At 36.6% G+C, this 72089-nt stretch overlaps 1 protein-coding gene and 1 long non-coding RNA gene across 10 annotated transcripts; one reads left to right on the top strand and one right to left on the bottom strand.

The window, feature by feature from the left end:
* Nucleotides 1-26467: 26467 nt before the first annotated feature.
* On the top strand, nucleotides 26468-50855 carry LOC145137214 (putative sphingolipid transporter spinster homolog 2). Of its 3 annotated transcripts, none has more exons than XM_079071354.1 (17): nucleotides 26468-26708; nucleotides 27224-27427; nucleotides 27781-27911; nucleotides 28017-28148; nucleotides 28614-28715; nucleotides 28810-28914; nucleotides 29009-29084; nucleotides 39842-39916; nucleotides 42111-42213; nucleotides 42307-42370; nucleotides 42449-42540; nucleotides 42621-42697; nucleotides 42798-42911; nucleotides 46395-46514; nucleotides 49998-50126; nucleotides 50211-50289; nucleotides 50369-50855. In XM_079071354.1, exons 3-17 carry the CDS (start codon nucleotides 27853-27855, stop codon nucleotides 50500-50502), a joined length of 1461 nt encoding a protein of 486 aa, XP_078927480.1. In that variant the 5' UTR covers nucleotides 26468-26708; nucleotides 27224-27427; nucleotides 27781-27852; the 3' UTR covers nucleotides 50503-50855. The 3 variants fall into 3 exon arrangements, with proteins under 3 accessions (XP_078927480.1, XP_078927479.1, XP_078927481.1); XM_079071353.1 differs by having other exon boundaries at nucleotides 27777-27911; XM_079071355.1 differs by lacking the exon at nucleotides 46395-46514 and having other exon boundaries at nucleotides 27777-27911.
* On the bottom strand, nucleotides 49888-52977 carry LOC145137216 (uncharacterized). 7 transcript variants are annotated; one of them, XR_013720959.1, is made up of 8 exons: nucleotides 52790-52976; nucleotides 52475-52697; nucleotides 52155-52367; nucleotides 51948-52075; nucleotides 51592-51832; nucleotides 51236-51523; nucleotides 50876-51110; nucleotides 49888-50488 (listed from the first exon to the last, which is right to left on the bottom strand). It is a non-coding gene; the product is annotated as an uncharacterized LOC145137216 (long non-coding RNA). The 7 variants fall into 7 exon arrangements; XR_013720957.1 differs by having other exon boundaries at nucleotides 51236-51517; XR_013720958.1 differs by having other exon boundaries at nucleotides 51236-51832; nucleotides 52155-52216; nucleotides 52333-52367.
* Nucleotides 52978-72089: the final 19112 nt, after the last annotated feature.

Here is a 72089-nt window from a genome sequence, read left to right as displayed (position 1 = left end):
AAATTTTCTTATCTTTGTTTCTTGTCTACATTCTTTGGAACACTACACTCACGAAATCCTTGATGTTCTGAGTAATACCAACTCAGGCTGATGATTTCAAACATCTAGCATATGACTTCACTTTTCACCCCAAAAGTGAAAGAGCCTTGCTTCCATACGAAGGGTTCTGACGGTTACAATCATCTTGGGGATAACAATAAAGGATGTCTATAAATGACGTATGGTATTCTATCCGATTTTCAAGGAGATGTGACAGCTACTTTTTGACGCATGGCTACTTTTACGCAGTAATGGTCCGATTTTCAAGGTGCCACGTCGGATATCATTAAATACCTATCCCGCTTCAAATTCAAACTTCAGGGTTACATATAAAAGGGGATTCAAGGGTTTTTTTATCAGTTTACGTGATCAAAAAGAAAAATTCCCAAATTCTCTGATCATCAAAATCTTCAAACCCTAACAATGGCGACTTCTGTTCATTTTGATTCTCATACCACTGAAGATGCCTCTTTATTACCAATAATGAAGATTCAATCAACAAACTATTACTTGGAGGGTAATGTTTCTCAACACCCGGAAGAATTGAAGATGCTAATCGTTGCCTTGAAGAACTCTGTTTTGTCTAAGGCGATGTTCAGTTCATTCTCTGTTCCAATGTCATGGCTTTCTCAAGCAGGATCAACTGCTACTTACAACAAAGCTTCTGATACGATTACTTTTCATCTGGTGAACGATAAAAAGGTCAGGCTATCCAAGAAACTCTTTTGCCAAATTCTTGAAATTCCGAATTCACCTCCATATGTTGCTTTCACATTTCCTCAAATTGTCAATATGTTTAATGAGATGGGATATCAGCCTCCACTATCAAAGATCAGTGATTTTAAGAAATCTGGTCTTCCACGACTATGGAATTTCTTATTTGGAATTTTTCTAAGATGTTTAACTGGGAGAACAGTTGGTCTTGATAAAGGAAGAATGGAGGTTTATGCAATGGTTGCTGGAATTTATTATGATCTTCAAGTGGATTATTCTACACAATTATGGAAGGAATTCCAAAAGGGTGTAGAACACACGAATGCTATTCATGGTATTTCGTGTGCAAGATACTGGAGCTTGATTTTGAAATACTTTTACAACAAGGAAGGGATTTTGGTACCCAATGATGAAGAAAAAGCCGTTTTTCAATCGTACCACTATCCGAAGGATGTCACAGATAGTGCTGAAGTTTTTCCATCAGTTGCTCGTATTCCCGATGCAATGCTTAAAAGAGTTGATCCTTCGAATTTTGTCTTGGTGGCATATTTGAAGACCATTGATTCTACAATCGAAACTGGCATACTATTGGGAAGAGATGATAAGAAATCCAAGAAGACGAAGAAGACTGAAACAGAGTTAAAATCTTCGAAATCTCCAAAGAAGAAGCCTGAAACAGTTGAAGTGTCTGTTGCTGAGACTCAAGTGATTGAGCCTATTATTGAAGAAACACAAGAGCATGTAGTCATTCCTTCGAAGACTGGTATGTTTCGAAGAATCAAAATGAAGTCAACCCATAAAAGCAAGTCTCCTACACATAAAGTGGTTCGAAAACCTCAAATCACTCATCAAGGTGTTTTAATTAGAGAAGTGCCAGCACCTGTTTCTCCGGTGTCCAAGAAACGAAGGGCTGAGGATATGGCAAAACATTTGTCAAAGAAGAAGAAGAAGAAGATCCGAAAACTCGTGATTTCTAATGAGTCAACAGAAGATGATGGTGAAAGAGTTCCAGAAACACCAGAGTTAACTCCTCTCGCAGGAAGTTCAACTCCTGAGCAGACAGTCATCATACCACCTGAAGATTCGGTTGCCAAATCAGTTTCTGAGGCGGTACGAACTTCAGGCATCCCTGCAAACGTATCTGATACGGATGCAAATGTCAATATGGGTGATGGAGACGCAAAGAATGAAGCTCAAGGTCAAACTACTTCTGCTCCTTTCGAAAGTATTGTTTCTTTATCACATTCCACTATTCCCATTACCTCAACCACTGATTCCCCTACATTCGAAAATATTTTTAATCAACCATTCACTTCTATTTTTTCTTCTCAATCCACTGATACACCCAAACCGAATTCGAATGTTCAAGAAACCATTTTTATGGAAACAGAAACTGATACTGAGGGGTTTGGAGGTACGTTTGACGAATTAGAATTTCATGAAGAGGAAGAGGCGTTTCCAGATCATATGTTGTTGACCATGAAGCAATTTAAAATTCTGAATCAGAAGTTGAATTCAATAATTCAATCTCAAGCTGATCTGGGGGGGTGGTTCGTTTGTTTCAAGTTTGGAGGTTAACTCATTATTGAAAATGTTCGAAGCCAGAATTGTAAGTAAAGTATCGGGGATGATTAAAGACTCTGAATCTCGAATTTTGGAGAAGGTTGATCATAATGATCAAAATAATGAACTTCGGATCAATTCTCAAAATTCAAAGTTTACCAGTGATGTGAAAGAATTGAAGAATGTCACAAAGGAACGACATGTTCTTTTTGTTCAAGAAGTGAAGAAAGTAAGGGAGGATGTCAATTTGCAAATTCGTGAACTCCGCGAAGACATGCAAAAAGAAATTGGAAATTTTCAACAAGATTATGCTTCTCTGAATCAAAAGGTTGATATCATTTGTGATGCAGTCACACGATTTGTTAAATTGTATGAAAGTTTGAGTCCACAACTAACTCAACTTTCAACATCCGAAAGTGCCAACTTTTTGGAAGTGATCACTTTGTTAAAAGAGTTAAAAGATATATCAGTCAAGCCGGTTTCTTCTTCCCTAATTACTCCTGAATTTTTATCACAAAAATTCATACAATTCGAAGCACTTCTCAACAAGCAACTCACTCCTATATTTCGCATTACAAGCCTTCTTCCAACAACATATGCCCCACCTATTTTCACAGGGGTGCAAGGGGGAGAAAGAAATACTGGTGAATCGAAGGCGAGTGATGAAGATGCGAAAGTTGTAGGAAAGGTATTTTATTCAAAGATCCCAACAACAAAGCCAGTTATAGTTTCTGCTGGGATGGTTACTTCAACAGTCGTTACACCGTTACCTATTACAAGACCTATTTCGAAAGGAATTGTGATTGGTAAATCTACAGAGACTGGTGAGAGTGGTTCGAAACCAAAAGAAGTAATTGATACTTCAGCCTTGAAAGATAAAGGGAAATCGATTGTTGTGGAAAAGTCGAAAGAAGAAAATAAGGCTGAAGCAGAAGTTGAAATTGAAAAACTAAGGTTGATTCAAAGCATTATGGCTCAGCGTGCTGGTGATCCGAAGGGAATGGACAAAGGTGATCCATCCAAACACTACAATTACAAAACAATTGAGGCCAAGGTAGCGTATAATCACATGTATTCGTTTGAAAAGAAACCAAAACAAAGTTATTTGGTTACGAATACTGATGCAAGCCAGCTGGATTTTCCAATAAACGAAATGATGTTCATCATGCCTCAGTTCAAAGCAAAAGGAAATTTTAAAGAAAAGGATGAAGGTACACACATGAAAATTCGTTTTCATGCTGTTCTTGCAAAAGCCCCTGAGGAAGTGTGGTCATTGATTAAAATCAAGAAAGTGATCAGTATGAAAAAGGATGTGGTATTCGAAAACACTGTCTAAAATTTCAAGTATGTGGTTGCCAGGGCAAATGGAAATATTTGTGAGTTTACTGTTGCAAATTTTCCATTAATGAACTTGTATGATCTTATACAAGTTGCATTAATTTTAAAAGACAAATCATTTTCATACCTTCAAAACACAGAACCTGATGAATTCAAGCTTGGGGTTGCTCATATCAAGATTTTCATCGAAAATTACTATGAGTGCTTGGCTCTTACAGATGTGGAGTTAGCTACGGCTAAAGGTATGGAAATTAAAGCTCCGATGGCTCCTACGAAGACTCAGGCAGAATTGAAGAAGTATGTTGATGGTGAAATTTGCCTGAAGCCTTTTGGAATGGTCTTCGCAGGAAAAGACAAGGCTGGTAAAGCAAAACGTTTCTTGTTCCAGGCATGCGAAGTGGAAAGGTATTCAACGTATCAATATACGAATTTAATTGTTCGTATGAATCACTGTAAGAAGAACAATGAAGGAGATAAGAAATAGTTGAAGAAGATAATCTCCTGGTACACGGAGATTCGAAGAGTGATGCTGTATTCCATCCAGCTGCTTACAAATTAAGTAGTTTGACTTTGATTACAAAGGGAGAGATTGTAAGGGTCGAATTATTGTAATAAGTCGAATTGTATTCTGGACTCTTCGAATGTTTTGTAATGTATTTTACTAAGGCGCTTTTGTTCGAAGCGTTAGTGTCTATGCCTTAGTATATTTTTTGTACGCTTTCGGTTCCCTATAAATAGGGATATTTACTAGAGTTAGATAAGAGTTTTTTACAGACCTGTCTTTGTACTCTGTAAACATTCGAAAGCGTAATAGAGCTGAAACAAGATCATATTTACATCTGGTGTTCAATCTCGCATTCTTAATAGATTTCATACTCTGATTCGTTTTAAACTTGATTCTTTGATTCATCACATCGCATGATGCAATGGCTAGACTTAGGGCTCTTTGAGTCAAATTCTAGCATGGAAGACACCTTCCATCATGTTCTAATGTGATATAATCATATCATAACAGGTAACATTTCTAGCTACAAGACGCTTAGTCTTAACGACAACCGCGATACTTCTATCAATCGCTCCGATTATCTTTTCATTCGATCTTTGAACTAAATTTGGATGCTACATCGAAGATGGTTCTCTGAACCAAGTAACTTACTTTGCAGACTTATCTTAGTCAGACTCGATTCGTGATGACCACTAGGGTCAGAATAGCGTTCATTTCTTAGTCATTACCAAAAACAATGGTACGACGGAAACAAACCCAACTACTAGTGACTAAGTAACCTTGTGAATCTTCATGATACAAGTGAGGGTCTTATGCTTCCGGTAGTATAAGCCTCTACTACTTTTCATACCTACTCATACTCATCCCAAGAATTGCCTCATAGTTCTCCAAGTCGCCATACATAACGACTTCAAAACAATTTAACACATAAGATAGTATAACATAATTTGGGATTATATTACTTCCTGAAAACAATTACATTGTTATTCAAGTTTACCATACTTAATGTCTCTTACAGCAGGCTATATCACATAATACTATCTATATGGGACAACTATTTTATATATGAGACATCCTAGATAGGAAGCTTCCTTCCATTGGCTTCCTGAAGCTACTTCTTCTTCCTCCTTTATCTCCCTAAGAGTCATCTGAGATGCTTGTGCAACTTTTTTCTTCTTTGGGCAGTCCTACACCACATGCACTTTTTCTTTAGATTAAAAACATATCCTTTCAATGTATCTACATTCATCAGCATAATAACCAATTATTCCACACTTGTAGCTGCTTACATCTTCTTTTCATTGTCCAAAGTGCATCTTTCTGCATCCTTTACACCATTTTTCCTCTTTGTTTTCCCCAATATTCTTGTTGTTGGGGATAGGCTTTTCTAATTTACTCTTTTTATTGGAATGTAAGGATCCTTCATTAATCATCTTCTCTCTGACTTTATCTTGGGTGGTGGTACTTCCTTTGATCATGTCTTCAAGAGATTTGTCAACTCAGATGGTTGCTTCCAATGTAGTTGGTAATTTCACCATTAGATCGAAATCCGTTGGTAGTCTACTAGCAGATCTTTCTATCTTGGAGTGTTTAGTAGGAACCAGGTGAGAAACTATCTTTATTTTCTCAGTAAAGACTACAGCATACTCACTGATGCTCATGTCTCTTTTCTTAAGATTCTGGAACTCCTTGCCTATTTTCAAAAGGTCTCTTTCTTATCAGTATTCCCTTTTTAATTGTAAAAGGAAATCTTCCCATGACATTTTCCTTGCTTCCTCCTTCAAAATAGTGACGACTAATCGTTTCCGCCAGCTAAACATATCAGACTGTAGTTGTCTAGTTGTAAAGAGTGCCTTTCATATGTCACTATAGTCGCGAATCTCAAATTCCATCTCCATTTCATAAATCCAATCCATAAATTCCATTGGTGTTGGCTTTTCAGAAAGGCTTGGTGGTTGGGATGCTGTGAAGTCTTCATACTTGCATCCATCTCTATCAACCTCTTCTTCAGTGTTGTTCCTCCTACTCCTTCAGAGTTCAGCCTGTCTAACAGATCTACTACAGTTTCCTTCTTCTGATTGTTCCTTATTCAACTCAAATTGCACAACTAGTGCAGTAAGTTTATCCTTATTCTTCCAAAGTAGTTGCCTTGTCTCCTCTATTTATTGGTCTAACATGGCTTGCATCATTTCCCGAACTCCTGTCATTGGGATAGGTTCGGGTACGGGTGTAACGACCGGTGCATGACCAGTCACATGCTTAGGCTTACGTTTTTTATTTCTGTTGACATTTCCTAATCTACTACGGTTCCATGTCATGATGTTATGTACACCAGAACACTCGTTCAGGGTACCGGAATTGCAAGTATATTATGATAGAGAAGATTTTAGTAATGTTTAGACGTATAATCCTCCTTATCACTCTGAAAAGTTATATGGCAGTGCTAATACCATAATTAAAGCTTCCAGGTGCCCAATAGCTGGTTGGAAGTATCCTCGTCTAATGCAAAATCAGGAAGGCGTTTTGCAAAAGATAGACAAATGTTAGGTTAGAAAGCGATACAGAGGGATGGATCTTGGTATTGCTCTCTGATGCCTAAGTTAGATGTCGATTAGGAGTAACGTAAAATTTCATAAGGAGAGAAATTTTTTTCCTTATCGATGTGCATCGAGGTTCTTATATACATACAGGTGGGATGGTCCGAGTATTGCTTCTTTAATCCGGTGGTTCATTTGTCCATAGGTTGCAATGGCAGTACCTTTCAATATAATAGTATTACGTTTTCTGTGTTTCCTGGGATGTTGCATAAGGATATTTACGAATGATTTTGTTTCCATAATATATTGCTTCCCGGTTTGCTTTGTGTATGTGTTAACCCCCATACACCATTAGGGCGTGTGACTCTTTTTTCTCTTTCTCTCTCTTTATTTCTTTCTAGCCTTAATATTATTTTAAAATTAAGTTTTAATAGTATTTTGTGCAGTGGAGTGGAGGGTATTTTCTAAAGTAAGTGGTGCTGATGTGGTGTTGATGTGACTGAAGTTTTTGTGTTATGGTGTTATGGATACACCCCATATCCTTTGGATAACGTATGGTCCTCAATCTACTATAGGCTATTTGGTGTATCTTTAAGACCATAACACACACACAAAGAAACTATTGATGAATGTTTGATGTATCTAAGGCCATGGGGTATGAGCATAACATAAGGTGTTTTACACCTATGTGGCACATGTTATAACATATGAACACCCCCTATATCATGATGCTGATGTGGGGTAGAGCATAACATGCTTAACACATGTAGAGGCTCGTTATGCTGATAACATTGCTTAGCGTATCTATTTATTTATTTATATATATATATATATATATATATATATATATATATATATATATATATATATATATAAAGAAATAGATACGCTAAGCAATGTTATCAGCATAACGAGCCTCTACATGTGTTAAGCATGTTATGCTCTACCCCACATCAGCATCATGATATAGGGGGTGTTCATATGTTATAACATGTGCCACATAGGTGTAAAACACCTTATGTTATGCTCATACCCCATGGCCTTAGATACATCAAACATTCATCAATAGTTTCTTTTGTCTCATGGTACATCAATAAATGAAGGTTAAACCATAATATTGAAAGGTGTTCACTTCTTTAAACTAATTTTGGAATAATTTTGCTCTAGGGATAATAAGGTTTACCATCAGCACTTTAATGTAGCTAGTGGGGAACTGATCCGTGTATGGATAATGAAGGCCAAAAAGGTTATGGGTAGCTTAATATTGGGCTAGAAAGTTGTTTGGGCTTAATGGCCAATGGGGTGTGCATGGTGACGTAGTTGATGGATTAGGGTTTTCTTAATTAAATTAATAAAAGTTTAATAAATCCAAGACTTCTTGATTGTTTGATTCAAAGCTTGGGTGGTTATGGAAGCATTTGGAAGGGTATCATTGATGGCTCTCTTTAAACTTTGGGAGTTACACTCTTATCATTGATGGCTCTCTTTAAACTTTGGGAGTTACACTCTTATCATTGATGGCTTTCTTTAATCCTTAGGAGTTACACTCTCTACATCTTCTCATAACCAATTACTAGCAATTGAAGACTAATTGAAGACATGGACGTTTTTTTTTTGTTATTCTTAAGTGTGGTAGATGTTTTTTTGTGTTATTTCAAGAGTTTCCTTAATTTTCATTTACTATTTTTAATGAGTAGTTGGTTGGTTGGCTTGTAACGACCAACTTTGTAATAAAGTCTTCATATAAATCCAAGTTTATGCATGGAAATGATAGGCAAATTTCTAAGAAAAAAAACTTTTGTTCACTTGGAATTATTGTTATAATTCACAAATTATCTTGTTGGGACGTGTTCTTGACTTGATACGAACTCAATCCAATAGGTCTTGGATTGTTTTCACCGGTATACAACTTAATAGGTCTTGAGTTGTTACTAATCTATCCATTTCTTTCCATTCACATATCATTTGTGGTTGCTATTCTCTCTTAATTTACCTAAACACTACCCTACTCGCCAAATCAAGCCCATACACGTATCATAAGTGGTATCAGAGCCTAGTTCCGATTAGGTGTAACTAAGTTCTTGTTCAAAAAAAAATCCCGCTAAGTTTGTTTGAATTCAGTTGTTGTCCAAAAATGTTGCGCAAGCTATATGATGAAGAAGAGGAGGAAGACGATTCCGTTCCCATCTACGACACCGATGCGGAAGGGAAATTTTGTGAAAGAATAAATTTCTTTGTTGAAGAGGAATTTGTAGAAAAAATCAATTTCGTGGTTGAAGAAAAAATTGTTGAAGACTCTAGCCCTACCTACGACACTGACGGGGAAGAGGATCATGAAGAAGAAAAAAATTTTGAGGTTGGAAACGAAAATTTTGAAATGTTTGTGAAAGAAATAGATTTTGTTATTACAAACAAAATTGTTGAAGAAAATGTTGAAGAATCAGAAGAGGTCGAGCAGGTTCTTGACCACAAAGATGTGGTTGTGGTTAAGAAAGATGATACCCATCGTATAACAAACCCTATTTCTAAGAGTCCAGCAGAAGGAGTGATCCATCGAGTTCCAAGTTCTAAGCAGTTACGAGGGAGGGAGTTCATAATGCTTATGTTCCTATTCTTGTGGTGTACCTTCAATTGGGAAGCCATGTTATTGGAACATGCTGGTGATCAACCCATAAATACAAACCATGATCCATTATTTTATATGACCATTGTTAATCCTTTAAATTATTACAAGGATAATTTACAAGGTCGTAATCTTGTTCATGGGAGTGTACAAAAGTGGTTTTTGGTCCACAAATGGAAGATAAGGTTAGGATTAAATTCAGCGAGTTCTTTGAGTTATTTGAAGAAGAACATGTGTATATGGAGGAGAGACACTACAATGTTGTTTGCAATGAATGAAAAAATCGTGGTTGCTTCTCCTACGTTAATATGGCCAAATTTCTTTTATCTTTTCAAGTTCAAGAACATTGATCGTGGGATGATTCTTTTATACAATACCCTATCTCATGAAGATTCTTATGTCCATGATTTGCACTTTTCACAAGTGTTAAAACATAAAACAGGAGGTTTGAAGCATGGATCGTGGCGTGGGTCAAAAGAGGAGCTCGTATCAGCTAACTATCTAAAAATAATTACACATGGGTGGAATTTAAAACCCAAGGCCATGTGGAAAATGACTGTTGTGGAAGATTACAAACTTGTGAATAGGTATGTAGAGGGACAAGAGGATGTTGTGCTTAGTTTCAATGGTGGTTTGTCCAAAATAGTGCAAGTATTGATTCATACTTCTATGGATGAAAAAGAGAGTAAGATTGATGACATGAGAGCTGTCAAGCCAAAGAAAATGGTTAGTTTGAAAAAAAAAGAGTTGAGTAATGACACTTCCAGTATGGCTAAAACTGATATTAAGAAGGGTAATGTCATCTTGAGATATCCCTCATTTGAAAGAAGATACCAACTTGGAGTAAAGAAAATGTCACATTCTATAATGAATATTTGTTTTCAAGACCTACTGTCATGGAAGTTTCATATGGGAGAACAACATAATCTGGTCCGTACTGAATTGAGGACAATTCCTTTCGAAGAAGGAGGGAATGATCCGTGTATGGATAATGAAGGCCCAAAAGGTTATGGGTAGCTTAATATTGGGCTAGAAAGTTGTTTGGGCTTAATGGCCTATGGGGTGTGCATGGTGACGTAGTTGATGGATTAGGGTTTTCTTAATTAAATTAATAAAAGTTTAATAAATCCAAGACTTCATTGATTGTTTGATTCAAAGCTTGGGTGGTTATGGAAGCATTTGGAAGGGTATCATTGCTGGCTCTCTTTAAACTTTGAGAGTTACACTCTTATCATTGATGGCTCTCTTTAAACTTTGGGAGTTACACTCTTATCATTGATGGCTTTCTTTAATCCTTAGGAGTTACACTCTCTACATCTTCTCATAACCAATTACTAGCAATTGAAGACTAATTGAAGACATGGACGTTTTTTTTGTTATTCTTAAGTGTGGTAGATGTTTTTTTGTGTTATTTCAAGAGTTTCCTTAATTTTCATTTACTAGTTTTAATGAGTAGTTGGTTGGTTGGCTTGTAGCGACCAACTTTGTAATAAAGGCTTCATATAAAGCCAAGTTTATGCATGGAAATGATATAGACGAATTTCTAAGAAAAAAACTTTTGTTCACTTGGAATTATTGTTATAATTCACAAATTATCTTGTTGGGACGTGTTCTTGACTTGATACGAACTCAATCCAATAGGTCTTGGATTGTTTTCACCAATATACAACTTAATAGGTCTTGAGTTGTTACTAATCTATCCATTTCTTTCCATTCACATGTCATTTGTGGTTGCTATTCTCTCTATATACTTTATATACTTTCTGTTTGATCATACATACATGTTACCGGGTGAGAGTAAGTTTAAGTGACATGGTATGAAGCAACCTTAGTGAAATAAAATTAATTTATCCTTTGGGGTACATTATATTTGCATATAACTAGGAACCATGTTGTAGTACCATGTATCATGTTCTGTTATGCTCTTTCCAACTTTTGTTCAACCTATTTTTCTCAAGTGTGTTGATCGGATAGATACGTGTTATTGTTGTAGGTGTGATAAATCTCATTAAGACCCCATTTTACCCCTATGCTCTACACGCTTCTATGCTATATAATAATAATAATAATAATAATAATAATAATAATAGTGTATACAAAAACTTCCAGCATAATAGACATCAAATATATTATTTTAGAGATTAATACACAAAAAAGCCCTCCAGCTTGCTGGTAAACACCATTGATTCTACAACGGAGACCCAAGTTCTATTCCCGTAACCTTCGTTTTCCTCTATTCGAGCTGCGAATTTTTATCCAAGCCAAGGGTACTATTGGAAATAGGGGTGTACAAAAAAACCGCAAAATCAAAAAACCGAGCCGAACCGGCCGATCCGAAACCAAAAAAAAAAAACCGAAACCAAAAGAAACCGAAACTTAAAAAAACTGAAACCAAAAAAACCGGATATCAACGGGTCGGTTTTGGTTTGAAGACTTAGGTATCCGCGGATAACCGAACCGAACCGTTTGATATATATATATATATATATATATATATATATATATATATATATATATATATATATATATTATTTCCATTGAACTTTTTAGCCATATCCCAAACAAAAATTATGATCGGCAATTCCAGTTTTACACTTCTACATTATATTTTCTTGTATTTTTATTTTTATATTTGTTATACCAATTATAATGTATGTTATTTGACCTTCATTATGTTTTTATAACTCTTTGGACTTAGTAATTTTTAGAAAGAAATCGTTGGAATGAAGTTTGTAATTTTGAATGTATTTGATTTTTTATATTTAGCGGGTACCCGTGAACCGGACCGTGGTTACCCGCCATTATACGGTTCGGTTCGGTTCAGTTCGGTTTTTTTGCTAATTCGGTTCAGTTTCGGTTAGTGGACATGAAGTACCCGCCCCGTGGTGACGGTTCACAATTTTATTATTATCCGAACCGAACCGCCCTGTTAACACCCCTAATTGGAAAGCAATGCCTTCTTTCTCAGTTAGCCATCTCCCAACTTCTTTCTCGGGCAGACCTTGCTTCTTGAGTCAGACGCCAAGATTTTGTTAATCAAACACCTTTCGTCTGACCGAGTCAGCCGCCTAACTTTTTGTGAAATTGTTTCTCTATCTTTTGATCAATTCAGCAACTATATTTAGGGATTAGAGTAATTTTTTTAGATTAGGATTTATTGTCTTTTTTCCTATAAATTTTGTTTTCAATGTAGGAACTATTTAGTGTCTGAGGAAATATTGATGTTTAAATACAAATTTGTATATTGTCTTTGATATTTCTGTTTTTTGTTATTCATTGATTATAGTTTTGGTTATTAGATTACATCAGTACAATTAAAATTATCATTTAACTGAATTTCAATTCCTCTTGTGACATCATTTTGTTTGTAGATAATTAGTATATTAGCCATGTAACATATTTTGTCTGGTAATTTTACTTTTGTACTCTTATGTTGTGTGATGAAGTATAGAGATAATTTTTGTATAATTGAGAAAAGTTAGAGGACCAAGTTGTAAATATTGGCCGAAGTTGTTAAATGAGATTTTGGTCGTAACAAAATTTCCCGCCCGTTTATACTTCAATCAGTATCATCGTCATATAAACTATCAAATCGTCTCAACGAAGTTGCAGAATCTTTTTTCTTTCTCTCCATAAGTTCTCTGTTTCTATTTTGTATCGCCTACCATTCTCAGCTCTCTCATAGCAAGAAAATGGATGAAGATTTTGTAAGGGACTCACGAAAGGGGAAGGCAAAGCTTGAAGAAGAAGATCCAGATCCAAATCCGAACCAAAATCTAGACTCTCTACTGCCTATACCTATACCCAAAAGCTATAGCAATTTGGGGGAAGATGTCGTTTATCTGAAAATTGTTGGTAAGAAGTTTACAATTGATAGTGAAAGTATATTATAGCTCATGTTCTTGTTTTGTATTTTACTTCTGAGTGAAAGAACTGACTGATACCTGTTCGTTTTGTGTTTCAATTGAGTTCGATTGATAAAATTAGGTTTTCTAGTGACGATTTCTTGAGAATTTCATCCGTTTTTTTTTTCTAATCTGATTCATGTGTACGATCTTGTTATTTTGACATCAAAATCGATGATTCATTTGAAATCCTACTTTCGTGCTTCTTTAATCGATATACAGTATAGTTCTTCTTAATTTAGTGTTATCTGTAAGGAATCTTCCCAATTATATACAATTGCTGTATGCGTGGACTTTTTGAATCGTTTAACATCGTTCAAGGTTAATACATCAATGAAATTTGCCGATTAAATCACATTCTCTGTTATCAGGTCCACCAAGAAACTATGAAGAACTTACAATCGATACTCCAGAAGAAGTGAAGAAGATACAATTCAGGTTTCGTTACAAAGAGGTAAGTAATCAATCACCCTTCATTTTCCTTTTCTACATAAACCAATCTTTCTCTCTTCATTACACGAATCATTCCAGTTCTCCTTTCTTTCGATTCTTAGTTTAACAGGATTCTTGGGATAGATGATGAAAGGATAATCAACATTCAAAGTGTCTCAGGAGCCACAATTGGGATTCTATCTGATACTGCAGCCAAGATTCATCGCCACTTATATCTAGAACTTCTAGGCACAGCTGATGAAATCAAAATTGCTGAACTCCTCATTACAGATGTAATCACAGAGGTAAACAACAATTCAAGCTTTCAAGACTTTCAAGTTTCAACATCTGAAATCTTTATAGATTTTTACTAATTTTATTTAAAACCAACATTTTTTTAGGGTTATGAAAGGCCATTTGTTCCAAGAGCTTTAATGCCAACACATATCTGTCATCATGCAACACCTATTCTTTTGACCCAAGTTGTACCTTTCTTGGGCTTCAATGAAAGCAATCTTTTGAAAATGGAATCAGAATCCAATACTTGGATAGAGGTAATGTTCATACATAATCTTGGTCAAATTATGGTCAACTGTATTCATGTTTTACTAATTATTAACATAAATATATATCCAGGTGGATACATATCCTCCTGATGAAGGGAGAATCATGGAGAGAATGGTCAACATATATGGTCAAGGGCTGGATGTTACTAAAGCGATCATGATAATTGACAGTTGGGTTTCTGAGGTGAGTTTATGTTTTATTTATTTGGTGATTTGATAATTGAAGAAAGATTTTTTATTGATTGTTTCTTTTGGTTTTTATTAGTTTGAAACAAAATTTAGAGTGAAAAGTGAACTTGTTGTTGAAGAAGTTGAATCTGATGAAGAATCTGAGAAGATGGAAGAAGATGAAAAACAGAAAGATGTTGAAGAAGATTATTTTGTAATGGAAGAAGGTGATGATGAAGTAGGAAATGAAGCAAAATGTTAATGAGAATAGAAAAAGAAGATGAAAGAATTTTGTTTTAGTGGTTAAAAAGAATTGGAAATTGTTGTTGTAAATGTAAAACATGGAAAGTTTTACAGGAAGAATAATGGGTTTTTGTGTAGGAGTAAAAATTGAATTTGTTTCATTAGAAAGAAGAAAAAAAAGTGTTACATGTATAGTCTTGTTGTGTAAAAAAAAAGAATTAGAAAATGAAATCAAAATCATACTGAATAAGAATTTGCATATCCTAGAAAGTGTTATAAAAGCATATGGACAAAAGGCTCATCAGCCTAGTTATATAAAACATCAATGTCAAAAAATGAAATCTGTTGATCGAAAAATAGGCAAAAGAAATCAAAATAGAAATTCAAAAAAATTGTAATGGATTTTATTGTAGTTTTTTTTGGTAATAGATTATTCGAAAATGAGTAAAAAAGGCTAGTGTATATTTTACTGCCATTTACCCTAAATTAATATTGTTATGGTAAATTTGTTTGAAGCATTCATTGTAATTTATAAGAATGGATGATTATTTATGCAAGATTAAACATTTTCATTTTTGACACCTAGTACATAAGATTAATTGTTACAACATATTCATAAGAACAGTTGAAGGAGTTATTTAGGCTTATTGCATATGTCGGGGGCATGGTGGTGATGTGGTAGCCTCACCTACATGCTACACCAAGACAAGACTTACAAACAAAAATCATCATATGTGGTGAATGTACCTTGGTTTGGTTTTATAATTTTAATATATGTTTAACACTGAATTTTTTTGGATAAACGAATATGCATATACACATATTATACATAATATGTGCATTCGATCAAATGAAAATGACTACGAGTATGTTTGAATCTACTAAAATTTGTATCTGTTGACTACACATGCAAATTTCAAGTTTTGAGAAATATGGTTAGTGCATCCACAGTATAATGTACAGATGCATGGAATTGTTAAATGAGGTGGAATACATAGTTGAGGTAAAAAAGATTTTAGTTTCAATGCCCATTGAACTCTTAAATGAGAAAATGATTAAAAAAATAAAATATATATTTTAAAAATATGATGAATTTTGAAGGGAATGAACCTCATGTATGGAATTGTATCTAGGAGAAGAGTTTCAAGATAATGATAGTTATTTAGGAATCACATAAATCCCAATAGCAATAATGGTAACACATACTTTAAGATTTTGCAAATCCCATGATCTTTGGGTGGAATCATGTTCCCATTCTTGGTATTTTGCTCTTGGTAGCTCTTGCCATATCTCCTCCACCATGTAACTATAAAGGAAATAATATTTTCCATTATATTTAGTACATAATTGTTTCCTTGTATTTATCTTTTCTTATTCTAAGCCTAACAAACTCCAACTGTAATTGGGATCTATTTATATCCCCTTCCTTCCATGAATGAAAGTAACGTGACAGCTTGTTCTTTGTTTTCTTGATGGTATCAGAGTAGCATATTGCATCCTGTTAAACAATAACGGGAAACCTCCCACCAGGTGGCTCCGGTGTCAACACCAACCCGTCATCTGATCCTAATTCACCCTTCTACATCCATCCCATTGATCACCCACGAAAACCTTGGTGACAACAATTATGCCGACTGGTCCAGAGAGATGAAGGATTTTCTTTTGGCCAAAAACAAAGTCAGCTTCATTGATGGAACCCGAGCAAAACCGACAGAAGAAACGAATGAGTATAGAGCTTGGCAACAAAGCGATGCCCTGATAAAGGGTTGGCTTACTGCAGCCATGGAGATAGACATTCGAAACAGTGTCAAATATGCCACAACCGCAAAGTAGATCTGGGATGATCTTGAAGAAAGATTTAGAAAGTAGAGTGCACCCCGTGCTTACGAATTGAAGCATGCACTAACAACGCTCAGATAAGACAAACACTGATTCCGTTTCCACGTATTTCACAAAGATGAGGGCAATCTAGGATGAAATCGTGTCTGCTTCACCAACACCAAGTTGTACCTGTTCTTGCCATCGGAAAAAGATTAATAGAACTAAAGACAAAGAATGGGTTTATGAGTTTCTGATGGGTCTCGAAGATACCTTTGGAACTATAAAAGAACAGATCCTTAGCACCAAACCTATGCCATCACTTGGAGTTGTCTATCACCTGGTCTCAGAAGATGAACAACAACGGAACATATCTGCAACAAGAAAAGTCAATATAGACACTACAGCATATCAGATACGTGCTCAGAGCATCGTTGATAAGAACCAATTTGAGAAAAAGAACACCAGTAAAGAGGGAATGAAGTGCAAGCATTGTGGGAAGAATGGACACACTACTGATGGATGCTTTGAGAATATTGGATATCCGGATTGGTGGGATACACGTCGTAAAACTGTTGCTGATCAGAAAAGGCCAAATCATCCCAAACCAAAGGCAACAAACATTCCCATACCAGGTGTTAGCCTGGAACAATACTAGAAGCTAACGAAGCAGTTGAATGATGTGCAGAAACCTAAAATCAACATGGTAGGTAATTTGGATTTTCAGTTGCCTTGGGTAATCAATTCAGGGGCAACAAAACATGTTGCATGTCAAAAGTCGAATTTCACTAACCTAACACACCTAAAGAATGGAATTCCAGTTAGCATTCCTAATGGTGATAAAGTTCCTGTTCAAGGAAAAGGAGAAGATCAATTACCCAACAACATGAAAATAAATGATGTTTTGTACATTCCAAACTTTAGATGCAACTTATTATCGTCAACAAAATTACCAAAGATTTTAATTGCTACATCACATTTTTCTCTGATCTCTATTTCGTTCAGGACTTACGCTCGAGGAAGATGATTGGCATAGGGAGATGTGAGAATGGTCTTTACAACATGGAATGAATAGATAAAAGGGTGGCAGCTATGGCAGTCAAGACTGATTCAAAGATATGGCATAGAAGGTTGGGGCATGCTTCGAACACTAAGCTTCAACATATTGACTCGATAGGTAGCATTGTTGGTATTGAAAATTGTGACTCATGTATACGATCAAAACAAACTCGCCTTCCTTTTATTGATAGTTCAATAAAAACTAGTTCGTGTTTTGATTTAATTCACTATGACATATGGGGAGGATATCGAAATCCTTCAACATGTGGAGCTCATTACTTTCTCACTATCGTTGATGGTTTTAGTAGATCAACATGGGTATATTGGATCAAAAATAAATCTGATGCAAGTACTAGTTTAATATCATTTCATAATATGGTTAATACCCAATTTAAAAGAAGGATTAAGAGACTTAGAAGTGAGAATGTTTTTGAGTTTGTGTCGAACCAAATGTTGAATTTCTATGAAGAAAATGGAATTTTGCTTGAAACTTCATGTGTTCATACCCGACAAAAAAATAGGGTAGTTGAGAGAAAACATAGGCATTTGCTTGAAATAGCTAGGGCTCTCAGGTTTCAAGCGAATATGCCAATAAAATTTTAGGGTGAATGCACAATGACAACCACATATACTATGAATAGTCTGCCGTCAAGAACATTGAAAACAAAACCCCCTACGAAATACTACTTGGACACAAACTGTATTATGGACACATGCATGTTTTTGGGTGTTTGGTTTATATCAACAAAAACAAAGCGGGAAAGGACAAGTTCAAAAAGAGGGAGAGACCTTGTGTATTTTTTGGTTATCCTCAAGGACGAAAAGAATACCGAGTTTTTGATTTAAACGAAAAAAGAATGGTTGTGTCAACATATGTAAGGTTTGTTGAGTGTCATTTTCCTTTCCATAATAGTGAGTCTGATCATATCAAAAAACAACCTTCTCAATCATCAAACTACAATTTTGAGCCTATTTTTGATGATGAGTTACAACAGACCAATATCGAAGGTTCTGTCATGCCCACAACAGATCAATCTAGGCCACAAAATTCTGACATGGAGCAACCTACTCGCAGTAAAACCAATGATACTAGACCTAATGTAAATGACAATTCTGATGTTGAACAAACACGGAGATTTGAAAGAACTCGAACTCAGCCTCTAAGGTATGACGATTATAAAGTTGACTTGCCATCTTCCATTGACCATTCTCTCCCCAAGGCCAATTCAGCGACCTTGACGGTACACCCTTTGTCTAATTTTGTGGCTTATAAGATCTTTTCTAATGCTCATAAAGTTTTTTTGGCTGCTATAACCGCGCAAGAAGAACCTAGATCTTTTTCTCAGACTGCAAAATATCTCCAATAGAGAGACGCAATGCAAAAGGAGATATCTGCTCTTGAAAATAATAATAATTTGACGTTGACCAAACTACCCCCAAGAAAGAAAGAAGTTGACTTGAAGTGGGTGTACAAAATAACATACAAACCTTCAAGAGATGTTGAGCGATATAAAGCCAGATTGGTCGCCAAAGGTTTCACGTAAGTTGAAGGCATCAATTTCCATGAGACCTTTGCACCAGTTGCCAAATTGGTGACGATAAAAAACATTATTGATGTTGCTGTATAGAAGAATTGGTTTACCCATCAGTTAGATATGAACAACGCGTTATTGCACGGGGATCTTACAGAAGAGGTATGCATGAAGGTTCCACAAGGGTTTGAAAAGGAAGGGGACTCACGTGTATGCCGTCTAAATAAGTCTTTGTATGGCTTAAGACAAGCATCACGCAACCGGTACAACAAATTTACTAATGCACTTTTAGGCATTGGTTTTCGATATTCTCGAGTGGATAATTCTCTTTTCATCTTCAAATACAAGACCGTTTATGTTGCAACTCTTATTTATGTCGATGATATTATACTTCTTGGGAATGATACTGAACAAATTGCCAAGGTCAAGTACTATCTTAATAATAGATTTAGTATCAACGATCTCGGGCCTTTAAAATATTTTCTTGGTATTGAAGTGACTCATACATCTGATGGCATGGTTCTTAGTCATAAAAAATAGACTTTAGACATTTTAGCTGATAGCGGGTTTCAAGGATGTCGACCATGCTCCTTTCCAATGGAGCAAAATGCTAAACTAGATGATGCTATTGATTCATCAGATGCCTAACTTGTCGTCTTTTATATCTCTAGGTGACTCGAACAGACATAACATTTGCTGTAAGTACATTCAGTCAGTTTTTTTCCGCTCCCGGACAGCCACATTTGGATGTTGCACAACGTGTTCTGCGCTATCTCAAATCTACTCCAGGTCAAGGAATTTTTCTTTCGTCTAAAAGAGATTTAACCTTGACTGCTTTTTGTGATTCTGACTGGCTTGTTTGTCCACTCACTCAACGATCCAAGACAGGTTATTTCGTAACTTTGGGAGGGGCTCCTATCTCTTGGAAGACAAAGAAGCAATTTGTGGCTTCTCGTTCCTCTACAGATGAAACATCCCAAAAATACAACCCAAAAATTTCATTTTTAAAACATTATTAAAACCATCAACCATCCAAAATCATAAGTAAAATCATAATCATGTATCATAAACATCATAGTATCTGTCCCAAATCAAAATCTCATATCCAAATATCAGAGTCTAACTCCCAGGCTGAAGACTGTGGTGTGTGCCATGCGATCATCCCGAGCCCTTCCCAGTGCTAGTGGAAGTACCTGAAACCAAAACTGAAAACAGTAAGCACGAAGCTTAGTGAGTCTCCCCATTCTACCACATACCATCTACACATAGCATGCAACTAGGAGATACGGGCCTTGCCCACACTCGTGGAGATACGAGCCTCGCCCACACTCCGCCAACTGGGAGATACGGGCCCCGCCCACACTCCACTATCTAGGAGATACGGGCCTCGCCCACACTCCGCTGTCTAGGAGATACGGGCCTCGCCCACACTCCACTATCTATGAGGTACGAGCCTCGCCCATGCTCAGCTACTTCGAGATACGGGCCTCGCCCACACTCGGCTCTGATGAGATACGGGCCTCGCCCATACTAAACTACTAAACCCAACATACAAGTATCACACAGACAACATGTAAAGCTAATCTACTGTTCATACATCATAATCAACTACTACTATGAGATACGGGCCTCGCTCACACTCTGCTAAGATAGGATACATGCCCCGCCCACACTCAGCTACTATCATATCATACTACAGGCCGGCCTTGGTGCCGTAGACCCGTTCCTACTGAAGGAGAACTCACCTCGTATAACTGGCTGCTGATATCCCGAGTGAGAAATCCCTGTTTGCTGCTCCGGCGACTCCCCGGCTACAATCACATAACATTCTGAATCAACTGATGATTCCTGATGGAGTAAATGACCAATTTACCCCTGGTCAAAGTCAAAGTCCTGGTCAGAGTCAAACTTCCAGGTTGACTCTACTCGCTGAGTCCTACTATGGACTCGCCGAGTTCCCTAACTCACAATTCTCTAACTCGCGACTCGACTCGCCGAGTCGGGGCATAGACTCGTCGAGTCCCTCTACTTCCAGATCCTTGTTCTAACTCACCGAGTCCTCTTCCACTCACTGACTCAACTCACAACTCTCAAATCGGAGAAATCGGGAGTTTGCGTTCCGACTCGCCGAGTCCGATGAACGACTCGTCGAGTCCTATGCATGTCTTCACTATACAGTTGATTCTAATCGATTCCAGTGCATCCAATTCATAGATCTGAGCTTCTAGGGCCGATATAACACGTAAAGTTGCCAACTTTACGTGCATGCATAAAGGTATGAAGCTAAAACACCAAAATAAGCTAGAAATGGGAACCTAGGGTTTGGAACAAGGCCTTGCTTTGCATAAAGGTAGCTACTTTGAGCTCCTGGAGCTCAATGATGTCCAGATCTGTAGTTCACTACCCTAAGGGAGCTCCAATCTCGAGTTTGGACCTTGAAATGTCCCAAAAGTGGCAAAACAAGCATACATGAAGATCTACGAGGAAAATGAACAAGGTAGAGGCTTTATTACCAGATGAAGTAGTAAATGGAAGCTAGCTTCTGGATCTCCTTCTTCTCCTTTGCACCTTCTCTCTTTCCTTCTCTTCTACACTTCCAAGAATACACCAAATCACTCAAAATCAAGAAAGAATCACTCAAACTCACCAATGGAGGGCTAGGGTTTTGAGGGGGAACGCTCTAGAGGTGCTGGAGGCTGGGATGGGGGCTATAATGACGTTTAAATAGGGTACAAACCCTAAGAATTAGGGTTTCATCCAGACTGGCCTACTCGTCGAGTCAAGACGCGGACTCGCCGAGTAGATCACTTAAACTCGCGTCCAATCTTGTCATCTACTCGACGAGTTAGGGCTATTACTCGTCGAGTAGCTCTTTATAAAAATACATTTAATGAATTAATATGTACCAGGAACGGGGCGTTACAACAGAAGCTGAATATCGGGCTATGGCCACCACAGTTAGTGAACTCATGAGGGGCATTGAGGGGGGGGGGGGAGGCAAAGCGGGCAACTGCACAGGGCCCAATTTTTTTATTATATATTATATATACATTTATTTACAAATAAAAACTTATAATAGCAATATGGGCCCTTTTTCTCTGACTCATCATGGGCATTTGATGATATTTACATTCTTAGGACTAGCCCTGAGTGAACTTTTATGGTTACGTTGGCTGCTACGAGACCTTGAAGCTCCTTAAACCGGTCCAACATCTCTTTATTTTGATAATCAAGCTACTCGACACATAGCTAACAATCTTGTTTTTCATGAACAAACCAAACATGTAGAAATGGATTGTTATTTCGTCCGCAAGAAAGTAGAGTCCGGTGACATCAAGCCACTTTTCATAACCACTGCTAATCAAGTTGCAGATATTTTTACCAATCCACTTGGCACAGATCATTTTCGGTTTTTACTTGGCAAGATAAGCATTCATAACCTTCACGCTCCAACTTGAGGGGGAGTAAAGGAAATAATATTTCCCAATATATTTGGTAGATAATTGTTTCCTTGTATTTATCTTTTATTATTCTTAGCCTAATAAAATACAGCTGTAATTGGAATCTATCTATATCCCCTTCCTTCGATGAATGAAAGTAACGTGACAGAAGTTATTTTCTTCTTGTTCTTTGTTTTCTTGAAACTAAGAGGATTTGCTCAATATTAATAGGCATAACCCACCTGCAGGTTTTAACAGCTCATATTCAAAATGCTGACATCATTTTAAAGCAATCTAATCAAATAGGAAGAAATCTTGTGAGTTCCATATTTAGAAAATCGAATCTTTAACCAAAATTTGCAACTTTCTTGAATCAAATTAACAACCTTATTGAACTTGTTTATTTGAACCCATGATTATGAGTTTCTTAATAAGAAAAATAGACCCTTTCGTCTAATTATCAAGTCTTTTAACAAATCTACAGTAGTTAGTACGTAATCTTAAGGCCCACAAATGACGAAAGTGCACTGTAGACAAGTCCTAAAGTGAAATAATTAACACCTTGTAGTTGTACCCTATAAGTCAACAATGCACACCGAATGATTAACTTGAATTGTTGAGTATGCTTTCTTGATTAACTAAAGCGGAATCAAAAACCTACATTACTTGCTTCTTTGTACCTTTTTCCCAATATATCAATAGAATCTCAGGCAAGAAGTGAGTCAAGTGTAGTAATTATAAGAACGTTAAGAATATGGATAGATGCAGTAGAAAACAGATAAAAAAACCCCATCTGTAAAACAAATTGTTTACTCAAATCGAAAAAGCTATATTATTAACATTGTGAAGTCGAAGTACCGGTGTATATAAAAAACTCAACAACAGACGGGAATATTATGAACTAAACTTCTAGGGGGGCATCACTACATAAAAAGACAAGAAAATACATGCATGACCAAGCCGAATAAGATTAAAACTTCACAAAAGAAATCGGTTGTATTCCATTGATAATTTTGAACGTGTTAGGAAGTAACGTGGATAACAAGCAAAACCAAAAACACACAAGACACATTATTTACATGGTTTGGTCAAGGAGACCTACGTCCACGAGCAGGAGGGGAGTATTCTTTATTTATGGGCTCTCAGACAAAGGTTACAAGTACAATTTAACAAAGATACGCCTATCACACTAGAATACAAGACACAAACAAATGACTAGCAAGCATCCCTATTTATAGACTAGGGATCATACCCAAAACCTTAATGGGCCAAACCCATTAATCTGTAGGCCCATAAAAGGTATCAACCAATCACAATTTGCCATGTAGCCGTTTTTGGAATTTTCGTCCTTAAGATGCATCACATTGGCATCAACAATCCACCACTGACACATTATGTGTCATTGCGTGGCTCACTTTGTAACTTAGTGGCACCTTTTATGACTCTGTGATATTGGTGCATGGCATATCGTCAATGTGCCATGACAAAACATCAGTGTGCCATTAAGTGGCACCTTCAGAGTGCTTGACATTTCTTCAAGGTGCCATGATGGCCCATTGTATCCAACTATGCCACCTTATCCAACTGTATCATCGTATCCAAATGTGCCATCATATCCACCTGTGCCTGTGTACCCAACCGTTGCATGAAAATTCTCCAAATGCTCAAGTCACATTTAACAGAAAGCATTATAACAAAGGAATTAGTAGGGAAAGAGTTGTTACCTAAAGACGGGGAATGAAGACAGAAAACCGAAGGTTGCCTTTCTCTATAACTTTAAAAATAATATATGAACTCTTTTATAAAAAGCTTTATCAAATTTTTATTAAAGGGGTGGTCAATTTGGAATCTAAAATGGATTTTTCTTTTCATTAATTTCTTGCAGCACCCGCTCCTTAATGATGGATCAACCATGGAATCAAAGACAAACATCAGGGTTAATGATTTATATTCAAAGAATAGATAGTTTATTTCCATATTTTAATGAGATATAAAATACAAATAAATAAGAATATTATAACACCATAAGTATGAAAAGGATATAGAATCTTATAGGATTGATGTCAACCTTTTGGTTTATATTCTAGATGTTATTTGTGTAACGCATGCGTTTATTGCTAGGCCTAGTTATGAATCTGTACTCATGTTGTTTGAAGACTGAAATCTTTTATGAATAAATATAGTGAATTATTCATATATATATATATATATATATATATATATATATATATATATATATATATATATATGTGTGTGTGTGTGTGTGTGTGTATATGCGTGTGTGTGTGTGTGTTTATGTGAATTTTATAGATACTAGGTGTATATAATATCTGTGTAAAAAAAACTTACGTCGAAACGTAATAAATAAGGCTAAAATAGATATTAAAATAAAAGATTATTTAGGATAAATAATCTAAACAAGAATCATAGTAATCGTAAAAGCGAACTTGTACATATAAAGAACACCTAAATCTGACTTCGTATGAGGAAGTTATGATTTTTTGAAGTTTCGTGTGACACAGAAATCGAAATTTAAATCGGTCGATTGTCAGGAAAAACAATCTAAACGAGAATCAAAGATCTTGTGAATAGGAATCCATTGTTATATAGACGGACATGAACGATGGTCATATGAGAGAGTTATGATTTTTATACAAACTTTAACAGTCTAGGCTTGTTAAAAATAAAGTGAGAATGAGCTGACGGAGTCTAAATTAAAGTTGTAGATCTCGTCGATAGCTACTCGTGGATATAAAGAATGTTAAAAATGGAGTTCGTATGAAGAAGATACGAGTTTTTAAAAAAAATAATAAATTTTGCACGCGTCGACAAGGTATGTGGCGCACACTAATAGCCCACCCAAAATCTGACACGTGGCAACCTCCGACTAGAACCACGCCAACACCCCCGACTAAATGCACGACACGCCTAGAAAAGGTGCACAACACGCCCCTTTTTTCTAGCTATAAATATGAGTCGTTTTCAGCCTATTTATTCACTCCTTTCCACCCCCAAATCCTCTGGAATCTCTTCCACCCCCTAGTCCCTAGAAAAGGGGCCGGGACCGGGACGATATTCTTGTGGATTTTTGGAACCGGAACCGGTAGAACCGGCAAAAACCGAAACCGTAACCGAAATATTTCTCAAAATATGTTGCTATTTTTCGAGGATCGTTTCCAACATTGAAGACCCGGAAAGAACCGGTAGGAACCGGAACCGGTAGAACCGGCGGTCCGGTTCGGTTCCTATTTTCCACCAAGTTCAGTTCCAAGCCGGTTCCGATGCTCATCCCTAAGTTCAATCCTAGCCAACTTTATTTTCAGGATTTTTCTAATTTTAGGTAACAGGTTCGGTCCTAGCCGACTTCATTTTTAGCATGTTTCTATTTTTGTTTTCCTAATGGGCTGATGTGTCGATTCTAGTTAGCAGCCACGTTAACAAAAATCAATATAACATCTTGCCACATAGGAATGACCGGATAATAGGTTAAAAATGAAGGGTTTCATAAAAACTTATGGTTTTTACATAACAAAAAAGTTGGGGCTAAATTAAAAATAGGTTATAAAACCAACAGCTTTTATGATAATAATTCGTAGAAAAAGTTATAACTCTTTTGCTTTGTTCTTTAAGAGTTTGAAATAAAACACATCGTACCAAATCTTGACAATATTTACATAATAGAACTCAATCATCTCACTTTAAATTGTGTATGCATGTGATATGAATGTATCCTATTTTAATTGATATATGCATTAATTTAACCAAAAGAAACAAATACGTTCAATATATTTAACCTAGTACTAGCTATTCTGGTAAGATATTTCAATTTATATTAATTGTGATATCTGAATTAAAACATTATAAAGTTTAGTGTTAAGGTCATAAAATGACAACACTTTTATTTAACCCACTTATGTCATTATTTTTCTTTAAAATGTTTGAAGTCATTAAATACCATGTTGACAAGTCAAATTGTACAGGACTAAGGCGCACTAAGGCCGAATGGTATACTCTCCATACCAAGAAGCATGTCTAGATAAGCAACCGACACCACTACAAACCACTACTGTGGTCGATTGTGTATTCCCAATGAAGAAGTGAGGAGAAGAGAAAGAGGAAGAGGGTTGCAAGAAAGAAGAAGGGAAAGGAAGAGAGGAGAAGAAAGGGAATTGGTTTGTTTCTCGTGTCACATACCATGAACCACCATGGTTGTGGCACCGGTGACGGTATGCACGACTATGCCCACCATGCCATAAGAATTACTTGTGGCTTGTACCCGAGGGCCTAATGTATCGATGACATGTCGATATTTTGCTTTTGTACCATTTAAATAATTTTAAATATTACTGTTTTAAATATATATTTTTACTTACATTAACAATTTAAAAATATATTTATAGTTAATTTATAGATTGCCTAGTCAAGCCACAACCTTTTTCATTATGTGTTTTTATGGTTATTTATCATGTCAATTGTTAATTCTCGGTCATGGTAATTCCGATTAATATTTATGTTTTGTAACTTAGTATTTACAATATAAATAAGTTGGATATTTATTTAAATAATATCTTACCACCATAAGTATGGAATATCGGTAAGAAATAGGGATTAAATTGAAGGAATTATCTGATTTTTTAGGTTTTTTTATTAAAAAAAAAGGATTTTTTAAAACTTTTCTCAAAATATTAGGACTTTATTGTAGATTTCCTAAATATATATTAACGGTAGTATTATCATTAAGGACCAAGACCGAAACAATAACAAAATACGAGGACCAAGCGCACTGATTATCCAAACCACAGAGACCGTTCGTGTAATATACCCTTACCAATAAAGAGGTGTTACAACTTACACTCATACACACACGGCGTATTCAAAATATATTAATCAGATTCGAAGTCTCCCGCCATTGATCGCCGTCTCTGTCGGCCGTCACCGCCTTCCTGTAAGTTCGTCCGAGCTTTTTCTTTAGTCAAATCCAATTACTTGCTTTTGCAGCAGCCAAATATTCATTTTTTTGTTTTTTTTTGTATTAAATTCATCAATATGTGTATCCTCATGTCCGATTGATGATTATTAGTTTCGGGTCTACCGAAACGAAGACATTTATTCGGGATTTCTATGGTGGGAAAAAAGGATTTTGCACAAATTATAGTTAGTTTTTGGATATAGATGTGATGTGGAGAAGGAATCATACATAGAATCAGGAATACTAACAACAATCAGAAGAAAAACTTGCATTTTCCATGGTACTGTATCTATGCACTGATAAAAAAAAGTAATCGTACATGAAGGAAGGTTTAACTCGGGACTTGAAGATCAAGAAATTTCAAGCCCTTGTGTCACACTGAGACAGAGACGAAGGAAAAAATGGCAATAGATCCAACTCCATTACCTGAGTCTGCTCCTTCTTGGTTCACTCCCAAAAGGTACACGAACATTCTTCATGTTTCTTCTCTTTTCCCCTTTTCACTTCTTGATTAGATAAAAAAAAAAATCCAGCTAACTAATGTGGGAATTCACACAATGCACAGGTTGCTTGTGTTTTTCTGTGCGATCAACATGTTAAATTATATAGATCGAGGAGCAATTTCCACTAATGGTGTAAATGGGAGCCCTAGAACTTGTACAGAGAGTAATGTGTGTTCAGATGGTAGTGGAATTCAGTAAGTCTGATTTTGTGTGTTAATATCGGTATCTTTATAACGAGTTAAGATCAAATAAGAAGGAAATTTTTGGTAGGAAGGTAAGAAGTTTTTTTTCTACATATTTTTTTCGCGAACAAACAAAATGAATCATTAGATGATTCATTTGTAAGATGATTCACAAGAAAAAATTCTCAAAAAAACATCTCGATGATTCATTTATACAATGATTTTGTTGTTATTCACTAAAATTGTCATAAAAGTGAATTTTTTCTTAATTTACTTAAAAATGAATCATAAAGATGTTTTTTGGGAATTTTTTCTTGTGAATCATCTTACAAATGAATCATCTAGTGATTCATTTTTTTTGTTCGTCAAAAAAATATGTAGAAAAAAAACTTCTTACCTTCCTACCAAAAAAAATTTCTTACCGGATCTATATCCTCTTTATTACATCATTAGTCATATATATTTTTTTTTCTACAGGGGTGATTTCGATCTAAGCAATTTTAAAGATGGTATTCTAGCTTCTGCTTTCATGGTTGGACTTCTTATTGCATCTCCAATATTTGCATCCTTGGCCAAGAGGTAATTTCTGTCTTTCTGAATCATTAGATAAAGTATCACATGTCTGATTTTTTTTTTTTTTTTTCTAAATATATTTTTGTGTATATGAGCACAGCATTAATCCTTTTAGACTTATTGGAGTTGGATTGTCGGTGTGGACACTTGCTGTAGTTGGTTGTGGGTTTTCGGTTGATTTTTGGTCAATCACTATCTGTCGAATGTATGTTGACCATTTTACCCTTTCAAACACCATCAACCTTCATAAATTTTGATGTTTTTTTTTTTTGGTGTAACTGAAATATTGTTGTTTTTAGGTTAGTTGGTGTTGGTGAAGCCTCTTATATAGGTCTTGCAGCTCCATTGATTGTTGAGAATGCTCCAGTATCTCAGGTTCTCTTTGTTACTTACTAATTCCCCCACATTTATATGTTTTGATATAAATTTATAGTTGCAGCAGCGAAACTGATATGAATCGTCCGGGGAGATGGTCTAAGGTGTATCACAGAAGAGGGAAGAAAGTTGCAGGGGGTGTTTAGTCAATTTCAGTTTTATGTTTTTAATTCATGTTGATATTTATTTAGTTGGATATTATTGAGTTATTTTAGGAAGCCTAGTTTTCGGCTAGGGTAGGGTTTATAAGGGGGTATCGACGGCTGGAGAGGGGGTTAGAGAGTTTTCTTTGTTTTCTTGTTTTCGTGTGGAGACTCCTGAATCTTGAACCGGAACTCAGGCCTTTTGGTTTTCATGCAAGCATTAAGTTACTTTTGAATACTACTTTGGTTTGTTCTTTATTCTTCCCGGTTCATATCAAATTGGTATCAGAGAACTTTAATTTCCTGGACTACTGTTCATCGAAGGTACTGTTCATGTCGTTTACTGTTCACGTCCCTGCACAATGCTGAAACCTGACACCAGATCTGATACCGCTGCCCGGAATTTGAATAAAGATTCAGGCTTTGAAGAGAGTTCATCATAGGATCAGATAGAGAAGATGGAGGCGGAATTAGCAGAGATCTGGACCGAATCAGAAAGGCGCCAAACCTTAGCTGATCAGCGCCATGCAGAAGTTATGGCACTCCTGATTAAGGTGGCCCAACCCGCCACCCAACCGCCGCCCGCCACTGCCACAGCCACAGCCACAGCCACAGCCACAGCCACAGCCACAGCCACAGCCACAGGTCCGCCGCCAGTCATGCAGTTGCCGCCAATCATCCAATCATTACTACCACCCATCACCACCTGCCGACCGATTATTCGATCACTGCCACCCCCGAACTTTTCGATGCCACCTTCAAATCACCAACGCCCAGGAGGATGGCCACAAGCCCTTATCATCTACACACAACCGCCCTTGATCACGTCATCGCTTCAATACGACGAACAGGGGTATCCGGTTCCTCCGCATAATATGCGTCCAAAATTCTGGTCAAGCAACACCAAATTTAGAGCATATACGGGTGAGGGCTGGGGAATCGAAGAACAGCCAGCCACACAACCCGTTCGAATGGGACCATACTTTGTGTCTAACCTAGGACATGGAGGGGGATGGGTCTCAAACATGGATTACAGATCGAGAAAATTCAAGATGTCGCTATTTGAAGGGGAAGATGTTTACGGGTGGCTTTACAAAGCGGAACATTTCTTTGATATGCAAGGGTTGGCAACGTCGGGTGAGAGACTACATGCAACGGCCGTAGGGCTGGAAGGGCCGACACTAGCGTGGTATAGATGGAGTGACCCGGATGTCTTTCCGGTGTTGGGAAGATTTAAAGAATAGGTTGCTAGAACGCTTCCAGACGTCACAGGAGGGTAGTTTGCAAGAACAATTTTTGGACATAAGACAGATAGGATCGACCCGTGAATACTTGGGGCGTTTTGAACGGATGGCTGCACAGCTCGAGGGCATCCAAGAGTCAATTTTGGACGGGACTTTCATCAAGGGGTTGAAACCGGACTTGCGCAAGTGGGTTCGGATCTTGCAACCACATGGATTGGGACAGGCGATGAAGATGGCACTTGTGGTAGATGAGAACGGAACTGGAACAATCATGGGATCAGACAAAGGAAGTACAAAAGTCAATGTGAACCGCCCGCTGGGCACGGTTAAAACCACAGCAACAGGAGCATTGGCAACCCGCACCCCCTTCCGACGAATGAACGACACGGAATTCGCGGACAAGAAAGCCAAAGGGTTATGTTTTCGCTGCGACGGGAAGTTCGGTCCAGGTTATCGTTGCCAAGAGAAAACCCTTCAGGTGTTGGTGGATGATGAAGAAGGGGAGGAAGAGGAAGATGAAGAGACAGAGACGGGAGAACATGCACACTTACACATGATGTCTGTATCCGCTAGTTCGGTCGCCGGATTGACCGCACCACACACTATGAAGCTACGAGGTACCATCGGACATCACGAGGTAGTGGTACTCATTGACAGTGGGGCAACCCACAACTTCCTATCATTACGGCTGGTCCAGCCATTAGGGTTGTCCATTTCAGGCACGCGCGAGAAGGAGATTAGGTTGGGCAACGGAGGTATAGATCGAAGCATCGGGATTTGTAAAAATGTGCTACTATCGCTGCCTGGTTATGACTTGACTCACGACTTTTACCCGCTAGAATTGGGAAGCACGGACGTCATATTGGGTATTTCATGACTATAAACACAAGGTGACACACGGAATAATTGGCGCGAGCTAACCATGACATTTAAGGATAAGGGACGTAAGGTGACTCTACAAGGTGAACCGGGGTTGAACCGATCAAAGTCGTGCCTACCATCGTTAGTGAGGGGTATAACCCAGGTTAGCCAAGGGTTCTTGATTGCGGTACGACAACTGGAAGCCAACGACCATAAGGAGGACCACACTCACTCGGAACTAGAAGGCTTGTTGAAGGCATTCGCGGATGTATTTGAGTTGCCGACAGGGTTGCCGCCCCCTCGAGGTCACGAACATGTCATCACGTTAAAAAACGACACCGAACCCATTAATGTGCGGCCATACCGCTACCCGAAACTACAGAAGAACGAGATAGAGCAACAGGTGGAAGAGATGTTGACTGCCGAAGTCATACAGCCGAGCTCAAGTCCGTTCTCGAGCCCGATCCATCTAGTCAAGAAAAAAGATGGAAGTTGGCATTTCTGTGTAGACTACCGAACATTAAACAAATCTACGGTGTTGGATAAGTTCCCAATCCAGGTCATTGACGAGTTACTAGACGAACTTCACGGGGCAACAATTTTTACAAAATTGGACTTGAAATTTGGTTACCACCAAATCCGGATAAAACGGGAAGATGTGCCAAAAACGACCGTTCAAACTCACGAAGGGCATTACGAATTTCTAGTAATGCTTTTCGGACTCACAAACGCCCGTCGACATTTCAATCTCTCATGAATAAGGTTTTTCGTCCCTATTTACGTAAAGTTCGTCTTAGTTTTCTTTGATGATATTCTCGTGTAAAGTCTTAGCCAATCATCAGCAACATTTAAAGGTGGTGTTCGAGTGGTTGCGAAACGAGAAGTTATTTTGCAATAGAAAAAAGTGCGTCTTCGGTCAAGCTCAAGTTGACTATTTGGGTCACGTGGTGACCAGTGAGGGCGTGGCAGCTGATCCTAGTAAAATTTCGGCAATGTTGGGATGGCCGGTACCGAAAACGATCAGAGAACTGCCAGGTTTTTTGGGACCAACTGGGTATTATCGAAAATTTGTGCAAGGGTATGGCAGGATCGCGAGACCGTTGACCGACTTACTCAAGAAAGACAAGTTTCTTTGGGGAGAGGAAGCATCACAAGCATTCCGGCAGCTTTAAAAAGTGATGACACAGGTACTTGTTTTAGCGTTACCGGATTTTACTAAAGCTTTCACAATTGAGACCAACGCTTCAGGGTTCGGAGTCGGGGCAGTTCTTATAATAAGCCGGTGGCTTATTTTAGCCAAGTCTTAGGCAACCGGGCGCAACTCAAGTCGGTGTACGAACGGGAACTAATGGCTATTGTGATGGCGGTACAAAAATGGAGACCGTACTTGTTGGGATGCCGGTTCACGGTAATAACCGATCAGAAAAGCCTAAAGTATCTTTTGGAACAACGAGTAGTGCCGGGTGAGCATCAGCGATGGATCTCAAAGCTTTCCGGTTTCGATTTTGAAATTTTATATCGGTCGGGAAAGGAAAATGGGGCAGTCGATGCGTTGTCCAGGCGAGGAGAAGGTGTTAAGTTGGCGGAACCTACAATTTCACAGGTAAGTCAGGGTAGTGAGCTCTTGGCTGATTTGCTCAATGAACCTGAGTTGGAGGAGATACGAAAAAAGCTAGAGACTTCAGGTGAGAAATTGCCCGGGTATAGCATCGATCAAGGGCACGTGCGATATAAGGGTCGCCTAGTCATTCCCCGAGCATCCAAATGGGTGTTGCTGCTTTGTCAAGAATGTCATGGAGGGGTAGCCGGCGGACATGAGGGGATGCAAAAAACGTATCAACGCCTCGCAAGAGAGTTCTTTTGGGTGGGGATGAGACGCGATGTTGCAAGATTCGTGGCTGAATGTACCATCTATCAACGTAATAAGCATTCAAACTTGGCACCAGCGGGTCTGTTACAACCGTTGGCGTTACCGGACCAGAGTTGGGAGGATTTATCCATGGATTTCGTCGAAGGCTTGCCGAAATCAACAGGGTACGTATAGCGTCATATTTGTAGTAGTGGATCGTTTGAGCAAGTCAGCCCACTTCATTCCGCTGAAACATCCATTCAGGGCAGCGTCATGTTAAAGATCATCACTAGCCCAATAGAACAAATATTATCTAGAAGACTTTAGCTTGTTATAGAACGCTCTAGAAGATTCTAGAACATTATGGAAGACTATGGAAGACTCCGGAATATACCGGAAGAGTCTAGAATACTCTAGAACGACATGGAAGACCCTGGAAGGTTATGGATCATTCTAGAAGACACTGGAGCAACCTAGACCTCTCCAGAACATGGTAGAATATTCTAGAAACATATGGAAGCATATAGAGTATGTTAGATAGTTCTAGAGTTATCTAGTAGGTAGTAAGTGTATACTAGTATCTAGAACCTTCCTAAGAGGCCTATAAATAGGTGTGGAGCTCATTTGCTCCAAACAATCCAAGAAAGCCTCAAAGAGAGCAAAGTGTGTAGTAGTCTCACAAAGTGTAAGGTCTTCTTAAGTGTCTTAATAAAAGTCTTTTTGTTTCCCATACAAAGAGTTGTGTTCAACAATCTGGTATCAGAGCAAGGTTTCTTGATAGTGAGAACGAGTGATTCTCGTTGTATCGTGAGTAGTTTGTGACTCTGCAAGTTTAGTGTCGAAACTAGCTTGTTTGGTATTACCGAGGTACTGCCAACACGATGGGTGATCTCCAAGTCGTCGGAGGAATCAAGAAACTCAACAACAACAACTACAAAACATGGGAAACATGTATGAAGTCCTACTTACAAGGACAAGATCTATGGGAGGTCGTTGGCGGAAGCGAAACCACGCCTCCGGAGGAAGATGTTAATGGCGCTCTACGCAAATGGAAAATCAAAGCAGGCAAAGCAATGTTTGCCTTGAAGACCACAATCGAAGAAGAGATGTTGGAGCATATTCGGGACGAGAACACACCGAAAGAAGCTTGGGACACGTTTGTGACGCTTTTCTCAAAGAAGAATGATACAAGACTACAACTTTTGGAGAACGAGCTATTATCAATCTCACAACGTGACATGACGATTGCTCAATATTTCCACAAGGTCAAGTCGATATGTCGGGAGATTACTGAACTGGATCCGCAATCCGTCATTACAGAAGCTCGAATGAAGAGGATCATCATCCATGGACTGAGGCCGGAATATAGAAGCTTCGTTACGGCTGTACAAGGATGGCCCGTTCAACCATCACTTGTAGAGTTTGAGAATTTGTTGGCCAGCCAAGAAGCTATGGCTAAGCAAATGGGAGGCATCACGCTGAAGAGTGAAGAAGAAGCACTCTACACAAGTAAAAGTCGGAGGAATTTCAAGCCACCTTCTAAAGAAGGATACAAAAATGCTGACAAAGGGAAGAGTCAGCCAGGAACCTCACAACCATGGAGATCTCAAAAGACCGACAATAAGAGTTCTCGGGGGAGGAGGTTCGAAGGCAACTGCAACAATTGTGGAAAGTGGGGCCACATGTCCAAAGATTGTTGGTCAAAGAAAAAGTCTGTGGAAAGCAATGTCGTAACTTCCAAAAAGGAAATAGAGGATGAATGGGATGCTGAGGCATTATGCGCCATAGAAGAAAACGAGTTGGCGCTCATGGCAATGATGGGAGAGCGTATCAACTATGAGAATGACTGGATCATTGATTCAGGATGCTCCAATCACATGACTGGTGATCAGAACAAACTACAAGACGTGAAGGAGTACAAAGGGAGTCGCATGGTACTTACAGCCAACAATGCACGACTTCCAATTGCTCAGATTGGCAAAACAACGATCATGCCTGGTAATAAATCTGACATGGTGTCACTACATAATGTCTATCACGTGCCAGGTATGAAGAAGAACTTGTTATCGGTATCGCAACTAACATCATCAGGAAACTACGTCTTGTTTGGCCCACAAGATGTGAAGGTCTATCGAGATCTTAAAATATCAGAAAAGCCAACAATGGAAGGACGGAGAGTGGAGTCCGTCTATGTTCTCTCCGCAGAGTCTGCCTATGTAGATAAGACTCGTAAGAACGAGACAGCAGATCTATGGCATGCACGGCTGGGACATGTTGGTTATCACAAGTTGAAGGTAATAATGGAGAAATCCATGCTCAGTGGCTTACCTCAACTTGAAGTTAAAACAGATGTTGTTTGTGCTGGATGTCAGTATGGTAAAGCTCATCAATTACCATACAAGGAGTCAAATTTTAGAGCAAAGAAGCCACTAGAGTTAATTCACTCGGATGTGTTCGGTCCAGTCAAGCAGACATCAATTAGCGGGATGCGGTACATGGTGACATTCATTGATGATTATTCGAGATATGTGTGGGTTTTCTTCATGAAAGAAAAATCTGAAACATTCTCAAAGTTTCTAGAATTCAAGACAACGGTCGAAGGAGAAGTGAGAAAGAAGATTCGGTGTCTACGCTCAGACAATGGAGGAGAATACACCTCGGAAGAATTCAATAGCTATCTAAAAGAATGTGGTATACGTCATCAATTCACATGTGCCAACACACCTCAACAAAATGGTGTAGCTGAGAGAAAGAATCGACATCTTGCAGAAATTTGTCGAAGCATGCTACACGCGAAGAATGTCCCAGGAAGATTTTGGGCTGAAGCAATGCGAACTGCTGCCCATGTGATCAATAAACTTCCCCAACCAAGGTTAGGTTTCATCTCACCATTTGAGACACTATGGAACATGAAACCTACTGTTAGCTACTTTCGAGTATTTGGTTGTGTCTGCTACGTATTTGTACCTAGTCATTTACGTAGCAAGTTTGACAAGAAAGCAGTCAGGTGTATATTTGTTGGATATGACAATCAAAGAAAAGGATGGAGGTGTTGTGATCCAACAAGCGGAAGATGCTACACTTCAAGAGATGTAGTGTTCGATGAAGCATCTTCATGGTGGTCCTTAGAGAAGAAAGTATTACCAGACTCGGAAAATATTGAAGAAGTTTTAAAACAAAAGATGGGGGAGCAAACTGCACACATTTGGTCAAGTGTTGATACACCTGAAGATCCGAGCGACACTGATGTCATTGAGCAAGAAGTAACTCAAACAAGTAATGCCGGTGAAAGGGAGACGCCGCCTCCACAACTTCGAAGGACGGAAAGAATCCGAAAGCCTAATCCCAAGTATGCTAATGCGGCTATTTTAGAAGACGGTGTTAAAGAGCCGGAGACATATGAAGAAGCAATTAAGAATAAAGCTTGGCAGAAGGCAATGGAAGAAGAAGTTACAGCCTTAAAGCAGAATCAAACGTGGGAACTGGTACCAAGACCAAGAGATATAAAACCCATTTCCTGCAAGTGGGTTTATAAATTAAAGCGACGCACAGATGGATCAATTGAAAGATACAAGGCTCGTTTGGTGGCTCGAGGGTTCTCACAACAATATGGATTGGACTATGATGAAACATTTAGTCCAGTGGCGAAGATAACTACTGTACGGGTGCTGCTAGCTCTTGCAGCTAGTAAAGACTGGAAATTATGGCAGATGGATGTGAAGAATGCTTTCCTGCATGGAGAATTAGATCGGGAGATCTACATGAACCAACCAAAGGGATTTGAGGATGCAGTTAATCCCACTCATGTGTGCAAGCTGAGAAAAGCTCTTTACGGATTGAAGCAGGCACCAAGAGCCTGGTATGGTAAGATTGCTGAATTTCTTACCCGAAGTGGTTATTCAGTTGCACATGCAGACTCAAGCCTGTTCGTCAAAGAAAAAGAAGGGAAGTTGGCAATTGTGTTGGTTTATGTAGATGACTTGATCATCACCGGGGATGACGAAAGAGAAATCCATCAAACAAGAGAAAATCTATCGGTGCGATTCCAAATGAAAGAGCTGGGGGAGCTTAAACACTTCTTGGGGTTAGAAGTTGATCGTACAAAGGAAGGGTTGTTCCTCTGCCAACAAAAGTATACAAGAGATATACTTCAAAAGTTTGGCATGTTGGAGTGTAAGCCAGTATCAACACCAATAGAGCCAAATACCAAGATATGTGCTAATGAAGGAAAAGAGTTGGACGATGGAACGATGTATCGACAACTAGTAGGTAGTCTTATCTACCTAACTTTATCTCGGCCTGACATTGCTTATGCAGTTGGAGTTATGAGTCGATACATGCAAAATCCGAAGAAACCTCATTTGGATGCTACCCGACGGATCTTAAGATATGTCAAAGGTACAATTGACTATGGTCTCTTGTATAAAAAAGGAGAAGACTGCAAGTTGGTTGGATATTGTGATGCTGACTATGCAGGAGACCATGATACCCGAAGATCAACCACTGGGTATGTGTTCAAGCTTGGGTCGGGGCCAATATCATGGTGTAGTAAAAGACAACCAACCGTATCATTGTCAACCACAGAAGCGGAGTACAAAGCAGCGGCCGTAGCAGCTCAAGAAAGTACATGGTTGGTACTCCTAATGGAGGACTTACATCAAAAAGTTGACTATGCGGTACCACTTCACTGCGATAACCAATCTGCAATTCGGCTGGCAGAAAATCCAGTATTTCATGCTAGAACAAAGCATGTGGAAGTGCATTATCACTTTATCAGAGAGAAAGTTTTGATGGAAGAAATTGAGATGTGACAGATCAAGACCGATGACCAAATAGCAGACTTGTTCACCAAAGGACTGAGTATTGGAAAATGTGAAGGTTTTTGTTGTCAGCTTAACATGGTACGAAGAATGAGGGCTAGTGCTGAGGGGGAGTGTTAAAGATCATCACTAGCCCAATAGAACAAATATTATCTAGAAGACTTTAGCTTGTTCTAGAACGCTCTAGAAGATTCTAGAACATTATGGAAGACTATGGAAGACTCCGGAATATACCGGAAGAGTCTAGAATACTCTAGAACGACATGGAAGACCCTGGAAGGTTATGGATCATTCTAGAAGACACTGGAGCAACCTAGACCTCTCCAGAACATGGTAGAATATTCTAGAAACATATGGAAGCATATAGAGTATGTTAGATAGTTCTAGAGTTATCTAGTAGGTAGTAAGTGTATACTAGTATCTAGAACCTTCCTAAGAGGCCTATAAATAGGTGTGGAGCTCATTTGCTCCAAACAATCCAAGAAAGCCTCAAAGAGAGCAAAGTGTGTAGTAGTCTCACAAAGTGTAAGGTCTTCTTAAGTGTCTTAATAAAAGTCTTTTTGTTTCCCATACAAAGAGTCGTGTTCAACACGTCAGTGGCGGCTACTTTCATCTGTGAGGTGGTACGTTTACATGGTATACCCTGTTCAATCGTATCAGACAGAGACAAGATGTTCGTGAGTTTATTTTGGAAGGAAATCTTTAAGTTACAAGGAACTACTTTGAAAAGAAGTACCGCTTACCACCCTCAAATGGATGGTCAGACGGAAGTAGTAAATCGAAGTTTGGAAACATATTTGCGGTGTTTCTCATCAGCTCAGCCGAAGGAATGGTTAAAATGGCTGCCGTGGGCAGAATATTGGTACAATACTTCGGACCATTCGTCGATTCGCATGACTCCTCGTAAAGTGTTATATGGACGGGACCCTCCCAAATTAATTTCTTATGACCGGGGGTTGGCTATTACATTCACAGTGGATGAATACTTGAGTCGTAGGGATCAAGTTCTCAAGGAACTACGGGGTCATTTGCTAAGGGCTCAACAGTTGATGAAAGCTCAAGAGGATGGGAAACGCCGTGATGTGGAGTATATGGTGGGGGATCGATTGTACTTGAAGCTTCGACCGTATCGACAGATTACTGTTAGGCACAAACGGAACGAAAAGCTGGCTTCATGTTTTTATGGACCTTTTGAGATTGTGGAGAGAATCGACAAGGTGGCTTACAAACTTGGTTTACCTGTTACTGTTGCCATTCACCCTTTTTCCATGTTTCACAGCTTAAGAAGGCGGTAGGAGACCAGCCGGTCTTAGTTGATATTCCAAGAGAGTTAGCTACTGGGCAGCATTGAATGGCTGGTCAAGTGGGTTGGGCTAAGAAGCTACCTGGGAAGATCGTGACTTTATCAAGAATCAGTTTCCGGAGCATCACCTTGAGGACAAGGTGAATTTTTAGGGAGGGAGTATTGATATGAATCGTCCGGGGAGATGGTCTAAGGTGTATCACAGAAGAGGGAAGAAAGTTGCAGGGGGTGTTTAGTCAATTTCAGTTTTATGTTTTTAATTCATGTTGATATTTATTTAGTTGGATATTATTGAGTTATTTTAGGAAGCCTAGTTTTCGGCTAGGGTAGGGTTTATAAGGGGGTATCGACGGCTGGAGAGGGGGTTAGAGAGTTTTCTTTGTTTTCTTGTTTTCGTGTGGAGACTCCTGAATCTCGAACTGGAACTCAGGCCTTTTGGTTTTCATGCAAGCATTAAGTTACTTTTGAATACTACTTTGGTTTGTTCTTTATTCTTCCCAGTTCATATTAGAAACTTACATCCATTTTGTTTTGTAGAGAACCGTGTGGCTGGGAATATTCCATATGAGCATACCTATTGGAGTTGCTCTTGGTGATATCTATGGTGGACTGGTATGCCACTATATTTCATATGACATGATAAGATAGGACAAAACAAGCTTTCTAGCATAGTTACCTAATTCGCTAAAACAGCCACCAATTCTGAAATTTTTATTGGGTCAATTTTAAAATCCGTGAAAACCATGGTTAATAAAAACACTAATAAAAAAATTTACAAAAATAATAATAATAATTTACAAAGATAGAAGTCTTAAGTACCGTTACTCAATTTCCTAAAAAGCAAAGGAGGCATGTTATTTAGAAAAAAACATAGTCCTTGTCTATAATTAATATCTTAAATGGTTTCAAAATGTACGATGAAAACTATAATGCATTTTAAATCTAATCCAGGTTATAAAAAAAATAGCATCGTACTTCCTAACAAAAACATAAATAAGAATAAAAACTTTAATGGATAGATTATTTCTTTTGATTATGTTATCCTCTTCCTCATTAAAAAGACAAACTCGACCTAATAGATCAAGTGATCCATCAATACCACATCCAACGATTTGGTACTTGATGGCTATTGCTTAGGATCTTACGTATGTAGTTTTCATCTTCTGATGATTCATATTTTGTGTATCGAACTTTTTTTTATAAATGAAAGATACATTATATTTTTATAAGGACTAGTTATGTAAATTTCATTAAATAGGGACCATACGTGTAACCTTTTAAGTATAAATCTTCGAAAGTAGTTTTTAGGATAAAATTGCATTTTTTATCCCACCAAAAAAGGTTGGACATGGCTTGCTCTCAAATTAGGTTGCTAAAAATGACAAATACATAAAACTATAATACATTTTAAATCTAATCCAGGTTATTAAAGTAGCATCGTACTTTCATACAAAAACATAAATAAGAATAAAAACTTTAGTGGATATAATATTTCTTTTGATTATCTTATTAAGATATAAATCCAAGAATAGCAAAATAGTTTTAATTATATTCCAAATAATTTGTTCACATTTAAGATATTTTTTGAAAATTGATTGTTCCATATAATCTATGAGATATAAATCTCGACTTTCTTTGCCCCATGACTACGAAGCATTACTATCATACAAATTGATTTAGAAAGATAGAAAATATCATGACAGGGAAGCACCAAACCAATCCATTAATGTTGCAAAAGTGATTATGATATTCAATTAAACACAGAAAAAAACAAACGACCCACAGTCGTACTCATTTCTCAGTTGCATAACCTGGTCGGAGATTCAAAATGGGAAAACAGAGGAACCTAGATGGACACAAGTAGTTGCATTCATAAGTTGTAATAACGAATATTAGCAAATAGATAATGCTATCTTGGAAGCTTGTCAATAAAAGAAATATAGCAATTTCATGTCATATTTTAAAATGAAAGTTACTACAATATGGTGGTATGCAAGGATTATTTTATTACATATCTTGGGAATTCATTTAGCCACCAGTAATAAAAGCATCTCAACACAACAACCTACATTTAACAGATCCTTTCTAAATTGTTAAAATGTTAAACTTTTGTTATGTAAATAATCTATAAGCCCTTTTGGATTTACAGATTTGCCACAATAGTTTTTATAATGTCTAATTTGTACATTCTGGAAAAGGAGAGATCTGGTTGATGAAAACCTTGATAATCAAAAAAACATAAACAGTTGTAATCAAAATTTTAATTTTCAAAAGCTAGATAGGAGGGGCATAAAATTTTAAAATTTTACCATCTAACAATGGAACTCAAATTAAAACTTCATTCTTTCATCAAGTAGAAAAGAGAAAATAACATCTCCATGACTAACCTTATAATGGTGCATGGAATCCCAAAGCCTGATAGTTTTCAACCTTGTTCTTCCATACATGCAATCTAAATAAAAAATCACATATATAACTAAAAATGTTTTTCTCACATTCAGCAGATTGTGATTCACCGTAGATTATTTGAAATCACCCGACTTTACTACAAATGTCAATTGAAATCCAAAAGTATTACCTGAACTTTGCTTTCAATGTTGTCTAATTTTGTTAGCAACAGTCAATATTTAAGCGTTAAGACCATATTCCATTGTGTGTGTGTGTGTGTGTGTGTGTGTGTGTGTGTATATATATATATATATATATATATATATATATATATATATATATATATATATAGGTTCAGGGCCATCCAATGAATGCCAAATGTAAGATAACATATTCGGTTCTGTTCTTTGATTTATAGGTTGGAACTGGTTTAGGTTGGCGCTATGCATTTTTTGGCGAAGCAATTCTAATGCTTCCATTTGCTATTTTGGGTTTTGTAATGAAACCTTTGCAAATGAAAGGTACATTTAACAATTTCTATTAAATTACTATTTTATTAACATTAAGATAACACTTTTTTTCAACATAGTTTAACAAGTTCCATGTTCATGTAGGCATGTCGAATGCTAAAATCATCCCGTGGTTCTTAAATGAAGAGTTCTCAAAGAAAGATTCCAGGTCTTTCACAAAGCAATAGCATATAAAAGTTTCATCTATAAACCTTTTTTATATTATTTACACCGGCATTTTTTTCAGCTATGTTTCATATACTTCAAATCAGTTATCAAGATTTTGGCAAGATATGAAAGCTCTTTTGAGTGAGAAAGTATATGTTGTAAATGTTCTAGGTAATTAATATTCTTAAATCTCAACTATTGTTCACTTAATGTATTATTTGTTGATTTTCTACTTTTTAATGGATTTTTAGGTTACATAGTGTATAATTTCGTCTTTGGTGTATATTCATATTGGGGCCCAAAAGTTGGTTATAACATATATCAAGTGGTAAAAACATTTTATATAGAAACCAAAATTATTATGAGAGAAATAAAAATATATATTTAGGCTTCCCACCTGTTCATTTTGGATTTTTCATATTTTACAGGACAATGTTGATTTATTATTTGGAGGAATCGTAACTGTTGGTGGAATTGTGGGGACAATAGGAGGAAGTGTTATTTTGGATCGCATAAATTCGACAATCCCCAATGCATTTAAGGTACATATTTATATTTATTAATAATAGAGTAAATTACATGAATCGTTCCTCGTGTAAGTGTCAAAATGCACGTTCAATCCTTGTTTTCAAAAATTAACTCGGACCATCCAATATGTTTAAAAGCTGCACATTTGGTTATGTCGTTAATGGTGTTAAGTTTTTATTGTTAAACCATAGTAAAATGACATATTTACCCTTATTTTTACAAAAAAAATTACTTAAAAAAATACAAACTAATTTAAACCTTAACACCCCACCCCCACAATCAAGGCAACAAATCTTGTTAAAATAACCCCAACTTGTTCAATTTTCATTTCTTAATGTTCTTGTTCTTGAAGAAAGTAAGATTTTATTTAATTTTCATTTCTAACATTCCATCCATTTCATTCATCTCTAGTAAGAAAATAAGAAATTTTCCAGATTTGATTAATATGTACAAGAAATCAAGTGATATCAAAGTCCTAATAAAGTCTGATAACCATAAATCAACGGAAGAAAGATAAAAGAACACATGTTCGTAAAGAAAAACAGGATTAGTTTTTATTTTTGAAGTCCACACACATTAAAACTAAAACCTAGATTCCACCATTAAAGCATAGACTGAAACCAAGAAGAAAAAGTGGGTTTGATTTTCCATTGTTGAAACCCATCGAATCTCAATTCACCGTTAACATAGGGGTGGGGCGAAAAAACGGAAAACCCCTGAGGTAGATGTTGTTTTGTGTAATCATACAAAGAGAATAAGGAGGTAGTTTTGAGAGAATCCTCATATCCTTAACCAAAGAATCTGTGCAAGTGCCATGTTTTCACCATCGACTTCAATGGAAGCACCACTGCATAACCTTCATACACACACACACATACACACACTGACCTTACTTCATATTAAAGCAAATGCAAATTGAACGCAATTTCATCTTCAAAATACAAATTGAATCCAATTTAGGAATGAATATGAATTAGAGTTTTGTTTATCGAAAATAGCCAAGGCGACGATAGTCGAGAAAGGGGGAGAGGAGGCGATTAGCAGTAGGTCGGAGGTGGGTTGCAATCAGTTAAAAATAGAGATTATTACGAGATGGGACTCTGCTGAATGAAGATCATTGCAGTGTGCTTCGATCTCTATAACTATATGTTTGAAAGGTCACATCTTGTTCTTGATGAAAAAAAATCAAGGAAGACAAAACCCCACACACTTCCTATTTCTCTTCTTTGATGATGATGTGGTTTAACGGAGGAATGTCGTACGGTTGTTGAGGGTAAGGAGAATGAGGGCATCGTGTTTGACGGGAGAGTGGTCAACAAGGGAGATAAGGCAAAACTGAGGGAAGCAGGAAAAGGGAGTGGGAAGCATTCCCGTACCTCTTAACACAATACCGAGGCTGCGGGAAAGGAACCGTGGGATTCAAGTGAGAGGAATGCTCCCCGTATTCTCTCTATTCTCTCATTCGTCGATTTTCTTTTTCTTTTTACTATACAGTCCAATGGTTAGTTTTTTAAAAAAAATTACTTTTTTATTCAACAACGGCTACAATTCGAATATATATATATATATATATATATATATATATATATATATATATATATATATATATATATATATATATATATGTGTGTGTGTGTGTGTGTGTGTGTTTACCATTTTAGACAACTATAAATACCTCACTATTTTCAACTTCAAATTCACACCTTCTTCTATGAATTTCTGTCTATTTTCTTAAAAAATGAATCCCAACATTCCAACCTGAAACTCCGATAAAAAAAAAACCAATGTTTCGAGTTCAAGCACCCCAACTCGAAACATTTTCGCCATCGATCCATCTCAAGGGGTTTATCGTCCCCAACTTGATGCCACATTCAATCTCCTCCACAATTCTAATACCAAAATGTTAGGCAATACTACCCCATGCAAGTGTCAAATGTTACTCCAAATATGCTCACAAACTTTGTATTTTTCCCGATCAACTTTCACCAAATCAACCCCAAAGCCAAACCCCACTCCATCAATCTCAAATCCAAATCCAAACACCACCCTTTCACTCTCAACCACAATACCAAAGCCTCGGTGAGTCGGAGGACGAAATTGTACGAGAAACTTAACCCACACCACCCCCACCATGTCGCAGAGGAAAACAACCGGTGTAGGAGACTATAAGGCATAAGACAACATCATGGACTCCCCATGAAGAGTTAGTGTTGACAAAATATTGGGTTGACATTTAAGAGGATTCAACGAAGGGAAATACACAACCGACATCATGGACTCCCCACCACGCCGCAAAGGAAAACAATCGGTGCAAGAGACTATAAGAAGAAGGCCAATAAAAAGGAACAAAAAGGGCTCCAGTGGATACACAACTTCTTCTGATGCTCGTGTCAGGCTAGATTTAAATGACGAGGACAAACTGGAGCTAGAAGAAATTGTCCGACCGATGGGTAGGGACAAAGCAAAACGGAAGGGGAAGGGGACTTCTTCCGGTGGATCGGATTTCAACATGCACGTAGACGAAATGCAGAAAATGACGGCCACATTTGATCGATACAATCTGAACTTCGCTGAACGTTTGGCATTCGACAAAGAAAAAGAAGCCGAAAAAAAAAGAAGGAACGGGCAGAAAAGCAAGAAATGGATAATATGAAGTTCTTGATGGAAAACACCGATCATCTTTCGGGACCGACCCTTGATCTAGGTTATGTTTTCTTAAATCTTAGTTGTTTTCTAGGTTTTTTTATTCTTACTTTGTTCTTATGTAATTTTTATTTTAAGTAATGAAGTATTTTTATTTTAATTAATTTTTGTGTTTATTAATCATTTTAAATATATATATATATATATATATATATATATATATATATATATATATATATATATAATTATTTTTTAATTATAAATATTAAAAACTAGTTATTTTTATTTAAGAATAAAAATAAAAGTGAAAGGTAGTGAAAGGTAACCATTTTCTACCTTTTTGGTGAGGTAAAGGAAAGCGAAGAAAAGCTGACGTAACACTCAAAAAGTGAAAGATGTTTCCCATACATACCATGTGGTCTAACGTGGGAGATGAGAGAGTCAATAGAGTTAGGGTTTAGTTTTTTTTTATTGTCTTTCTTTTAAAGTCAAAAGATTGAAATACCTTAGGCATGTGGGTCACTTAATGGAAAAACAAACGGCTAACGATATTAGGGACGAAGCACACAACTTTTAAACAAATTAGGGACGGTCCGAGTTAATTTTTGAAAATAGTTAATTTTTGAAAATGGAGGCTAAACATATCATTTGGCACATGCATGAACATGTTGTACTGTGTTTTGAGACTAGGACCGGTGTCAATGGGACATAAAAATTTTTGTCCCACCCAAGAAACGTACGGAGGAAATTTGTGGTTTATCTTGATTGATTGAATATATATATATATATATATATATATATATATATATATATATATATATATATATATATATATATATATACACCTTTTGCAGTTACTTTCCATAGCAACATTTTTTGGAGCAATATTTTGCTTTAGTGCCTTTTGTTTCAGCAGCCTATACGTTTTCTTGGTTCTCATTTTAATTGGGGAGATTCTTGTTGATGCCACTCAGGTAAATTGAAATTAACTTGTTACGTATTTGAATTAGTGTTCAGTGCAAGTAATAGTAATGTACTTTTATTGATTTGTTTCTTATAGCATCCTATTTTCATTTCTTCCTTTTACTACATTGTACTTTGAAAAACAAGTAGTTATAGTAATATCATCCATGGAAAAAAACAAATTTCATTGCTATATTTTAAGCCACCCTTGCAGTTCACTTATAAATGAAGGGGTAAAACAGGAAAGATGCCTAAAGAATAAGCTCCTGGGGTTAAAGGGTTATTAAGTAATTTAGTAATACAATTTTTGTTTACAAAGTAGGAGCATGATAGTTGTGGGTTATTTTTTCAGTTATTAGAGAGTTATTCTCTTGTAGGAGATCCTTGGCTTCTCGAACTGCCAGACTTATACTTTCAATCATTAACTGTTAGTGATTAGGGTTTAGGCCCAAGCCCTTTAGGGTTTAGCCATTAGGGTTTAGGTGTTCTTTATATATTCCTATGTAATTGTCGTCTTTGGAAATCAAGCAATCTATTATCTTACATGGTATCAGAGCTCTAGGTTAAAACCCTACTGCCGACCACAACCCGTAGCCGCCGCCGTCCACCTCCGAAGACATTTTCTCATAGTCGTTGGAGGTGCCTTCATTATGTTCCTTATTTTTCCGTTTCTTCTCTTCGTCGCATAAATAATAAAACAACTGGTGGCACCAAACCAGAGCCCTTTCATCGGCTTCTTCTATTGCCTCGTCTACTTCTACCTCCTCCACAGATGACATATGCCTCCTCACCTTCCGCCTCCTCCTCGGCTGACCACTTCTTTAGATCTCTTTTCTGATTTAGCCCCTTCTGATGTTGCAGCTGCCTCTCTCCGATGGCACCTTCTCCACCGAGCAGTCTCTAATCTACAGTCGTCTCTTTCTCTATCAACATTGCAGTCGCCGATCTCGCCGGAATTGGCTCCGTCCGCCGCATCTCAAGCCCTCTTTCTTTCTCGATGCCTTTCTCCGGACTCCTCTGTCGCCGGTTACATGATAGTTGTGGGTTATTTTTTCAGTTATTAGAGAGTTATTCTCTTGTAGGAGATCCTTGGGTTCTCGAACTGCCAGACTTATACTTTCAATCATTAACAAACATTTGAATATCAATATGTTCTTGTTTCTTCAATTCAGTTCGTGATTACACTTGTTGATTTAGGGAGATCTTAGCAATGTGGTATTAGAGCAATCAACATGGCTCTTAATACTAGAACTAACATTCAAAGAATCGAGGAGATGGAAGGTTGTTTGGAAGAAGTCAATAGCTGAAATGCAACAAAAATTGAGAAACTCTTAGTTTACTTTACTAACCGAGAAGATGGCGGAGGAGAACGAGAAACTGAGAAACTCGTTGGAACCGGAAGAAGACTATCGATGGGAGAAGAACTGATTTTGAACAGTGGTAGACGACTACCACCAAGGTTGAACGGAAAAGGTGGAGAGGTATTTCAATTTTTACCGATTACAACGGAGGTTGTAGCGTTAGGAGGCAACAATGGGAACATCAGAGAAGACAAATTCGTTGTTGGGAAGACCTAAAGGAATTGATTATCCGACAATTTCGATCTTTGAATGAGGGATCGTTTTACGAGCAGTGGTGGGCAATCAAGCAAATTGATTCGTTTTGGATTACCAATGGATGTTCATCTAATTATTTGCTATGTTAAGTGGGCTAAAGGAAGAAGTCAATAAAAATGAGATTCAGGCCTAAGTTAGAGTTTTTTGGGGCCTTGTAGTGTGGATTAAGCAATGGAACGAGCAGTGAAAATTGAGGACAAGGTAAATCCAACATCATTCAAGCCGACTTAGGGAGTGTTGGGCACGCAACGTTTAGGAGCTTTTAGCATTTAAGAAAACGCTAGTAAAAAAAAGCTTTGTTCGGCGACAGAAGCGTTTAGCTTTTAGCCTAAATAAAACGCTCCAAAATCAAACGTTATCCTCTACCAACTACCAGCTAGTTTCCGAACACACCTTATTCAAGAAACATGCAAGCGTCCTTAAATTTCCAAAATCGATCTTCTTCCATAGCTTTTACCTCAAACGCCACCCCAAAAACTGTGAAAGCAAGAGCTACTCGATAAGCTACGGTACCGGGTGCATTTTCCCAAGGTTTCCCTAAAGTTCCTCCACTGAATTGTAGTACATAATCGTCCCCAAAGATCTCGGTCAGAGCATGCATATATGCAAACGTGAATACCGCCCGAAGCTACAGGCATAACACCTGGAGAGACCCAATCTTGGGTGAAATAAATATCGCGACTTCTACCCTTTTCAATAAAATCATCACACAATAAGTTAACAAAGCCCAAAGTGATTTATTTTTCCCTTTTAAGTTTACATATTACGGTACCGGAATGAATATGATCTCCACCAAACATATGTAACACTTTAGCTAGTACACGAACATGTATACCATAATTCTTCTGTCTATAAATAAATGCATTCATTGTGCGGTGGATGTGAAGAAGTAGACCATTATCTTGGAAATAAAGAGCCAAGCTAGTATTTGCAGTGAATCCCCTGTTAGGTAGTCATGCATTACGATAGGAACTCCCAGTTCTATGGAAAATATAGCCCTTCACCATTTAAGTTTTAAGTTAGTATTCTAAACCAATCAAGGATATGCGACGCTTGTCGGAGAGAGAGTTACAAGAAAAGAAGATTAAGGACTTTGTTTCAAATGCGATAAGAAGTGGCAAGTGGGGCATCAATGCAAAAAAAAAAAAAAAAAAAAAAAAAAAAAAAAAAAAAGTTAAGCATAATACTAACAATTGATGACGAATATGGGATTGATGAATGATGAGGAACCATAAATAGAATTAGAGGATGAATTGAAGACGAAAGTTTGTTTAAATTCCATATTGGGGATCATTTAACCGAAACTCTGAAGTTAAAACGGCGAATTCAACAAGAAGATGTGGTAGTGATGGTGGACCAGGGGGCAACACATAATTTTGTGTCACTCCAAATAGTTGAGAAGTTGAGGCTTCCAATTATAAACACATGAGGTTTTGGGGTTGCATTGGGAAACAGAGTCACAGTGCAAGGGAAAGGTGAATGTAAAGGAGGTGTAATTCAGCTCCAAGGTCTTGAAGTTTAGGAGGATTTCCTTCCTTATGTATTTAGGGAACCGATGCTTTATCAAGGAAAAAAGGAGAAGACAGTAACTTATGTTAATAACCTCCACTAATGTATTTAAGGAGATCATAGCACTATAATTCGACATATTTATCAAAGTATAATGTTCTATTATGAAAAAAGTTATTGAAAACACAATCCCCTGATTAGGTGGATTTTTCAAAATACAATGCTTTAAGAAGAAAAGGTTAAAAGTACAATGTTGTAATAAAAAAAAAATAGGTTGCTATTTATTGCGTTTAGCCATTTGAATATTATCATGTATGATATATAGTTATATTAGATTCTGATAAAAACACAAATAAAAAATAATAACAGGGTCCGGTGAATCTTGTGTGTCTCCATTCTGTTAAACCAAGTTTACGACCATTATCAATGGCAATATCTACTGTATCAATTCACATCTTTGGTGACGTGCCCTCCCCGCCACTTTTTGGAATCCTACAGGTTTGAAAATCACCTATTTATTTCTTTATTTATTTAATATTCTTCATCTTGAATTTATCAACGATTCTTTTATCTGTGACACAGGACAAAGTTGATAACTGGAGGACATCTATTTTGATCTTAACGTCAATATTGTTTTTGGCAGCCGGAATATGGTTTATAGGTAGGGCATTTTCGTCTTTTTGTACAAATGAAATGAAGATCGACTTTTTCTTTTGATGTGGTATGTTTGTTTTTTACAGGTATCTTTCTTCATAGTGTCGATAGATATGAAGAAGATAGCGAGCATTTGGGGACACGTATTGAGCAGCCAGATATGACACCTTTGCTTGAATCTGATGTGGCTAATGGAGATATTACTTCTGCGTTATTATAAACAAGGAAAAAGAAAATGATTAATGGAGTTGACACGTGGTATACTAATACCAGATATTCCACTATGTGTATTGAAAAATATCTATATTTTTTTCTCTGTTTTTTATACCAATAAAAACAAATAGTTACTTAGTCATAGACTAAGTAAATATGTATTTAAGATATTTAAAAGAATGACTAATATTTATAGCTCTAATAAAATAAATTGTGGCTACTTTTATCAACAACGGAATTAGGTGCGCCTTTGGCGCTTGTTTTTCTATCATAATAACAATGTAATTATATTTTTACCAATAACAATGTGTTTAGTATTTACATTGTGCTATTACTTGTAAATATGGGTCCCATTAGGTAGATGTAACAGAGAAACTTACCAATCTCGATAGTACTTCAAGCACAAAGAATGGCTGCAATCCAGCAACACAACTCCACTATTTGTTTCCAAGCAAAACCTGCATTCGATTTCTCTTTCTACATCAGCATCCGAGAGTTTTCCCTTGTCAAAACCTTCTTTTCGTGAATATCTTTTTGAGTATATTTCTTTTTGGTTCCTCTCTTCCAATTCCATTATCCCACTTTCGAGTCGCAATATCGAAGGAAATATAACATCTGTTAAGATAAAAATGCACAATTTTAGAACATATGGAGCAGTTTTAATCATTCATTTTTCAGAACCTGAGATAGAAACGAAAATGATTAGTTTTGATGCCGAGTTAATTGTTGTCCCCACTTACCACCTCCTGGATAAAGGAAAAGGAAATTTTGATGGTGTTGATGAAAGCTGATGTAGTATTAGTTTGGAACAGGAAATTTTGATGGTGTCATAATCAAAGTGAGAAGTAGGAGATGGTGAAAATAAAAAGGGGCTAGTATGGCTGTTGGAGAATGAAGGGGGCACAAATTCTGCAGCCATAGGATTCAATTTTGATAGCATTTTAGCTAAATCACACATTTCTTTTTTAAAACCCTCTTCTTCTTGTTCCTGATCCTTGATGATTGACGCCATCGACAACCATCTGATGCTGATGAAAATTAGTAATCATCAATTAATAATTAGAAAGAATATTAAACCTGATCATCATAAACATACTTGATTTCTGAAGATGGGGTTTTTGTTTCTCTTCCTTGGTCACCCCCATCTGATAATATGAAATTAGTTGTCACTTGTAGATTTTTGGCCGTAATTATAGTCTAACTAAAAATCATTCAGAAGAAAACCAAAATGAAAACTTGAATAGAACGGAGGTGTGCTTATTGTGTTATTGATGTCTTCCAAACATAAGTAAACCTCAAGTAAAGCCAAAGGTAAGGCCCGAGCATAGTTCCACCATCTGTAAATTAAGAAAATAAATATTAATAAAGCTTTGAAACCTTCAATTGAGCTGTTCACTCATAAAAACCTTTTTATAGTGTTTTGCACCCAAACATTAGTTAAATTGTACTTACATGGGACTGGTTAAGAAGATGGATCAGCTTTCTGACAAGACTTCAAACGAAAGTAATGCGAAAACCGAGTCACCAACCATAATCATTAACGATTCCTCATCGTCTCTTCTTCAATCAACCCTAACATTCTTTACATGACACGGCTTGTAAGATTCAGTTTTTCCATTTGAGGCATGATTTTAATAATATGTGTATAGATTTACTGACCTGAGAGTGAAGGTTCTCTGCTTTATCCTCCAGAAGTTCAATCTTTTCTCCACGGTGAAGAACTTACAGATTAAAAATGATACAAACACTAATAATCATAATAATAATGATGATGATACAATACATCAAAAAGGGGTAAAGTGTTCCATTATCTGATCAAACAGCTAATAAGTTTTACCTTCTCAATGTTCTCCATCATCACACCCTTGACTTCTGAAACCAAGAGAGAGAGAGAGAGAGAGAGAGAGAGAAGAAGGATTTAGGACATCGAAGCACCAGCCACAAAACATAGAAAGAATGAAAGAGGATAAACAAATAACCTGAAATTGTGCTTTTTAACACAAAAATAATGAGAAACACCAGACGATCGAAGCAGGAGTCACATGGAGCTGGTAAAAGGAGAGGGAAGCGGTGCTTTGTGGAAAACACGTCAAGTCACCAGACCATCGTCTCCAACACAAACCAATCTACAAAAAAGGGTTCGTAAAATGGAGTGGTGGAGAAAGCCATGGGCGGGTCGAAGAGCGGTGAAAGGAACTGAACCTGGTTTGGAAGGAGGACACATATTTGTGTAAGCACCCTCTAACTATGGTAAAGTAAGAAGAAGTAACAGCGCAACAGGGAAGACAACATACCTACAAAAGAAATAGAGACAAGAACGGAGAATAAGAACACAGCAGCGGAAGAGGAAGGAAAAGTAAAGAAGAAAGGAGGAGGAAATAAGGAAAAGCCAACGAAATTGTATTGGACGAGGAGGGCGGCAAGGCGGCCACCAAAACGGATAAGAAGGAAAAGAAAAATGAGAACTATTGGGGCGCTTTTATCAGAAGGAAAACTTCAGTGGGAGAAGATGAAAGAGAATAAAATACACTCAAGCTAAGCTTTTTAAGAATTGATAGTATATACTAATTTTTAAAACGTGATTATATTTAAACAAATTTCATAAATTATTTTTTTTGGTTTAAAATGTTTCTTTTAAACGATTTTCTTGAAACTTTTTTATATTAATGATCATTTTCGACAAAAGTTCGCATCTCAATAGTCCTTATGTATAACGTCCCTTAGAGAGAAATGTTAATTATCATTTGTCATATTTTCTAAAACTTAATATAAATATTAAACTTTCTATGTTTTAGTTTTTTTGCCTTTTTATTTTATTTATGATAATTAAAATAAAATTTAATAGATTTTTTTTAAATTTTACTAATGGTCTTTATACAAAGTTTCAGAAAATTTCATAAATGATCCTTATACATAATATCAGAAAATTTCACAAATGGTCCTTATGGGGACTTAACGTCCCTCTCTAACTCACGTTATACATAAGAACGATTGGCATGCCAACTTTTGTTGAAAGGGACTATTGATGCAAAAAAATTTCATAAGGACCGTTTGAAGGAATTTTTTAAACAAAAATGACCATTCGTGAAATTTTGTCTTATATTTATTATTTATTAAAAATATCGTTGCATTTTTTTTGGATTTTGACATTTTGTGGCAGTAGAAAATATAAATCTTATAAGTTTACAAAAAAATAACCATGGAATCTGTCGATACGTTTTTTGATTAATTTTTTCGGGTTGATTGTATATAAAAGTAGCCAATTTTGATAATTTAAATCATCTAAAACAAAAAAAAAATGATAAATACAAATATAAAATATATTATTATTACGATACAACAAAGTTTTATGTAGTATTATTAAGTATAGAATGAGAAATACAGAAAAATTAGTATGGTGAATGGAATGTTGATGTGATAATGCATTAAACGTTAGTAAAGTTTAATGAAATGTAAAGTAGTACGGTAAGTGGAATGTTGAGGGAAAAAAAAAAGAAAAAAAAAGAAACTGTCAAAAATTTTTGTTAGGGTGGAAAGGGAAGTGGTTGTTGAAGAAGTTGAATCTAGGAAGATAGAAGAAAATGAAAAACAGACAAATGTTGAAGAAGATGATTATGGAATTAAAAAAAGGTAGTGATGAATTAGGAAATGAAACAGAAGGTTAAATGAGCATATAAGAAAAAGATAAAAGAATTTTGTTTTAGTTGTAAAAAAGAATTGAGCATTGTTGTAAATGTAAAACATGGAAAGTTTTACAGGGATCAATACGAGTTTTTATGGTAGGAGTAAAAAGAGCATTTGTTTCATCAGAAAGAAGTGTTACATATATAGCTGATGGTGATAAATGGAGTGTTTTTGCTGTGACGGCACAACTAGGCTATATCCTTCCAAGGTGATGGTGATCTTACAAGAATGAGATATTGTGGATTCGTGGTACAATAATAATGGGTGGTGGTTAGCAAGGCTTGTGGAGAAGAAAGGGAACAAATGTATTGTGCACTATGATGTAACAAACAGCTGTTTATGTGTTTGACATTCGAATTCATAATGGAGCAATGATTCTTAGAGTTATTGGTGGTATCTGAAATAAATTATGTAATAGAAAAAAATTATAAATAATAAAAAAAAAGTTTTTTTTTGGTATTTTTTTAATATAAAAGAAAAATCCACACAGAAATAGCAAAAATCACACGGTTTGAATGAAAAAAAACACATAGTTTGTAGTTGGTTTGTAGTTTGTTCGTCTAGGGGCTTGGTGAAGATATCAATGAGTTGGTTTGTAGTTGGTAGTTGGAACATACATCAATTCAATCTTCCCTTTCTTCACATTGTCCCTGATGAAATGATGTCGAATCTCGATGTATTTGGTCTTTGAATGTTAAACCAGATTCTAGATGATGCTCTAGATGATGAGAATGGTGTTGGTATTGCCACAACATATGGGAGTCTTGGAGATCATGAAGCCATAATCTTGAAGTTGGTTTTGAATCCAGAGGATTTGAGCACAACATCTTCCAACGACAACATATTATTCTTAAGCAGTTGAACATGCCACTAATGATAGTATGAGCCCAATACTAACGTTCACACCTTTATATGTTTGCTTCTGGCATTACCATAAAGTCTCATTTCTCCCTAATTTAGGTTAGAGGCTTGTACACCTTTTTGTTTTCCAACTTCCATACCCTTCTAGAACCTTAGACTATATAAAGGTTCTCTTTCTGCTTCGATGTCATCCAGTGATAAGCCAATAGCTTACAATGCTTGTTGAATCCGTGCATTCCAAGCATCTCCCTAAGATGATACTACATTTCCCCCGATACACGCAACACTAATCGAACCACGAATGTTATGGGATAATTGAGCCTGTGGGTCACGAGCAACTTGAGACGTTGGGAATGAAATCTGTCTCAATCCTTTTTGGTAATTTAGACCACTCTTACCGCTCCTTGATTGTTGTTCCTCATAGATAGAACCATTTCCTTAAAGGTTGACCGGTATTAACGATTATAGGATCCGCGAGAAAGAAGAGAGGATGTTTCAATATCGAAAAAAGTAAGAATCGTAAGGCATATAACAAATAACACAAAACATTTGTATTTAGTATCAAACTAGTATTATCTCTAAATAACATAAATAAAACTACCCAAAAAATCCCAACCTCACCAGGCCATCAATATCAAGCTGTCTATACCAATGCAAGCCACAACAACAAGCAAAGAAACAAGTGTCAGCATCAGCACAATGAGTCAATCCCAAGCACATGGATAGGGAAATAAACATACTTCATACAAGATGTTTAGTCATATCAATCAACATTCATCGCTTATTATTATTAATATATAATGCATATATTATTCTGGGCATTCTTTAATGGTAGCAATTATTATTTATCTTCTTTTCTATAAATACTTTTAATGTCACTCGCTATATGGGTCTAAAACATAGCTAAAATCCCCAAAGAAAGACCATGTTCGCTACTAACGTGACCGGGCGACCCAATGCACCAAATGGAGCGAGACTCCTACCCATAACATTGTCCCTAATTCTATGTGTTCACTAATCCAGCACTACATGTACGAACACAATAATTTTTCGTTTGAGGGTGGTCAAACGATACTTCCAAATGCATACCTACACCCAAATGCAATGCTTGATCCGACGTCTTCGATTCGCCAACATCACTCCGGTTCCCGTGCACCATGTGCACAAGAACCATGTTTCGAAATGGTTACCTAGAAAACCACTCGACATCGACTTGGCTTAAGCTCTTTCCTCCAATGATATCCTTCCACCGCGATATCCAATAGGGCACACACCTACGTTTATCCGTACAAAAATCATAATTCTCTCATATGATATACGTCCTCAATTGTCTTTATATTGTTACCTAGAAAACCACTCGACATCGACTTGGCTTAAGCTCTTTCCTCCAATGATATCCTTCCACCGCGATATCCAACAGGGCACACACCTACGTTTATCCGTACAAAATCATAATTCTCTCATATGATATACGTCCTCAACTGTCTTTATATTGTCGGATAGGTATTTACAAAATCCTTAACTCTCGTTTACATTGTTTTTGCTAACAATCAACCGGTTTTGATTTCGATTCCTGTGTCACATCGAAACTTTGAAAAATCATAACTTCCGCATATGAAGTCAAATTTAGGTTTTCTTTATATGCATGAGTTCGATTGTTCGATTACTATGATTCTTGTTTAGATTATTTGTCCTAAATAATCTTTTATTTATAATATCTATTGTAGCCTTATCTATTAAGTTTTGACGTAAGTTTTTACATAGATATTATATACACCTAGTCTATAAAATTTACATAAACACATATATATTTGAATAATTCACTTTCATTTATTCTCAAATGATTTCAATCGTCGACCAATGTGATTACAGATTATAACTATGCCTAGCGATAAACGTGTGTGTTACATTATGTGTGGCTAAATCTCACCAATTCCAACATTAGGGTTTATCTTTTGAAATATGATTCAAACTTTTATGTGAAGTAATTATGTTAGATCTTCTTGAATGTTTTGTTTGTATGATTTCATGTATTCAATTCCAAATTATGTTCGGAAACATATTAGATTGTTAATGAAGTTGATCATTTTGTTAATTTTCTAATAATGTTATTTGGAACAATTAATGGTGTTGTTTTTGTCTATGAATTCAATTTCATTATAGATTCGTATACTATAATTAAAACATTTCACATGGTGTGAATGGTTTATTATAATTGCCACTTCCATCATTATCATTGTAATGTGCACCCTAAGATCTGGTAGAACTTAGTGTCGTATATAGGTTTAATCAATGAACTGTATTTGGTTAAATACATACATGGAAGATTGTTAGAACGGTTAAACATCATGTGTCAATACAATTCATTCTTTATAAGATCATTGCACCATAATTGTTGATGATCATAACTTGAATCATAACAAAAGATAACTCTTATATTGGAATGTTTTTTATTTGAATTTATTTTAAATACATTTCACTAGTAGTAGTAGTTTCTAAAATCAGACACCCCTTGTTTTTACTTCGTTTAAGTAACAATCATACATGTAATTGAACATCTTTTGTATAATTTGTTAATCTGTTAATTTGTTTCCCAAAGGACACGATCGTTATTTCAATTCATACTAATTCTTAGTGTCGAAGTTGGTTCATCTTTTATTATTTTGATAATTTATTTTGTTGGATTCAACATCCAAATAGCATGCGGATTTGCAATCTGTTAAATTTATAGAATTTAATGAATTGTGGAATGTGGACACTCATATTATATAAATATGTGAAATAACATAACATTGTAACATCAAAATTCACGATCTGAAATACCATATCCAAGAAAATTGGAATCTCTAATATTTAAATCTCATTAGAAGAATATGTTGATAAATATGGAATTTTATGAGGCTCAGTTGATAAATTTTGAAAAAATAATAATATTTGTTAATATTTTGAAGGGTAATTAAATAAAATTCCTATAGATAAAATATTATATAGCCATTTGGTATCATCAATGTCGTTTTTTGTTACATTAGGTTAAATTTTTGTTTTGTTTTGTTTGAGTTTACTTTGTCATCTTTATTAATAAAACTAGGTTTAAACTCATCGAAACCACAGTTGAGAAAAAAAACACCATTGGTAATTATAAATCGTAACGACCAAGCAAAGATTTGTAAAAAGTTTATTAGTTTAGAAAGATAAAAGTTTTGTCTGTAAGTTTATAATTATTTGTATAAATTAATATATATATTGTTATGAATATCTAATCTACCTTATGTATGTGTAGTTCTATATATGTAGATATTTAATAAAATCATGATGCTGTACAACACCATATAAATTAAAAAAATACAAAATAAAAGAAAGCTATATGATGTACTATATGATGTACTGACAACATAGCTTGGAAGAATAGATGATTAATATGCCTCTAAGCTATGGTTGGTGGCGAGCAGGAGAACTTAGAATAGTAACTTTAAAAATCATAATAAAAAATCATAGATTTGAAAACAATTATTTTTGTACAAACATTGAAGTTTTGTCCGTAATTGCCAAAAACCATTTTATGTCAATCATTTTGTAACTTGCACATTGATTTAGAGAAATTAAATATCCTCCTGCATTTTCTTCCTACTTATGTTCCTACCCATGTAAAATGGTGACATGTGTCATATTTGGATAAGATTATCATTAATTTAGTACACTTGTCATCATTTCAAATGGGTAGGAGGATATGTAGGAAGAAAAGTAGGAGGATATTTAATTTCTCGATTGATTATTATACGATGAATAGAATCTCGAGAAATATGTTATTGTACAATAAATAAAACATATTATGTCTTAAATATTACCATTTAAATTGTTCTTAGATAGTTAAAATATTGTACCTTCTATTTCTTCAATCAAGGGTATTGTACTTTGGAGTTTTAGCTTTTGGTAATAAAATATTGAAGTAACTTTTTTTTTTTAATTTTGGAAAAAAAATATTGTTTCCTCTATATAGTACATCCACATAGACTGGAAAGCTAGGATATCCATATGCAAACAGATATATAAGTTATTAGCCCATAAAATGCTCTATCAGTTTTGAAGATCTTCCATGGCTTTGTGTATGTAAATGGTTACCCCAGACAAAACCGGAAACAAATATGATACACTAGTGGCTTAGACCGATGGAATCGTGCAAAATCAACAATGAATATTAAAATAGTTGCAGTTTCTTCTTTAAATTGCTTTGGCTTATTAGGATCCTTAACATCATTTAGATGCAACTTTTTTCACGGCTACCCTAAAAAGAACATAACATTGCTAAAAATCACCAAAAGCAAGCTCCTGATTTAGAAACAGAATATACCATTGCTTTCATCAACAAAATAATATGCAAACACTTTATGAAACATCCCAAAAATCATGGTAAAATTTTCATTTTTAATAAACAACCCAAGACCATAATTTTTTTACAAACAGAGTTTCCAAAGTGTCAATAGTCACAAATCAGAGCATCCGAAAATCAAATCTCATAAAAACTGAAGGATATGCACGATCAAGCATTCGTCTTGCTCCGATCATCTGAAGTACCTGAAAACATGAAACCAAAATGTAAGCACAAAGCTTAGTGAGTTCCACCAAAGTACCACTACCCAAACATATAACATATACAATCATGCATGCTGGTCCCACTTAGTCATCAGACTGGAATACATTCGGGTCCACAGCTATCGAGCTGGATTATCCCCGGCCCAATTAGTCATCGGACTGGAATGTCAACATATGACAGACCTAATCAGTCATCGGACTGGAATGCCAATATGTACCAGGCCCATTTAGTCATCGGACAGGAATACCCTCGGGTCCAAAGCCATCAGGCTGGATTACCCCCCAGTATGTTGGCTCATGCACATATCAGCAAAGTCTCAACCCAAAACATAATATGTCGACATAAACAACATATAAACACATAACCAATCAGCAGGCAAATCAGGCATATCTAAAGATCACTACCGCATAGCAACATCCTATATACCTGGATATAGATCTAACAGATCACTACAACATAACATCCTATATACCATGATACATCTCTAACAGATGACCACAGCATAACCACATCCTATATACCATGATACATACCCTAGTGGGCCAGTATTGGTGCCTTCGACCCATAGTACAGTGAGGAAAACTCACCTGAATCGAAGAACTCTGAAACACTACGATATGATCCCTTTTCTGCACTGCTTGCACCCACGAACCCACTAACACCAGAACCAGATAAAATCTCAATCAATAGTTCAAAATCCTCAAGTTTGACCCAAAGTCAAACTTGGTCAAAAGTCAATGGTCAACAGAAGTCAACAATAATCAAAGTCCAAGGCAGCTGAGTACGCCCAACATATGTGATTCAGGGCCAGTAGTCCGGCATACATACGTCCAAGATAATCCGTTCCTTTAGTGCTTAATCCCTTAAGACCTTTTGTCCAGAGCTCAGATCTAGACTCAAAACATTGATGGGTTTTAGGTAAAACAAATAAACTAGAAAACAATTCCTAAGTTCACATGCAACCTACTTTGGATCTATGTTTTAACTATTGAACATATAACTTTGAATTGCAAAACAAGAACCCTAGAGGAGAGAGGCTAATTTCGAAATTAACAAACTAGGGTTTAGGAGTTACATACCTTTCAATTGTTATAGCAAACAATTGATAATCCTCTTGATCTTGATCTTGATCTTCTTGGAAGCTTAGCACCACAAATGTAATGCCTCTAATGGAATCACACCCAAGAACTAGCAAGAAGGAAACTTGGAGGAGAGAGGATGGAGAGAGTATGCAATTTCAGCCTTAGGGTTTCTTCCAAAGAAATCAGTGACCTCAAATGTGAGCCAGGAGGCTCCTTAAATAGCTGAGGGATCTAGGGTTTAGGGAAAACCCTAGTTATCCTTTGCTTAGGGCCTAAGCAAGATCCAAAGGCCTTATTTGGACCCCTTGGACGAAATCTCTAGGGTTTCCCCTAAGAATTTCGTCCACCTCCTTCCAAGGGGGTTCTGGAACCTTCCACGCAACTATTAGTTAATTGCAAACTAGTCCCTACACTTTATAATTAATTCTTTTAACCCCAAAATTAATTCTGATTAATTTCTAGCTAACTATTAATTAAACATAATGATTTCTAATTAATATATTAATCTTTTAACATATTAATAAATCATTTATATTAATTCATTAATCTTATAAATTAATATCTCTCCTTTCATAATTTCCTTGTCCAGTTGCTAGGTTGAGGGCAACCCAAAAGTACCGTGCTGCTATCAATTCAAGTACATACCAATTATAGTTATGGGCTTAGACACCTAATCCAACAGTCTCCCACTTGGATAAGTCTGTAACTATAATTACTAGTATGCCTTCTAAATTTGACCAGCAAATTGTAGCTTCCAAAAAGCTGCTGCCGAACTCTGACCCAGTCAGTTACGTGTCCTAAGATAAGTGATCATATAATCCTTCGTTCTGCCAGATATCCCTAGACAAAAGACATGGGATGTAATCAATCTCTTTGTCCAGAATCTATGTTTCCCGATTTCTGATTTGTGATGATGTAGGACTTCTAATCGAACACATCAATCTAGTCCTGGCTGGGCCCAGCACATAAGTCAACACCAAATCATCGAGGGGCCCACAGATATCGCTTTTCCTATTAGGGCAAAAGGAACGAATAAACGTTGACTCATATGCTTGTATCTTTTACTCATCAAATTATACATGACAATACGTTTTATAACACCAAGTTACTGATGCGGTTTCGTATCACCAATGTATAACCGACTTTGTAAATTACAACTCATATATCTTCATTTCAAGATTATAAGATATTACCGTCTCAGTATTACTCGTGATGAATTCCATGAAGTGATACTCTGAGCGAGGGTTTATCCAATACTCAAATCTCAATTTCTGAGTACTCATGAACATTGCAGCAATTCTATTGCCATGTCTATCCTCAGACAATCTACAATCTAGTTCATGACAGTCTTAATTCACTACTTACTTCCAAAAGTACGAGCGACTGTGGAGTTTGAATAATTAAATTATTCGGGAAGTAAAACATGCAAAATATGAAACACAATAACAACCAATCGACAAAAGGCAGTAACCAAACTTATAAATAATACTTTATTATTTAATCACCAAAAGTCAATTACATTTACTTTGTTACAAGTTTCAGAACAAAACTAATCTAACTACTAAAACTAATATCATATTTCAGTCCTATGCTCCGAGCATGCTGAATATGCTTAGCCCTACTCAGACTCTTTGTGAGGGGATCTGCTGGGTTATCTTCAGATGACACCCTCTTTACTATAATATGGCCTTCTTCTACTCTATGTCTGATGAAATGGTACTTTCTGTCGATATGTCTGGTTTTACCATGATCTCTCGGTTCCTTTGTCAAGGCAACCGCTCCTTCATTATCGCAGAACAGTTCCATAGGCTCCTGGATGGTTGGAACAACTCCGAGATCCCCGATGAAGTTCCTCAACCAAGCTGCTTCTTTTGACGCTTCACTTGCTGTTATGTACTCTGATTCACAAGTAGAATCAGCCACCGTATTTTGCTTGGAACTCTTCCAAGTAACTGCTCCTCCATTCAGTAAAAACACCCAACCCGACTGAGAACGGAAGTTATCTCTATCCGTCTGAAAGCTGGCATCACTGTAACCATCTACTCTCAAAGTATCACTGCCACCAAGCACAAGGACCCAGTCCTTTGTCCTTCGCAAATACTTGAGTATATTCTTAACTGCTATCCAATGAGCTCTACCTGGATTTCCCTGATAGCGATTGACCATGCTCAAAGCAAATGCCACATCAGGGCGAGTACATGTCATAGCGTACATGATCGATCCGACAGCGGAAGCATAAGGTACACGACTCATGTCATCTATTTCAACATCTGTACTCGGGCATTGAGTCTTACTCAATTTGGTATTGCTCTGGATAGGTAGCTCTCCCTTCTTGGAATTTTCCATACTAAACCTCTTTAGTACCTTATCCAAGTATGTGCTCTGACTAAGTCCAATTAGTCTCTTCTTTCTATCTCTCAATATTCTAATCCCAAGAATATAGGCAGCTTCTCCAAGGTCTTTCATGGCAAAACACTTTCCAAGCCAAGACTTAACTTCTTTCAAGGTTGGAACGTCGTTACCAATGAGTAATATGTCATCGACATACAACACCAGAAAAGTTACTATACTCCCACTAGCCTTAATATACACACAGAACTCATCTTCACTTCTAGAGAAACCAAACTCTTTGACTTTCTCATGGAAGCAAAGATTCCAACTGCGAGATGCTTGTTTCAATCCATAAATGGATTTCTCAAGCTTGCACACTCTATTGGGGAACTTTGCATCAACAAAACCCTCTGGCTGACTCATGCAAACATCTTCAGCCAACTTCCCATTAAGGAAAGCAGTTTTGACATCCATCTGCCAGATTTCATAATCATGAAAGGCAGCTATGGCGAGCAATATCCTAATAGATTTAATCTTAGCCACTGGCGAGAAGGTCTCATCATAGTCAACCCCTGGGGTTTGAGTGAAACCTTTTGCAACCAGTCGAGCCTTGAATGTGTGCACATTTCCATCCATGTATGTCTTCTTCTTGAAGATCCATTTGCACCCAACTGTCTTACGACCTGGTGCACTATCAACCAAATTCCAAACTTGGTTGTCATACATGGACTTAATCTCGCTGTCCATTGCCTCTTTCCACTTGGAAGCCTCTGGGCCTGCCATTGCTTCCTTATAAGTGACTGGTTCATCTAAGTTTACCAGTGTTCTGTCACTTATGAATGTGTCACCATCTGAAGTAATATGAAAACCATACAACTCAGGTGGCACACTCACCCTAGTGGATCTTCTAAGAGGTAATGAGTTATCGATTGGTTCAACAGGAACTGTTTCCTCTGGTTGAGTGCTAGTGTCATCTAAGGTTCCTTTATTGGCTGACTCTTGAATTTCTTCAAGGTCAATAGTGCTCCCACTGTCCTCTTTGAATATGAGCTCTCTTTCAAGAAAGACTCATCTTCGTGCTACAAAGACCACGTTCTCGCTAGGCCTGTAGAACAAATATCCAAAAGACTGCTTTGGGTAACCAATGAAAACACATTTCTCACTTCTAGCTGCTAGCTTGTCGTGAGTCTCTCGTCTTACGAAAGCTTCACAACCCCAGACTTTAATATGTGCTAACGAGGGAACTTTCCCTGTCCACATTTCGTGAGGTGTTTTGGCAACCTTCTTTGTAGGGACAAGATTGAGGATGTGGGCGGCTGTCTCTAAGGCATACCCCCAGAAGTGAATGGGAAGCGAAGCCCGACTCATCATAGAACGAACTATGTCTAACAAGGTTCGATTACGCCTCTCAGCTACACCATTTAACTGTGGTGTCCTAGGAGGAGTCAATTGTGAGACTATCCCACATTCTTTCAGATAGTCGTTAAACTTGATACTAAGATACTCCCCGCCTCTATCGGATCTAAGTATCTTTATTTTTCTGCCCAATTGATTTTCGACTTCATGCTTAAACTCTTTGAACCTTTCGAAAGTTTCTGACTTATGCTTGATCAAGTAGATATATCCATATCTGCTATAATCGTCAGTGAAAGTGACATAGAATCGATTAGCATCTCTTGTAGTTGATCTGAAGGGCCCACACACATCTGTGTGTATGAGATCCAACAGACCTTCATCTCTTTCACAAGACCCTGTGAATGGTGATTTTGTCATCTTTCCCAAAAGACAAGATTCACACATATCATCTGATTTTAGGTCAAATGATTCCAACACTCCATCCTTTTGGAGTTGGGCTATGCGTTTCTTGTTAATGTGTCCAAGACGACAATGCCACAAGCATGCCTTGTCTACACTATTAGACAAGTCAATATTAAGTACACTATTTCCTAAGCTATCAACACAAGTCACTGTTTCATACACACCATCACAAGGTAAAGCTTCAAACATAAAAGCACCATTCTTATAAACAAAAATTGAACCATTCAAATCATTAAAAGAATATTTGAAACCTTGTCTGAACAATGCATGAAATGAAATAATGTTTCTCGTCATCTCAGACGAATAGCAACAATTTATTAAATCTAATATAACATCATTGCTAAGCAGAAGCTGATAAACTGCGATCTTGGTCACTGGTGAAGACTTTCTGTTTCCCATGATCAAGTTTATCCTTCCTCGCTCTATCTCCTCACTTTCCTTTAGTCCCTGCAAATCAGAACAGATATGAAAACCACATCCTGTATCAAGGACCCATGAACGAGAAGATAATGAGTTATTAGCAGAAATAGTGTAAATACCTGCCGAAGATGGCTTCACTTTGCCATCCTTGATATCTTGCAGATATTGTGGGCAAGATCTCTTCTAATGCCCCTTTTGATTGCAGTAAAAGCAAACGGCCTCTTTTGGATCAGAAACATGGGGAGTGGAACCATTGGGCTTAGCCTTTGGGCCATTACTAGACGACCCAGCTTGAGCCTTGCTCTTCCAGTTTTGCTTGGGAGGACCTTTCCTCTTTTTCCCCTTTCCCTGTCCAATAGCCAACACAGGGGCACTTGTAGGCGTGGAGGGTATACTTTTACCCTTCATTCCTGCCTCAGCTGTCTGCAACAAGTTGTGCAATTGGGCCAAGGTCTGCTCAGTATTGTTCAAATGGTAAGTTAGAATAAACTGACCATAACAATCAGGTAGTGAGTTCAAGACCATGTCAATGGCCAATTCCTCATCAAAGTGAATGTTGAGCTTGACCAAACGCTCTATGTAGCGTTGCATTCTTTGCACATGTGACACAACCGATTCCCCTTCTTTCATCTTGCAAGCCATGAGTGACTTGACTACTTCAAACTTTTCTTGACGAGCTCGCTTATGGTACTTTTCCATAAGGTCCTTGTTCATCTCAAAAGGCCAGTAGTCCTCATAGTACCTCTGCAGTTCTGGGGACATGGTTGCCACCATGATGCACGCCACTTTGGTAGCATCATCGTAATGTTTCTTGTAGGCAGCAAGATCTTCAGGAGTAGCTTCAGACTCATCAAGCTCTTTGAGCTCCTTTTCAAGAACATATTCTTTGTTCTCAAAACGAAGAGCCATCTTGATGTTGCGCATCCAATCGTTATAGTTTGAGCCATCCATAACGACTTTGGAGCAGATATTGAGCAAAGAGAAGTTCTGGTTGGAGGAGGATGAAGCAGAAGTGTTTCCAAGAGTAGACATCTGAAAAGAAAGAAAGTTTTAGTTAGATTTCAAGATACCTCAATATAATAACCCAAAGATAAAATATCAAGGTTCGGATCCAACTATGAAGATTCACAACTTAGAAATGGGATGCCGAGATCCAAGTGTAAATTTCATAAAGGTAGGTGAATGACGATTCACCAATTCCACCATTAGACGAAACAAACGAAGTGAAATTCCTAATTCTTTTGAGATACATTGAAACTATTCAATGGCATGTTTTAATCTTAGATTATGCTCTTCTATTTGTGACTGGGATGCCGAGGATCACAAATAAGATGTGAATAACCATGCAAATGTGCTTGGTAACCTCATTGTCTTTATCATTAACTATTGATGTGTTGGTAAACCACACACGCTCCATCAAAATGACAATTATGAGATACCCATTACTACTCTTTATTAGTGCCCTTTTAGTGTGCTGGTTAACCACACACGCTCCACTAACGACCAATAAAGCATAATGTGCAATTTCATGGATTAGCATACTTTTCACATTTTTCCTAAAGTAACTAGAGTTGGGATTTTAAAAATAATGTTCTAGTACTTTCTTTAATGTCATTATACTTTTAATGAGAAGTAGTTGTCCTATCAAATCCGTTCTGCTAACGACCCTCCACTAATCAAGGAAGCGGTGGGTAAGAGTGGACACCCATTCAACTACCATTTTATAGGCAGTTTCCTTATACCCCCCTTATAGATTAGCTTCGTGAATGAGGCATACTAGTGATTTGACTGACCATATTCTTATACATATATAATATTAAACTTTTAATCATAATACATATATAGGGTGTGTTTTAAAACATTTTAAAACTTCAAGGGTTTATATAAATTTCGAAATTCAAACTATTAAATTTAAATTTAAATAAACCAATTAACTAGATTTAATATTTATCTTTTAATTAACTATTAATCAAATTATTAAATCTTGTAAGGATTATCTAATTAAATTAATCAATTAATTTAATCCTAATCCTTATCCCTCTAAATTTCGAAAAATAGGGTAAGGATAATTATCCAATTAATCTAATTAAGAAACAATTATCCAAAACAAGAAACCCTAAAACTTCTAGCAATTTCGAAATTTACAAGGGAGGAGGCTAGGGTTTTCAAAACCCTAACCCTAATTTCGATTAGGGTTCTTTGGAGGCTAGGGTTTTCAAAAAAACCCTTTTATCCAAAACCCTAGAAATCGAAAATTTGGCCTTTAGGGTTTAATAGCTATAAACCCTAATTTGCAATTAAACAATTATAGCAATTCAATTTAAAACAAACAATGGCTCTGATACCACTGATGGGTTTTAGGTAAAACAAATAAACTAGAAAACAATTCCTAAGTTCACATGCAACCTACTTTGGATCTATGTTTTAACTATTGAACATATAACTTTGAATTGCAAAACAAGAACCCTAGAGGAGAGAGGCTAATTTCAAAATTAACAAACTAGGGTTTAGGAGTTACATACCTTTCAATTGTTATAGCAAACAATTGATAATCCTCTTGATCTTGATCTTGATCTTCTTGGAAGCTTAGCACCACAAATGTAATGCCTCTAATGGAATCACACCCAAGAACTAGCAAGAAGGAAACTTGGAGGAGAGAGGATGGAGAGAGTATGCAATTTCGGCCTTAGGGTTTCTTCCAAAGAAATCAGTGACCTCAAATGTGAGCCAGGAGGCTCCTTAAATAGCTGAGGGATCTAGGGTTTAGGGAAAACCCTAGTTATCCTTTGCTTAGGGCCTAAGCAAGATCCAAAGGCCTTATTTGGACCCCTTGGACGAAATCTCTAGGGTTTCCCCTAAGAATTTCGTCCACCTCCTTCCAAGGGGGTTCTGGAACCTTCCACTCAACTATTAGTTAATTGCAAACTAGTCCCTGCACTTTATAATTAATTCTTTTAACCCCAAAATTAATTCTGATTAATTTCTGGCTAACTATTAATTAAACATAATGATTTCTAATTAATATATTAATCTTTTAACCTATTAATAAATCATTTATATTAATTCATTAATCTTATAAATTAATATCTCTCATTTCATAATTTCCTTGTCCAGTTGCTAGGTTGAGGGCAACCCAAAAGGACTGTGCTGCTATCAATTCAAGTACATACCAATTATAGTTATGGGCTTAGACATCTAATCCAACAAACATCGAATTAAGTCATAAAGTTTCCACCTTATGACTTTCCATGGCTAGAAAAGGTCCAAAAGTTAAAACCGTAACTTATTTATCCATTCAGACATCTTAACTCTTGCATGGAAGGGATGGAAGGACCAAGATCACATTTTTATGGTTCCTAATAGCTCCATAATGGATAAAGTTTCCAACTTTATTCATTAGAATGGTCCAAGCAACCAAGATCTAGTCTTTTAAGTTTCAAAGGGACCAAAAGTGCATCTTTCTTACTTAATCCATTAAGTCCATGTTTCCAACCTTTATATCTGAATCAAAATGATATTTAGATGGATAAAATTTCCAACTTTATCTATAACAAGGTCACAAACTTTCAAGATCTAAACTTGATGCACTAAAGTAACCAAAAGCTCGTAACATCCAAAACTAGCTAGATCTAACAAATACATCATCAAGATTCAAGTTTTATACCTCTAGAAGAAGGATCAATGTGAACAATGTCTAGATCTACAAGCTCGAATGCAACCAACACTTCTCCAATGAGCTCATTCTTCTCTGAGATGCACCAAGAACACTCCAAAGCACTTAAAAACTCAAGGATCTCACAAATGGGGCTAGGGTTTCGATATTAGGGTTAGAGAGGATGGAAGCTGAAAGAAATAAGGGTTTGGGGAAGTTAAGGAGCTTAAATAGGGCTCAAAATCCCAAAATTGGGGTTTGGGTTCTTATCGCGTACTTCTGGTACGCCCAGCGTACTTCTGGTACACCCAGCGTACCAGGTTGATCCTCCACGATTAGTCATTGCCTAGTACGCCCAGCGTACTCGGCTTAACCCAAAACCTTCTTAACTTCTAACGGTCATAACTTCTTCGTTCCAACTCCGTTTTCGACGATATTTATATCCACGGAAAGGTAATGAAGAGCCCCACAATATTATCTAGATATCTTGAACTAAACACTTTTCAAACAAAAATCCAAATTTCATGTAAGAACCCGACCTATGACTTTTCATTTTCTACCTTTCGGCCCAATATGCAGTTCAAGGGTTAAATCTCTTAAGCATCATTACCTCCTTCCATAAGGACTAAACTTTACCTCCTTAAGGCCCAGAGTCTTTACACAATCAACTTCCAGCCCACGACCCTGAAATAAGAAATGACATGAAACAGGATGTTACACTTTACGTATCGGACTTGTACTCGGAAAGCAATTAAAACTCATATGATTCAAAAAGTGTAACCATGTTGAAAATACAACCATCATATAAATTCACCATTACAACTTAAAGAAATGAACTTTTGGAGAAAGGGAAAGAACCTGGCTAAGGCTAGGCCCCAATTACCATTGTCTTCGTGTAAACATTTCAACAAACACATTATAGGCATTAGAGTTTCCTTAAAATAGTACAAAACAAAGTACCTCTATGCATCTAACCACATAACAATCATTGTGAATACTTTGAAGGACGTAGCATGCCACCTTAAGGTTTTCATTGCAATTGATAAGAAACGAAACAAAGTACTAACAATCAAAGTATTAAGCAAGCTAAATAGGGTCTGCCATACTAAAAACATTAATAAATTGACTGGTTTCATAAAAAGGCATAATTTAAATCTTAATTTCCATAAAATCACGGATCACTTAATAATTAAATGCTCATAATCAACATAATTATTTTCAAAAAAAAAAAATTGAGGCAAAAACAGGTGGAAAATATGAAGGGTATATTCGGTAATTCACTTTGAAAAATTATAAATCCAAGAGATGTCATGTAGCATAAAAACACTCTTTTATTAGAAAGATAGATAAATAGATAGATTTTTATAGATAAAAACTAATTTTCTTTATTCTATAAGATTTTGAAATCAAACGCAAGCCCAATCTTGACAACGTTCACAAAATATAATAATCTCATTTTGAATGTTATATGAACATATCTCGTTTTATATGTTATATGTATTAAATTAATTTAACCAAAAGAAATAAATCCATCTCTAAATATTATTAAAAGAGAACCTTTAATTCTAAATTGAAGAAATCAGGGCCATTGATTGCATTTCAATCATATATTTTCCACCATTGGATTATTTGCTGACATCATCTTTGTCAACCCCTTTATTTTTGTTCACAAATTTTATAAAACATATACTACGTTTTAAATTAGGAAGTCTATTAATGACAATTAAATCACACCAAAAATAAAATGAATTAAATTAGGAATTCTATTAATGACAATTAAATCTCACCAAAACTAAAATGAATTAAATTAGGAATTTTATTAATTAAAATTAAATCTCACCAAAAATAAAATGAAAAAATGTCCCGCCCCATCCCTCATTACCAGTACCCCTACCCTCTCTCCCTTTTTTCTTTACATAATTTATCTAACCTAAGTTTTGTAGTGAGAAAGAAAATAGGGGAAAGAAGAAATAAAATATATGTGAGATTCGATCTGTGTAGATCAGTCTTGTGTTCGATCATCATGAAAGAAGGAGAAATTATACTGTCACACCCCAAAACCAGAATGGCGGAAACGTTCTGAGGTGGAGGACGTCATGTATAGCATCACAACCAATGTATAATAGCAATCATAGCAACACAACCATCACATTGAATACTTAAATAAAAATGTTTACATCAATTTGGAAATCGTCTGAAACTTGTTTGGATTACATCATATAGTTTGTATGAATATAAATTTAAACTCTTATTGCTTCAACTTCTCAAAAATCCAGCAGGTACCTGTCTACTGATTTCCTGAGAATACAAGCAGTTTAAAATATCAGCATAAAGCTGGTGAGTTCATAAGCAGTAGTTTGTAATGAAAACTTGTTGATGAGCTCGTAAAAGTATTTTGTATAGCTTCAGATATTTTCTTTAAGTGAAAATATAGTGTTCTCAATTTTGTATGAAATCGTGAATGTTTGTTACTGAAAACCGTAGTGATATGCGAAAATAGTACTTCATGTGACTAGCTAATGCTAATCATGATCTAAAAGTATTTCGTACGTGAAACCATTGTATGTTCAATTCTATTTGAAAGCTCCGAAAGTTCTCCAGCTGTAGTGTGTATTAGTTCTATTTAGTATAAATAAAACTATTGAAGAGTGTCAGGTTGTAAACTAAAGGTGATTTATACATAATGTGAGTCGTATAACCATGCTTGATATGACTAGAGACCTTTCCAACGTTCTTCAGGCGTCGAGTTAAATGACATTTGTCACCCTAGGCATGCATGCATAACTGTAGCTAGCAGTTCGGGTGTGGGATTGTCAATCCCGAATAGATCTATTCACAAATCTCACGCTCTCCCTCCAGGAGACTCTGGTTATACTATGATAGGATTTATCCTTGTACACCTAAGGGTACAGTAACGAAGTAGCGCCTCACAGTATCGTACAATCTAGTTTACATGTAGTGTAGTAGCGTTCTACCATAGTGAAAATATGTATGTATACCGTATGTAGTGATGATTACAGTTAAGAGTACCATGATAGAGTAGTGATGCAAACTGTAAACTATTTCTGTCTTAGTGCATATGTTTAGTAGTGAAAGGTTCTGTACTTGTTATGTTTAGAAATATCCCAAACTATATCGATTATAGTTTGCATGAA

This window comes from Lactuca virosa, chromosome 9 (assembly GCF_052849685.1).
Source record: "Lactuca virosa cultivar CGN04683 chromosome 9, Lactuca_virosa_CGN04683_v6, whole genome shotgun sequence".
NCBI lineage: Eukaryota > Viridiplantae > Streptophyta > Magnoliopsida > Asterales > Asteraceae > Lactuca > Lactuca virosa.
This window is presented reverse-complemented; position numbering and strand designations above follow the sequence as displayed.

Coding starts and splice junctions, on each gene's coding strand:
- LOC145137214 (XM_079071354.1), top strand. CDS start 27,853: ATGGCAATAGATCCAACTCCATTACCTGAGTCTGCTCCTTCTTGGTTC. Junction 50,127..50,210: donor CACTTTTTGGAATCCTACAG/GTTTGAAAATCA, acceptor TCTGTGACACAG/GACAAAGTTGATAACTGGAG. Junction 50,290..50,368: donor AGCCGGAATATGGTTTATAG/GTAGGGCATTTT, acceptor TGTTTTTTACAG/GTATCTTTCTTCATAGTGTC.